Here is a 68,580-nt window from a genome sequence, read left to right on the forward strand (position 1 = left end):
CACATGGACCTTATAGAGGATGACAGTATACACATGTTGAGTTGGGATGATGGATTACCTGAGCCGATTGTTCTGCATGACAGCTATGAGATTGATGGGGTTTCATTGGTCCCTCAGGCTCCTGCACCATTCAGTTTGATCCCGGACGAGGCACTATTCCAGTTGACTCATCCTACACCCTTAGTTATCGGATGTCAGGATACTTTTGTCCCATTCACTTTATGGCCAAAGGATGATGATTCAGCAGGGAGAGAGATACAGATTGTGACTCGCAGTGGGAGGATAGCTCAGCCACCACCACCAGCAGTTAGACCATTTGAGGGTACAGCCTCTCATGAGGAGGTTAGGAGAGAGGATGATGAGGTTTTGAGGCAGCTACAGAGCACTCAGGCTCGCATTTCCATCTGGAGTTTATTAGCATCATCCAGTACTCATAGAGATGCTTTGATTCGAGCCTTGAGTCAGATCAGAGTAGAGACTACCACCACTCCAGAGGGATTGATTCATATGATGACGGCTGGCAGGGCCACTTGCATTGTATTTTCAGATGATGACTTGCCACCTGATGGTTTAGACCACGTGCGCCCTCTATATATCACAGTTGGATGTTCAGGCCGTAGAGTCCCATCTGTCCTACTGGACAACGGCTCAGCCCTGAATGTTTGCCCTTTAGCCACTGCTATAGCCCTTGGTTTCGCACCTTCAGATTTTGGTCCTTCTACTCAGACAGTCAGAGCGTATGATAGCACCAAGAGGGAGGTTATGGGTACCTTGATGATCGATTTGCAGATTGGTCCAGCCACATTTTCCACTTTGTTCCAGGTTTTGAGGATTCCTGCATCCTTTAACCTGCTACTAGGCCGACCATGGATTCATATAGCTGGAGTTATTCCTTCTTCCCTTCATCAGAAGGTGAAGTTTATTCATGATGGGCAGGTCATCACAATGCGTTCTACCAGGGATATATTTGCGTCTTCTGAGCCAGTACTTCAGATCAGTCACAGTGAGGACGACCTACTTCTGACTGGGTTTACTTTTGATGAGATACAGACTCTCGAGATTGAGGATTTTTGTAGAGACTTTGTGGCTATGTCATTTGATCAGCACAGTAGCACAGTGGTCCTTGATATGATGAGGGGTATGACCTTTCTACCTGGCATGGGGTTAGGACGACGTCAGCAGGGACCGAGCGAGTTCATAGCTGCCATTGACCATGATACGACATTTGGACTTGGATTCATCCCTACTGAGGCCGATTACCGTCACATGGCGCGGCTGCGCAAGGAGAGGGTGAGAGCCCGTTTATCCCACACACCATTTGATTATCCTATTCGACCCTATAGGATGAGTTTGGCTGACTACTTTGTCAGAGGATCAGAGACTCGACCTCGTCTAGAGGAGATTGATAGTGTGGTTCATACAGATAGAGAGACCGAGCTTCAGCATCTATTTCACCAGCTACAGTTGAGTGATGGGGCTCCCGACACTTCTTTCCCTGTGGCGATTACTCCTACGTCTCCAGATCGAGCTAGCATGTTGTCTCTATGCTTTCCAGAGGAGATCATGAGTGATGGGGTGATTCTTGATCCTACTGAGGTGATTGATGGAGTTGTTCCCCATGATGAGTACCGTGATGAGATGGACATGATGACCGTGAGCCAGATTGCCGGCATTGTTCAGCTTCAGCCTGTTTCAGCATTTGATATGTTTGGGGTATCTACCATTGAGGTTTTTGAGGGGACTCAGACTCTTCCTGTTCCAGAGCTTCTAGAGGATGATAGTAGTTTGTTTGAGGGCATTGTTAGCCCAGTTGAGGGAGCGTCCGACCTTGTGGACCCACCTCTTTCTTTTGATGTTTTATCGGGATTTGTCTCCCGCTCTGACGATGTTTCTGTTGCTTCATTTATGGATTTGAGCATTTTTGAGTATTCGCTTGTCTCTTGTGATAGTATCTCTACGTCTGCACCCCACTCACCCATTACACAGATATTTGATATAGATGATGAGATTGCACAACCCAATTCGGATAGGGACTCTTTTGATCATGACTCTGGTCCCATAGATGAGAGAGTTTCACCTGCTGCAGGGGACGTTGAGACTGTTGATTTTGGCACAGAGGATCAGCCTAGAGAACTGAAGATTGGTTCACCCCTATCTACAGATGAGAGAGATAGACTCATCCATTTACTCAGGTCATACTTGGATGTCTTTGCATGGTCTTATGAGGACATGCCAGGTCTTGATCCCTCTATAGTCCAGCACCATTTACCTACCCTACCACATGCTAGACCAGTTAAGCAAAAATTGAGACGGTTGCATCCACGTTGGAGTCTACAGGTAAAAGAGGAGATTCAGAAATAACTCAGTGTTGGGTTCATATCAGTAGTTGAGTATCCAGAGTGGTTGGCTAATGTCGTCCCTGTTCCTAAAAAGGATGGCAAAGTTAGGGTTTGTGTTGACTTCAGAGATCTCAATAAAGCCAGCCCTAAAGATGACTTTCCCCTTCCACACATTGATTTGTTGGTTGATGGCACCGCAGGCCATTCGATGTTGTCTTTCATGGATGGGTTTTCAGGGTATAATCAGATTTTGATGGCTCCAGAGGATATGGAGAAGACAGCCTTTATTACTGAGTGGGGTACCTACTGTTACAGAGTTATGCCATTTGGGTTGAAGAACGCAGGAGCCACTTATCAGAGAGCCGCTACCACTTTGTTTCATGACATGATGCATAGGGATGTCGAGGTTTACGTGGATGATATGATTGTGAAATCCCGAGGTAGAGCAGATCACCTAGATGCTTTAGAGAGATTCTTTGAGAGGATCTGGAAGTTTAGATTGAGGTTGAATCCCAAGAAGTGTACCTTTGGAGTGACTTCTGGGAAGTTATTGGGACATATAGTCAGTGAGCGGGGCATAGAGGTCGACCCAGATAAAATCAAAGCCATACTTGACATGCCTGCACCAAAGACTGAGAAAGAGATTAGAGGTTTTCTGGGCAGATTACAGTACATTAGTCGGTTCATAGCCAGATTGACAAACATATGTGAGCCTATCTTTCGTCTTTTGAGGAAGAACCAGCCAACAGTTTGGAATGATGACTGTCAGTTTGCATTTGAGAAGATCAAGGAGTATTTGCTTTCTCCTCCTGTTTTAGTGCTTCCTACGCCAGAACGTCCACTTCTTCTATATTTGTCAGTTTCAGACATGGCCTTGGGATGTATGTTAGCTCAGATTGATGACTTAGGAAAGGAGCGAGCTATTTACTACCTAAGTAAGAGGATGTTGGAGTATGAGATGAAATATGTTATGATTGAGCGCCTATGCTTAGCACTAGTTTGGGCTACCAGGAGATTGAGGCATTACATGATAGAGTACTCAGTACATTTGATATCCCGCCTGGACCCGTTGAGATACTTGTTTGATAGACCTGCATTGACTGGTAGATTGATGAGATGGCTTGTACTTTTGACAGAGTTCGATATTCAGTATGTTTCTCAGAAGTCTATTAAGGGAAGTATTGTTGCCGATCACTTAGCCTCACTACCGACATCTGAGGACAGACCAGTTGATGATGATTTTCCAGATGAGGAGTTTGTTGCTATGACCAGCTTATCGGGATGGTGCATGTACTTCGATGGTGCAGCCAATCAGTCAGGGTATGGGATTGGTGTTCTATTGGTATCCCTTCAGGACGATCACATTCCGAGGTCCATTCGTTTGGCATTCTCTGATCGACATCCTGCCACGAATAACATAGTTGAGTATGAGGCTTGTATCCTTGGTTTAGAGACTGCATTGGAGCTTGACATTAGACAGATGGAGGTGTTTGGTGACTCCAATCTGGTACTCAGGCAGATTCAGGGGGATTGGAAGACTAGGGACGTGAAGCTTAGGCCATATCATGCTTATTTAGAGTTGTTGGTTGCGAGATTTGACGACTTGAGATATGTTCATCTGCCTAGAGCGCAGAACCGATTTGCTGACGCCTTAGCTACTTTAGCTTCCTCCGTGGACATTCCGATTGATGTAGTCATACGTCCATTACTGATTGAGTCCAGGTCTGCACCCGCCTATTGTTGTCTGATTGGAGAGACAGAGGTCCAGGATGACCTACCTTGGTATCATGACATTTATCAGTTCCTTAGATCTGGCACATACCCTGAGGTGGCCACTACCAAGGATCGGAGAGCACTGAGGCATTTGACTACTAGATTTGTGATTTGCGGAGATACCTTGTACAGACGATCAGCTGATGGTATGCTTCTGTTGTGTTTAGATCGAGCCTCTGCAGATCGAGTGATGAGAGAGGTTCATTCAGGAGTTTGTGGTCCGCATATGGGAGAACACATGCTAGCTCGTAAGATTATGAGGACGGGTTACTTCTGGTTGACTATGGAGACAGATTGTTGTCAGTTTGTCCAGAAATGCCCAGAGTGTCAGATTCATGGTGATCTCATACATGCACCACCATCAGAGTTACACGCCTTGACTTCGCCATGGCCATTTTCAGTATGGGGTATTGATATTATTGGGAAGGTTTCACCAAAATCTTCCAGTGGTCATGAGTTCATCCTAGTTGCCATAGACTATTTCACCAAGTGGGTGGAAGCCGCATCATATGCGAGGTTGACATCTGCTAGGGTTGCCAATTTTATCAGATCACACATCATTTGCCGCTATGGGGTTCCTCATGAGTTGATTTCCGACAGAGGGGCGCACTTCCGAGCTGAGGTAGACACTTTGTTGCAGGAGTATGGCATCCGACATCATAGATCTTCAGCATATAGGCCACAGACCAATGGGGCAGTAGAGGCTGCAAACAAGAATATTAAGAGGATTTTGAGGAAGATGGTTGAGACCTCTCGAGATTGGTCAGAAAAGCTTCATTTTGCATTGTGGGCATACCGCACCTCTTTTCGCACTTCTACAGGAGCTACGCCTTACTCCCTAGTGTATGGTATGGAGGCTGTTTTGCCAGTCGAGACAGAGATGGGCTCATTGAGAGTAGCCCTTGAGCAGCAGATTTCTGAGACAGAGTGGGCTCAGGCTCGATTTGATCAGCTTAACCTTTTAGATGAGAGGAGATTGAGAGCAGCAGATCATGTTCAGGCCTATCAGAGAAAGATGGCTCGTGCCTTCAAGAAACGAGTCAAGCCTAGACCATTGCAAAAAGGGGACTTAGTTTTGAGGATTCTCAGAGGTTTGATTGGAGACCCTAGAGGAAAGTTTAGACCTAGTTAGAGTGGGCCTTATGTTATCCGGGAGTTGACTCCAGAAGGGGCTGCATGGTTGACAGACTTAGATGGAAACCAATTTTCAGAGCCTACCAATGTGGATCAGCTGAAGAAGTATTATGTTTGAGACCGTGGTCGTAGGATGGGTGGCCACCATTTCGGTTAGCCTCATACTTTATCACCTCTATATATTAGACCGTTGCTAGCCCATTGAGCTTCGCATGGTATGTTATAGCCTTATTTCTTTCTTATAGCTTTGATTACCATTTCTATACCCGGGTTGGGGCCCTTTGATGTATATGTATGCTTTGCTAGGAAAGTCTCATGAGCTTTAGACTTATAGGTCTATCTTCTCATTTTGTTACCATCCTCTTATCACCCTATTTGTTCTATTTTATTATCACCACATATTCATTCTCTTTCTTGTCCCTATCATTATTTGCTTCATCTTATCTATTCTCTTCCTTGGGTTGATGATTCTTCACGTCTTAGTGCAAGGAGGGCTGTCATATCACTCTATTCATTCCATCATTTGACATTGATTCGGAGATTTTAGTTTGAGAGGTTATCTCAGGGGTTGGGGTTCATGTATCCATCAATGGTCAGAGAGAGTTTGTTCATTCCTTATATTTTTCCATTGGAGTTTGATTTATTGATGATCAGAGCATGCGCAAAAAAAAAAAATAAAAAAAAAAAAATCATAATAAAAAAAAATAAAAAAAATAAAAAAAAAAGAAAAAAAAGAAAAAAAAAAAGAAAAGAAAAGCGCAAGGATATGCTCATGTATGGTATCTCATTCCATTGGGTATTTATGCCACCTTTTGAGGTTCATTTATTGGGTATATTTGTCATTATGGGTTTTTGTGAGTTTTTATGAGTTTTTTCAGTCCTTGAGCCACTCCTGTTATGCATTTGGAGTGTCGAGGGTTCATATGAGAGTTCTATGAGATCCTATGCTTTTTAGATCATGATTGATATATTTTAGGTATGAGAGATGAGTGACCTTTTTACTAGGGTCTCCGGATCATTGTCTTATACCCATCATTCCATCATTGGTGATATGACTTTCCTTTATTGTACTAACATGGGTTGATCATCACTCATTCCACTTTCCCATTGTTTTCTTTTGTATCCCATTACCTCTTTCCAGATCTTTGTTCCACCTTTTATTCATTCCTTACATATTGATACCCATTACTGATTTGATACCTTCTTGACATCATTCACATATTTCATTGATGGCTTGACCATTCATCCTTTCTCTCATTTCGTTATCGACATTCCCTTTGGTTACTTCTAAGTCCATGACTCATGAGATTTTTCTATGCATTACATCTTGTGCACGAGGGTACGGGTTTGATCATTGGGTATTTGAGCCTAGTTTCCCTTCATTTCTTTCACCCTATCACCTTGGCCTACGTTACGTCCCGTGTCTTAAGACCACCCTGAGGCCATGAGATCAGACATTATCTTTGACAGTCTTCACTTGGACAGACTTTTGTAGATTGGTTGAAGTATGGTCGTTACTATGTTCTCTTTTATGGAAGATACTTTTGGAAGCATTTGGTCTCTCTCTTGCTTGGCATATTGATGTTTGATGGATTTTTGGGTTTGGAGACAGTTCATTGAGGATATTAGATTCATCCTTTGGTTGTACATCAGATATCCATACTAGGGCATATTCCCCTTTCATTTGGTTGAGATGAGCCCCTAGTGGAGCACTTTCTTTGAGTCTGGGTATTTTCACCGATCAGAGATCCCTAGTGAGGTATGTTGAGACTATATCAGTTCTAGTGGAGTATCGTTGAGCCCCTAGTGATTCCATTCCCGGAATACTTCTGAGATAGACTAGTGGATTATTACTGAGTTGGAGGCAGTTTTCAGTGCAGTGTATAGACCAGGCATACTGGGGCATATTTCCCCATTTTGAGGTTACCAGATTCCTATCAGATTCAGTCAGGGATTCATCAGAGACATGTTTCTACTTTTGAGATTACCACATTCCTCATCATTTTGGCTATTCATTTGAGATTAGATTTAGAGTGTCTCCCTTGAGGCATTGGTCGATACATCATTCTGACTTCTTAGCGGATTATTGTTGAGCTGAGGATAGTTGATTGATGATGTCGGATTCATCCTTTGGTTATGCATCATATATTCACACTGAGGCATATTCCCCCCTTCCTCCGAGATTCTTATCTGTTATTGTATACGGTACGAGGATGGATGATCATTGTTAGTTTGTTTACCTCACGACTTCGACATTAGATTATCCACACTGAGGCATATTCCACTCTCCTTGATGAGATTGTGTTTGGACAGCGATACGAGGATGGATGATCATTGTTAGTTTGTTTGCCTCACGACTTCGACATCCGATATCCATACTGGGGCATATTCCCCTCTCCATTACGAGATTTATTTGGGCAGTGATATGAGGATGGATGACTGGTGTCGGTTGTTTAGCTTATGACTTTGACGTTAGATCTTATACTGGGGCATATTTCCCCCATTTTCTTTGAGTATCCTTGAGATTGAGACAGTGGCCAGCTTGGTTTTAGATTGGGCACTAGCCTAGAGCTTCCGACGATCGACTGTATCAGGGCCTCCCTACATGGATTTGTTGAGATAGAGACGGATCGCATCAGGTTTCACCTGAGGAGTGTGGGTGGATCCTTTAGCCAGATGTTCATGAGACAGATTTGTTTTCGTCATTGTTACCTTGTAGATTGGATTATCCAGATGAGCAGTATTTTACACACTTTGAGGTTTACTTTTAGATGAGCCATGATATACACTCTTTGAGATTTACCTTTTGAGATTCATCGACAGAGCAGCTTTTCAGACATAGAGGGTTCCTTCAGTTTAGACTTTTCAGAGGTTTGTCGCGATGCATCAGTTTCTGACCTATTGATTTCAGTGGATGATTGATTTACTGGTTGTTTCGGCAGTGTGAGCACCCTGGATACTAGGGCATATTTCCCTTCTTAGTTTCAGTAGTCCGACCCTTGACATTTTGAGTATGTGGCTTTGAGCCAATTTATTTCATGTCCACTTTCGAGTTGGTCTTCTCTATTATTCCCTTCTAGGCCCTGAGCCTCATAGCTTTGAGTTATTCATTCCTTCTAGACCCCGAGTCTTATAGCCTTAAGCATCCTTTTTCCCTTAGGCCCTGAGCCCGCTAGCCTTGAGCTATCCTTTTTTAGGCCCTGAGCCTCGTAGCTATGAGTTATTCATTCCTTCTAGGCCCTGAGCCCGCTAGCCCTGAGCTATCATTTCCTATAGACCCAGAGTCTTTCCAGCTCTTAGCTGAGCTTTCATCACTTGGTCGCCCATGAGTGGTTTGACCTGGAGTTTGTGTATCGCATTCTCCTTCTAGCCGATCAGTCATAGAGCCCGGAGCTCATAGCCCTGAGCTATTCATCGACCCAGAGTCATTTTCCATCTTGACCCAGAGTCATTCATAGCACCCCGAGCCCTGAGCTCACGACCCGGAGTCATTTGCATTATTCACATCCCTGAGATGTTTCGTTTTCATCATTCTAGCCACTTGTGAGTGGCCTCGACCCGACATCTTGAGTCGGAAAGTATCCTGATCGGCTATCTATTTAGAGCCCGGAGCTCTCGACCCAGAGTCACTTTCCATTTCGACCCAGAGTCATTCTTTCCTATTTTAGAGCTTGGAGCTCTCGACCCAGAGTCACTTTCCATTTCGACCCAGAGTCATTGTTTCCTATTTTAGAGCCCAGAGCTCTCGACCCAGAGTCACTTTCCATTTCGACCCAGAGTCATTATTTCCTATTTTAGAGCCCGGAGCTCTCGACCCAGAGTCACTTTCCATTTCGACCCAGAGTCATTCTTTCCTATTTTAGAGCTCGGAGCTCTCGACCCAGAGTCACTTTCCATTTTGACCCAGAGTCATTCTTTCCTATTTTAGAGCCTGGAGCTCTCGACCTAGAGTCATTTTCCATTACGGCCCAGAGTCATTCCTTTCCATTTAGAGCCCGGAGCTCTCGACCCAGAGTCACTTTCCATTTCGACCCAGAGTCATTATTTTCTATTTTAGAGCTTGGAGCTCTCGACCCAGAGTCACTTTCCATTTCGACCCAGAGTCATTCTTTCCTATTTTAGAGCCCGGAGCTCTCGACCCAGAGTCACTTTCATTCTTTCCTATTTTAGAGCTTGGATCTCTCGACCCAGAGTCACTTTCCATTTTGACCCAGAGTCATTCTTTCCTATTTTAGAGCTTGGAGCTCTCGACCCAGAGTCACTCTCCATTTTGACCCAAAGTCATTCTTTTCCATTTAGAGCCTAAGGCTCTCGACCTAGAGTCGTTCATCCTATTTTAGACCCAGAGTCGTTCATCTTGTCCATGACCTATATTCACTCATCTCATTCATGACTTTGAGTCATCCTTTTCACCTCTTTCCATCTCATTGCGACCTCACCTTTTGACCTTACCTTTTCATGTGCTAGGACAAAATCTCTGGTCTTTCCTTAATTCTTCGATATAGTTCACTCCATTTCGCTCATTACTCGTGTTTCTACTCACATTCTCTACACTCGTGATCTATACCGAAGAGGGGCATATTTGTAGACCCTCAATTTTGTCCCTTTAGCACATGTCTTTAAAATTCATTTTCAATTCTCCACAATAGTTCCTTGGTGGCCCATGGCTACTCATACCACTTACCTTTTTCTGAGTCACCTCGGAGATTTTGGTTGAGGGATTATTTGATCCCTTATTGTGACCCTTGGCAGCCCTAACTTAGACTTAGGCTTTTCTTGTTTTTTTAGGATAGCTTTTAGATACACTTGGCCCATTAGGCACTACCCTAGGCCCACTTAGTCTCACCTTAGGCCCGTTTAGGCACACTAGGCCTACGAAGACTTTTATTTTATTTTATTTTATTTTATTTATTTATTTATTTATTTTGTTTTTAATTTTAATTTTATGATTATCATTCACTTTTTATTGGTTATCTTCCTCTTTATATTATTTTCCTTAACTTATTTATTTATTTATTATTTTTACCATTTTTTAATTTATTTACTTATTTATCTATACATGCAATTATTTAACTTCAAAAATTTCATGTTTTTGCAAGGAAACTTACCATTGGAGTTTAAGGAAGATGGGACTCTCCTTGGAAGGTTTTGGAGGGGAATTTGAAATTGGGAAGATTGCTTTTGATTGGAGGATTTAAAAAAAGAAGAGAAGAAGAAAGGAAGGAGGAGAATTTTCCTTTTTGGAAACAAATTTAGGTCTTGAGGGGTGATATATATAGGTGAGGAAAGGAAAAGGATAGAGAGATTTTTCTTGGGGGGCAGAGCACACGGAATTTTGGAAAAAAGCAAGGGACTTCGAACGGAGATCGGGCTGTCATTTAATCATCAAGAGAGGATTTTCTCTTTCACTTCAAAGGTTAGTTTTCTATATAGTACTTTTATTTAGCCTAGATTTTTTTTTTTTTTTTTTTTTTTTGGAAATTTTAGTTTTTGATTAATTCTTTGTGTTAAAGTTTATATTATTTTCTTTTTAAATCCCCAATTAGTTTAATTCTAATCTATCTTTTAGTTTAAGTTTGTTAATGATTTTAATTCTTAAGTTTAAATAATCATATTGAATAAAGTTTGTATTTTTAATCCCAATTAGTTTGATTTCAATTCGTTTTTAATTTAAATGCATTAGTTGATCTTAATTCTTTGTTTTAAATAATCACGTTAAATAAAGTTTGTATTTTTAATCCCAATTAATTTGATTTCAATTCGTTTTTTAGTTTAAATGTATTTTGTTGATCTTAATTCTTTAGTTTAAATAATCATATCGAATAAAGTTTGTATTTTTAATCCCAATTAGTTTGATTTTAATTTGTTTTTTAGTTTAAATGTATTTTGTTGATCTTAATTCTTGACTTTAAATAATCACGTTAAATAGAGTTTATGTTTTTAATCTCAATTAGTTTGATTCCAATTCGTTTTTAGTTTAAATACATTTTATTGATCTTAATTCTTAAGTTTAAATAATCATATCGAATAAAGTTTGTATTTTTAATCCCAATTAGTTTGATTTTAACTTGTTTTTTAGTTTAAATGTATTTTGTTGATTTTAATTCTTAAGTTTAAATAATTGTATTGAATAAAGTTTATATTTTTAATCCCAATTAGTTTGATTTCAATTCATTTTTAATCTAAATGCATTAGTTGATTTTAATTCTTAAGTTTAAATAATTGTATTGAATAAAGTTTGTATTTTTAATCCCAATTAGTTTGATTTCAATTCATTTTTAATTTAAATGCATTAGTTGATCTTGATTCTTTGTTTTAAATAATCACGTTAAATAAAGTTTGTATTTTTAATTCCAATTAATTTGATTTCAATTCGTTTTTTAGTTTAAATGTATTTTGTTGATCTTAATTCTTTAGTTTAAATAATCATATCGAATAAAGTTTGTATTTTTAATCCCAATTAGTTTGATTTTAATTTGTTTTTTAGTTTAAATGTATTTTGTTGATCTTAATTCTTGACTTTAAATAATCACGTTAAATAAAGTTTATGTTTTTAATCTCAATTAGTTTGATTCCAATTCGTTTTTAGTTTAAATACATTTTATTGATCTTAATTCTTAAGTTTAAATAATCATATCGAATAAAGTTTGTATTTTTAATCCCAATTAGTTTGATTTTAACTTGTTTTTTAGTTTAAATGTATTTTGTTGATTTTAATTCTTAAGTTTAAATAATTGTATTGAATAAAGTTTGTATTTTTAATCCCAATTAGTTTGATTTCAATTCATTTTTAATTTAAATGCATTAGTTGATCTTAATTCTTTGTTTTAAATAATCACGTTAAATAAAGCTTGTATTTTTAATCCCAATTAATTTGATTTCAATTCGTTTTTTAGTTTAAATATATTTTGTTGATCTTAATTCTTGACTTTTAATAATCACGTTAAATAAAGTTTGTGTTTTTAATCTCAATTAGTTTGATTTCAATTCGTTTTTAGTTTAAATACATTTTGTTGATCTTAATTCTTAAGTTTAAATAATCATATCGAATAAATTTTGTATTTTTAATCCCAATTAATTTGATTTTAATTTGTTTTTAGTTTAAATGTATTTTGTTGATTTTAATTCTTTACTTTAAATAATCACGTTAAATAAAGTTTGTGTTTTTAATCTCAATTAGTTTGATTTCAATTCGTTTTTAGTTTAAATGTATTAGTTGATCTTAATTCTTAAGTTTAAATAATTATGTTAGATAAAGTTCATGTTTTTAATCCCAAAATAGTTTATTTTTAATTTATTTGTTAGTTTAAATATGTATGTGATTTTAATTTATTAGTTTAAATAATCATGTTAGATAAAGTTTATATTTTTTTAATTCTAAATTAGTTCAGTTTTAACCTATCTTTTAGTTTAAGTATATTTGTGATTTTAATTCATTAGTTTAAATAATCTTGTTAGATAAAGTTCATATTTGAAATTCCGATTTAGTTTAGCTTTTATTTATTTTTAATTTGGATGTGTTTGTAATTGTAATTTAGTAGTTTAATTAATCTTATTAAATAAAGTTCATGTTTTTAATTACAATTTAATTTAGTTTTAATTTGTTCTTCACTTGTATGTGTTTGTGATTTGAATACATTAGTTAATTAATCCCGTTAGATAAAGTTTAATCTTGATTTAATTTATTTTTTTAGTCTAGAGACATTTATGTGTTTAGTTAATCTTATGTTAATTATGGATTGTTATTCTCAATTTATGCGCTTCTTGAATCCTTGTTGCTAATTCTTGATGGATATTTCATTAGCTTATTTGATCTAAATATTAATAATTTATTGCTTTGATAGTTTCCTTTTCGTTCAAAGGCCATTGGAAAATCATGAAGATTGGCCTCTACCATCACCATTATCATTTTTGTTAATTACTAAAAAAATTTTACTTTGAGGTTTCATTTTTGTTTTGTTGGGTATTTTATTTCTTATATTTTATTTTTTCCAAATTAATTCCTTTTATTTTAAAATAAAATACTTTTCTCAAAAAAATCATTTTAAAAATCTATTTCAAAAACTCATTTAGAGTCCTCAGGATCAAAATCTCTTTTTTTTTTATTATTTAAAAATAATATGCAACCATATCTTGTTCGGTTTGCATCCTTCTCGGTTTTCAACAAAAATTTTGGTTTTGAACAAAAACACGAATCAAAGCTTGTGGTCCCAAATAATGGGATGATTCTGGGCTAAATTCGTGTATATCAATTGGGGAATTGGTGAAACCCCTACATAAGAAAATCTTTTCAAAAATTATTTTTGTTGCCATTTTTGTCACTTGTTGAAATTATGTCTATCTTTTTTAGGAATTGTATATAAGATGTGTGTGATAATTAATGTTTTCATATACTTTGATAATTTTTGTTATGCTAATTAGATAACAAGCATGCTAGGGTTTCTTTATTTTATTATTATCTAATCCCTCATGTCTTATGGGAGCGCATTGTAAGTTATTTATGCTATCCAGGTACGCCCCCCCTATCGCCTACTTTCTAAATTTTGTAAACAATCGTGTCACTATGAAGTATGCATATGTTTGATAATCCTTAGGTGTTTAGATGTATGTTTGATTCACTATGATTAAATACATGTTGTGTGTTATACTTCTATACTAACTCTGATGTTTTATGATAGCGCTTGAGAAGCGGTCCGGGTACGCATCCTAACCTTTCTTTTATGGCAATTTGATCTTGTTTAGCATGCAAATTTTTTGAAATCACCTAGCCTACTTAGGTATCCATAATTAACCGATTAATTGCCATATTCCCCTTAACTTAATTAGTAGAGACCTCTTTAGGGCTTAGAGGGGTGCTACCTCCTAGAGGTACCTTCCTAATAAGTAACCTGATCCCCGGACCAAGACTTGGGTTTTCAAAGACACGCTTTTCCAAAAAAATTATGGAGTCATTTTTTTTAGGGTTTTATTTCTTGTTTTATTTTCCCTTCAAAAATAAAAATAAAATAAGTGGCGACTCCAACTTTTTTTCAAAAAATCAAATTTTCACAAATAAATAAAAAGCGAGTCTCGCCGATCGAGTGGGGACGCACGTGAAAAATGCGGGTCCACAACATCTTCTTATTGGCACCAACTTTTCTGACGTTTGTTTGTTATCCCTTATTAGCATTCAATGCATATTTTCAAATCTGAAAAGTTAAGGAAATCAAGAATTCCTTCTTACACAAGTCTTTGAATCCTTTGTTTAGAAATATGTCCTAAATACTTGTATCACAACATGGAAGAATTCTTATCAGTTAATTTACGTTTTGTACCACAATTACTTGCATGCAATAATTCATTAATATGTGAGACAAGAATATCCAATTTATATATATTATCAACCAAATAACATGTATCAATCATATTTGAATATTGAAAAAGGCTAATTTTTCCATTTCCAAATGAACTCTGTAACCAAATTTGTCCAAAAAGAGAAACAAATACCAAATGTTATCTAAATGACGATACATAAAAAATCTCATCCAAATCCAAATAACAACCAAATTCTAATTGCAGTCTAAGTAAACCAATCACCTCAATAGGAGTTTTGTTAACAATGCCCATATAGATGAATCTTTTAACATCAGTAGGCACTCAGCTCCTTAGACAACCCTGCATTGTCACACTTATGTGAGTAGTTGTACCTGTATCTATCCACCAAGTGTGAATTAGTATTAAAGTCAAGTTAAATTCAGAATAAACAAAGTTGAGAAGTTTACCATTTTTTATGAGCCATTTTGCATTAGGACAATCATTCTTCACATGTTCACATTTCTTGCAAAAAAAAAACAAGTGATAATCATGTTTCTCTTGCACATGGCTGTAAAGTTGGTTTACAGCTCTTTTTCCTTTACTGTTACTATTCTTTTTCCTTTTCTTATTTTCAACATTGTCATGAGAGGAAGTAGCTAAGCGAACACTTTCTATATTTTCTTATTTTAATCTTCATTCCTCTTACACACACTGGGCAATGAGCTCATTAAGAGTTTTTTTTTTTCCTTTTAAGTATTATAATTTATCTTAAAAAATACTAAATTGTGCACGAAGAAAGATCAAGACCAAGTGCACAAGAATGTCATTAGACAATTCCAACTTTAGTGCCCTCAGTCAAGTAACAAGATTAGACATTTCCATAATGTACTCTCTTATGTTCTCTTTGCCTTTGTACTGCATTGAAAATGAGCTTAGACAAAATGGTGCTCGTTTCTAGATCTAACAAATCGGTCTACTATTTGGATTAGGAAACTCTTAGCATCTTCCTCCTCGGGCATTGTGCCCTTGATGGTATCTAGAATAGAGTGCTTCATGATCATAAGATTCATGCAGTTAGAATGCTCCCACTATTCAAAGTTAGCCTTTTGTTCCGCGGTAGTGTCATCAGTAAGGGTGGGAGGTCGTTCACTCCGGATTGCATAGTCTAGATTCATACACCCAAGTAAATTGGTAATATGTTCTTTCCATTTTCTAAAGTTAGTGTCATTAAGCACTGAAATGTTGTTTATGTTGGCAGATATAACGAAAGAATTGACTATATGCAGAATAAAATAATAAGCTCACAATAAACATCAATGTCATTTACTTTAAGCATGTAAAATGTAAATAAAATTAACTACATGTGTACACATGACATAAAAGAAATAAGATGGACTCTTATAATATACTTAATACAACATTGACATTTAGTCTTTGGATAGAAATAACAATTCATAAATGATACTATTATAAAAATGCAGTTGATAAATATTGATAACAAATCTTGCCAACAATATATCTATTTTTGGATCACAGCATGGACATCACCAAAATATCACATATTTACTACCACAAATGTCTAAAATCTGGCAAAAAATAACCTTCCTTTAGGCCCATTATTTTACACATAGATTTAGATACTATTCATATTATTCTTTAATAAAATCCATATATTTCAAGATAAACAAATTTACATAATAGAGGTCACCTTAGTGACATGTAATTTCAATTTAATTTATATTGAAATATTAGATTTTAAACATGCAAAAAATGTTTTTTTTTTTTTAAAAAAAAAAAACCCAAATTCCCCAAATTTTTTATTGTAAATAATTTTTCATAAATTATTTTTTTCGGTAAATATCAATATTTTCTATCAGAAAACATTTTCTTTTGATTTTTTTTGCATAATTTTCAAGAAAATTTAAGTGTTTTGAGAATTTTTGGGGATATAAAAGAAGTGGTTTGGTGATGGTGACCTATTTTTTTGCCATTATCTTATTGCATAATAATAAATTTAATCTACTGGATCATTTGGACATTGGGCCTAACTCATTTAATATATTAGGTCATTTGGATTGTTGGACCTAAGTCCATTTAAGTTGAGTCAAGTGATGGGTAGGATTAGACTCTCGATCGACCCAGTTTGACCGACCTGTTTGACCTTTGATCGACCTACTTATTTTAACCTAATTAAATGTGATCAATTAAGATATTTCTTGGGCTTTTAAACATATTTTATATACACTTTATAAGTATACACTGTAGAAACCAATTTTATTTTATTTATTGATGATGGGTCAATAAATAAAATAAAAGAATAAAGGGTATAAAATGGGTTATGGTCCCCGGTCTAAGCGAAGAGAAAAACTTTGCATTTTATTCACATCCCATTAGTGAGTGGTTTGAGGATTCATTTCAATACTTGTTTCAGACGTGGAAGACAAGATCTAAGTACAACCTTTTCAATGGATTCAAGTATGCTTTCTAATTTTGTTATCCTATTGATTTAGTATGAGATTCTGACATATTTATCATCTAGATTATTTTATTTTGGATGAGATCGGGTTTTATTATCTATCCATAAAATAAAGTTTTGTTATTTATCTAGATGATGATTAGTTTTTATCATCATTCTATATGATTCATGGTTCTCTAACAAGTGGTATTAGAAAGGAAACTTGACTCGAGGACAGTAAATTGTTCTACTTTGTTAGGTACTCTAGAAAGTAAAGGGGTTTTAAGTTTTATGATCCCTCAAACAAGTTCTTTTTTTAAACGAACAATGCAAAATTCATTGAGGATAGTGAATATGGTGGAAATAGTGGACTTAGGAGTTTTGTCTTTGAAGAGTAATATGTTATTATTCCTACGGTTGCAATTGAAAATGATCAAGTTGAGAATGATTCATGGTTCTCTAATACAAGTAACTTTCCTAAAGTTTCATTTCTTTATCAATCCCAATTCATTTATCTTGTTGATCTTTACAAAGAAGAATAAATCAAAGAAAAACAAGATAGAGAAGATTCTGAAAATCTCCTCCTTTAAGAAATGATGAATTGGCATGACTTGTACACTTGTGTCCTTGTAGTTTTATCTAATTGAAAAAAAACCATGTGAAAAAATGTAAATAAAAAAAAAATTGAAAAGTAAGTGAATGAAAAGTTTCAAAGAGTAAGAGAAGTCTCCCGATGTGATGTCTCCCTAAAGAATTACTTCAAAAATGAAACATGTGGAATATATAAAGTTGATAGGAAACAAGATTCCTGATATTGGAAAAAATTTATCAATAATCTGAAAGAATTACAAAGAGTTATCGACTCAAATAATTTTATGGATTTCAACAAGTTTCAATCATGTGGGATTTCAATAAGTTTCAAGTCTATCAGCTTCTCTATGAATATAGTCATTAAGATCATCATAAGGCAGAGACAACCAAAAGTGGATAAAAGCTAGAGAGTGCTCCCAAAAATCTTCCTAGCGTTTTTTTAATTCCTCTCCTTTTAAAAATCTTTTCCTTTGTAATCAAAACCTCTCTCTGTGCAATCATCAAGCTTGTATTAAGATTCAAACTCTCTGTATCAAGGTATTATTTCAATACAAAGTTGATTTCAGATTCAATGTGAAATAATAACTTGATGGGGAAAGTTTGAATCTTGATACAAGCTTAATGATTACACAGAGAGAGGTTTTAATTATAAAATAAGGATTTTTGAGAAGAGAGGAATTACAAAAAAACTAAGAAATTTTTTTAGGAATAATCTTGTAGCTTTATTTGCTCTTAGTTGCATTTGTCTTGTGATGACCTTGATGGCTCTATTTACAGAAAAAAAAATTTTGACGAACTTGAAACTTGTTGAAATCCATGGGATTGAAATTTGTTAAAATTCACAAAATTATTTGAGTCAACAACTCTTTGTTTCTTCTCGCAGACTATTGATAATATTTTTTTTTATGTTAGGAATTTTATTTCCTATCAACTTTATATATTTTACGCGTTTCATTTTTGAAGTAATTCTTTAAATGAGAAACAACACTTTGGGAGACTCTTTCTCTTTGAAACTTTTCATCTATTTACTTTTTTATCCACTTACTTTTCAACTTTTTTTAAAAAAAATTATTTACATCTTTTTCACAACCTTCTTTGTTTTGTTTTGTTTATTTTATTTAACTAGATACAAGGACACAATTGTATAAAAAGTCTTGTCCATTCATCATTTCTTGAAGGAGGAGATTTTCAAAATCTTCTATAACTTGTTTTTCTTGGACATATTCTATTTCATAACAATCAATAAGATTAGTGAATTAGGATTAATACAAAAAATGAACTTCACAAAAGTAACTTGAAGAAATAATTTTTTGAATATTGTCTTCAACAATGGGTTTATTTTTAAAATTTAATTAATAGCAATTGTATAAGACATGTTTATTTTAATTTGTTTTCCATTAATTTAATATTTGATTATTATGATTTTTTTTTTCCCTAGAATTATTGCATTTTTTGTTTTTGAAATTTAATTAAATAACAATTCTATATGACATGTTTATATTAATTTATTTGTTTATTAATTTAAGCATTTAATTATTTCTTTTTCATGAAATTTTACAATTTTTTATTTTTGAAATTTAATTAAACAAAAACACATGCATAAATATCAAATATGATTTTTTATTTATTTATTTTTCATATGTTTACACACATACAAAAAAAATTGTACTCAATAATGTATAAGATATTTTCATGTTTTTATTAACAACCATAACAATGTACGAATATATTCACAATAGGTAGGCTTGTAAAAGATTGATACAATTAGTTCAAATACCCTATACATTTATTACAAATGTCTTGTACAGGTGTGAAAATATAAACAAATAATATTTGACATTTATGTAAATAATGTTTCTAAGGGTATAAAAAAACAAATGAAGAAAAACACATAAATATATTCACAATAAGTAGACTTGTACAAGTCTTATACACTTGGTATAAATGTCTTATACACTTGGTATAAATATCTTATACATTTAATACATATGCAAAAAATATAAATAAATCGTATCAATGACGTGTTATAAAAAATGAAAAGAAAAAATCAAATAATTGAGAGGAAAATTGAATAAATTTTCATTAAAGATCCCCCTCTTTTACAAAGAATCATTAAGGAATGATGATCCACAAGATTTATAATGCTACAAATTCTTATTTTTTTAGTTTTAATAATTTTCAAATTCCGTTCTTATATCCAATATATTTTTTAAATAAAAAGCTTTTATATTTAATATTTAATTAAAATATGACTCAAATTTATGAAAATGGTATTTAAAGCACTTCTTATAAATAAGGTAAAGGATATCTTAGTCCATTTGATATTTGATGTATGATTTCAAGTTCGTAGACGTTTTTCTATTTCTTTTTAAAAAAAATATTTTTACTTTCGACGGAAATATTTCTATTTATTATAAATTGAAGATCTAGAGGACCGAGATTGTATGATTTTTCTAGGCAGCCAAACGGGTCCAAAAGGAAAGAAGGCCGAAAATGGAATCGTCGAACATCTTTCCGACGTTTTTACAAGTCAATGCATCATTGTTGAATAGAAGAGGAACTCCCGCTATTGCCATTTCTTCAATCCCAGAGACCAAAAACAGTGGCGAACAAGCAGAAAGTGCGAGAAAATTTGAAGAAACCGTAGATGAAAGGCAAAGGTGGTTGGAGCCCCAAGTTAGAATTGCCGCTTCTCTTCCTCTCATGGTCCCTTTTCTTCCTCGCTGGCCTCTTTGGGTCCATGCTGTTCTCTCAGGTTTCTTTTCCCTTTTTTGTATTTTTTTTAATATGTGTGTCAGTCACCTTTGGTTTGAGTTCAAAGTCGATCTTTTTTGCAGGATGTAAATGGAGTTCGATCACCGCCGAGATTGCTTGAATCGGTGGAGGAGGAGTACAGTTCGATGCCGCATGGAGAGACTGGAGAGAGTTCTGTTGATTTGATCCCATTTCAGGTAACTGATGTTCTTGACTGTGCTTCTCATTTTGAATTTTCGAATTTGAAGAGATTGCGATTCATACTCCTGGTGGATTATTCTGTATTTAGAGATACTCTCTGCTAGTCTGGCTTCTTAAGTTAAAGTTTCGATTATATGAATTGTTTAAATTAGTTCCCTATTTCCAAATTATTTCTGCTTGTTTATACTATATGTCTCAGTGATTGTTTCCAGGGTGTGGGTGAAAAGTTGGCTGTGCAGGTGAAATTTCATACGCCGCTGGGCCCTATTCTAATGCTTCTACATTGTAGCATTTGATGCTTGGCTCTTTAACAGTTACATCTCAGAAAAATATCTCTGGGAAACAAAAGAAATATCTTTAGCATTTGGCGGAAGGCCTTAGAATCTAAATGTTGACTTGGACTCAGTTAATACTTGATTCAAAATTAAGTTAACTCAGAGCTTAATTCTGAGTTGAGTTGAACCCAAGTTTGCACTGTTGGCAATTAAATTTAGAAAGATGGATTGGAATTTCTGATATCGAAGTGAAAGAGTTGGCCAAAACCAAGAAAAAGGGAAAACAGTAGACCATTAGAAGTGGCAATTCGAAGGATATTGGGCTGCATGCTGTTTGCACATAAAAAAAAATGAGCAGTGCTATAAGCTGATGTCTGGCTTTGGTTGTGCAATGAACACCTCCTATTTGGCTGAGTAAAGCCTGCAAAACAAAGGATGCCCAAGGAGGGTCTTGGGGATCCCTCTCCGATGGTTCAGTCAGTATCTGTTTTATGGAAGAGAAAGATAAAGAGAGAGAGAGAAAGAAGAGCCCACACCTGTCTAGGTTTTATTTATTTATTTATTTATTTTATTTTATTGTTATAGCCGGGATGCCCCCCAATCCATGGGTCTTTTCCCTAGCCTAGTGTGAGCCTGTAGGATGAAATGGGCTTGCTCCAAATGCTAGATTGGGGGTCCACTTTATTACTGATGCTAAGACCATGGGTTACAATGGGTCCCCAACACATGCGTCTTTTTTTATTCACCTATACAAAAAAGTCGCAGTTCAACAGGTAAAAACATTAGAAATAAACACATGAAATTATTATTATTATTATTTAAAAAAGATCCAGAAGTTCTTTTAAGAGCATCAATCCCATGCATTTAGTCAGCACTTAAGGCAAGCATTCTTTCTGGAATTCAACATAGTCAGAGTTTTTGTATAAGTCTTTTCTTTTACTTTGGTTTCATTTCATTATAGGCCCTTTTGATCTTGAATGCAGGTCTTGAGTTGGAAACCACGAGCTCGCTATTTTCCTCACTTTGCAACTGCAGAACAATGCCAAAGCATAATTGAAATGGCAAAGTCAGGCCTTAGTCCATCAACCCTGGTTTTGCGAAAGGGAGAAACTGAAGAGAGCACTAAGGGAATTAGAACTAGGTAACTTTTTGTACAGAATAGAGTTCCTATTTTATTCACTGAATATTATAATTTGTGCAGAAAATTGTTTTTTGCTGTAGTATTATAAGGAGAAATTAAACCAATAACTAGAGACAATGTTTGACAAAGAAACAAGTCATTTGTAGGTCATTTTGCATGCATGACTTCAGTTTGATGTACTCCTACTTGGTTACTTCTTTGTTATAATATAATTAAAATCTCTTGAAAGAAAAATGTCTAACATCTCGCCATTGCATATGTTCAGCTGCACAAGTCACATGAGTGTGCACTTGAAGTTGCTTAGAATGAAATACATGGTTGTTTCCCTCTCTTTGAAGGGGAAAGAAAAAAAGGGACATGTTTTACCAATATTTTGGAGGTTGTTCATCCCAAACAATTTAATTGTGCAACATCAATTCATGGATTCCATGATGTGTTTCACCTATAGGTTGATATCATAATGATTAGATGGCAAAATATCAACCGGCCCTTTTTAATAAGAAACCAACTCTTTTCTATCACTCATAAATTTGAAGGTAAAACAGTTTACCTATATACCATCCATATTCTTTGTCGATGAGGGTTCTTTGTCCTTAATAGACTTTATTGATTGGTTGGGTTCTAGTTAGAGGGAGGGAGGTTTATTTGTTTTACCTTCTTTTTCTTCATTGTTTAGCAACTTGTCTTGTATTACCTGTATATTTGGTCATGCCCCTTTTTGTTAGGCTCTTTTAATTGAATGTTTCTATATCAAAAAATATTTAAGCATACCATGTGTTAGGAATATTTTAAACTGACAAATTTTATGACAAACTGATGGATTAAAGAATTTCTGCATCATATTGTCTATATCTGTTTATGAAATTTGTCATTTTGAGGTATTAACATGCAGTATGCCACTGAACTAAATTTCATTAATTAAAGATAATGCAGGTAATGCACTACTATGGCTTAAATTTTGTAAATCGTAGTTATGACCTTATCAGAGGATTTAGGAAGTTGGGGATATTGCCAAAAGTGCATGAGAGTTTTATGATATTTGCATTTAATAAAATTTGGTACTAGTGTGAAAAAGTTGTAAACTTCCTCATCGCTGTTATGATATTTGCATATATGGATGTGCTTTGTGCCATTCAAATTTTCACCCTCCAAAATGGACTGCAGAATTGGTATTGAATATTAGGACTTTTATAAATAAAACAATTGGCACTTTTGAATTTACAAAGTTATGAATTATATTTCACTATTTACTAGAACATCATCAGGGACTATTACTCTATGAAGGCATGAAAAGATACTGTAGCAGATACCAATTTGTGGAGATGCTCTTTCCGTTGGTTTTTTTATGTAACCATTCTGTCATTGATCAAAACATAAAAAAATACAACTTTAAACCAGTATCAAACACCCTGTTTTTAGACCCATAGCCACTCCAAATATCCCAAATACTCTTTTCTTTGCACCCTCTCTACTCTCACTCATTCTCTCACATGGACATCTCTCTCTCTCTCTCTCTCTCTCTCTCACACACGCACACACAAACACTTGCTTACCCACAAAAACACACACAGTCACAGAGTATAACACACTCTCTTATATCTTGTTCTTTTGCTTTCTCACCCTAGAGCTCTCTACTCTCTCTCCCTTGTCTTTTTTTTTTTTTTTTTGTGGATAAATACTCTACAAAACATTCTCTCTCAACCTTGTTTCTCATTGCACATTCCTTTCTTGTTGGATGCTTTCTTTGTGCCCCTAGGTATATGCCAAATTTCTTGTTAACTATTTTTGAAGTTGGGATTCAGAGTCCACAAAACTATTTTCTCATAGCTTAGGTATTGTTTGAATACACTTACTGTTATTTTTTTTTTTTTTTGAAAAAAAAAATAGTAATAACTTCTATATAAAAAGTAGAAACTCTTATATAAAAAGTATGAACTTACCTTCTTAAAATTCACTTTAAAAAAATTTTAAAGTTTAAAGTAGTACAAATTTTCTAATACCTCAAAATTTTAAATAGTTTTTAGAAATCATTATCATTAAGTCTTTCAAGAATAGGAGTTACTATTATTTTTTTTAAATAAAAAAAAAAAACAGGAAGTGTGTCTAAACACCACCTTAGTGTTTTTATTGGCAAATTAGAGACATGTTATAGGTGTCTATCAATTAATTAGGGTGTTGATTCAAATTATGTGAATTAGATACATACATACATAAATAAATATATATATATATATATATATATATATATATATATATATATATTTATTAAGATTCTCGGACCTTTAAAAAAAACCTTTTTCTTATAAGTTTATTGTATTTGATATATATCACTTGATAATGTTGTGCGTGGTTGATATGAAAATGTGTAAAGGAAAGGAAATGAATATCTTGGCTTATCAACCAAATGGAGGGTCCAATTGAATATTTATTTCACAAGCACAAATGATGCATTCGGGAATCTAAAGCCAAGATGCTAGTTTCTTGTCTTTTACTGCATTTTCTCTTTTCCCCCTTTTTTTATTATTATTTTTTTTTATAGAGCTTTGACTACATTTTTCTTATCAACCAAATGGAACATTAGCAAAAATATATCCGAAATATAAATACAACAAATTTGTGAGAATAGATTTAAGGAAAAAAACCTCAAAACATAATCCAGTGGTGAATGCAAGTTTGGAAACCTTAGTCAAAACAATGAGATTTAGGTCTTAGACCACCTAGCCTTGATCATGTACCATATGAAAGGAAAATTAAATCTATATTTTGTTTCTCTCTCTCTCAACACGTATACAAAAAAAATGCAAGTTGACTATTTTATTTTTTTCAAATAAAATATTAGAAATTACGTAAAATTTAATTTATTTGTTTGTCAATCATAATTAATTTAATATAATGATCTACCTCTGTACAGTAGGGTAGGTTAGGGTGGGTATACGAATCCAATTTTCCCACATTGCCCCACTTCAGGTTTGAGCCATAGATGGGAAATTAATTAGGTCATGGATGTGGGGTTCCAATAAGGGTCTATCTCATTGGCATTCTGGAGTGAAAGAATGATACAGAGAAAGAGATGACATCCAAAAGCAAAGAGGGTTCATAAGGGTGTGTCTAGGATATTAGGAGCAGTCATGGGTTTAGGATTTGGGTGTTTGGCATGGTATAGAGTTGAGTTCTGGTTTATCTTTTAGAGTTGAGGACAAAACTGGTAAATTAAAGGCCACTGTAAATGGAAATTGTAGAACTTAGTATTTGCTACAATGGCAAGGTTCCCTAACACAGCCTAGTGAGTGGAGAAATTTTTTATTACTTGACTTTTTGGTGCATGGAATCAAACTTGGACTCTCCAGACCTCAACTGTAACTCCTTTCCATCTGAGCCAAGGCTAGAGAATATAGTTTATTCCTTCATAAACTTAGGATATTCATATTTGGTATTACAAACCTCCAGAACTTCAGTAGCACCATTTCTTTTTTTCAAAGAAAAATTGCACATGTATTCCTTCATGTACCAGGTCCGCTAGATAATGGATATGTTCCTCTCTAGATTTTACATTGGAGTTGATTAATGGACAGTGCTTTTATTGTCAGTTTCCTTGTTTGTTTGTAAATTGCATGTACACCATGTTATTATTATTCCTTTTCTCAGCTCATATTTCATTGGCAATAGTTCAGGTACATTTATTAGTGCATCAGAAGACAAAACTGGAATTCTGGACTTCATTGAGCGAAAAATTGCTAAGGCTACAATGATTCCAAGAAACCATGGAGAGGTGTGTTTCTTGTAGAATTAATTTTTCTATTGGGTGGCTTGTTCTTGGAATGCTTTATATCTTTCCTCGGTCAATGATGGTTAAGGAATTGTGAGTGTTTTAGCTAGGTTGACAATTTTGAACAAAATTTTCTAAGTGTCTTCCAACTCAAGTCTGCCGAATCCTTCCTCGGACTACTTGCCTAATGAAGATCAAGATGTTGAAAGTGCTTAGAAGCCAAGATATGTAGTTGAGGTCGTAGATGGATGAAATTGAATCAATTGAGTTTTTAAATTATTGTTCTTCTTGAAATGTTTTTTTAAAGAGTTAGGGAGGCTTAGGCAGCAGCTTTTTTGACTAAGTATTTTTTTGTGCCCTGTTCAAAGATCGATCCATCTACTGTTTACTCATTTTTCAGCTATTGGATCAAGGATTTTGCAACCTATTTAAACCAAATGTTTCTATTTTAGGGGAGAGAAAACCAGCAACCATTTTCTCACTCCCTTCAAGCTCTCTCTCTTCAATCCAAATTGGGAGTGTTTGGTTTCCAAGAAAATCCTTCTTACCCTGATTTCCAAATTGTTTTTCAATTTGATTTTCGTAAAAAAATAGGTTGATTCATAGCATGCATTCATCTCTCATATTCTCATTTGTTTGGGTTTGAGCGAAAACTTATTTTCTTCTTGATTGAGCTTCAAGAAGAGGGCAATATCAAGCTTGGTATGGATTTCAAGTATGCTCTGGAAGAAGGCATCTAGCTGAAGTAAAAGGTGTTGGTTAGGTAGTCTATAAAGGATCGGTGGACTTGAGTTAGGTAAATCATTGTACATTTTAGTTGTTCTTCATAGTGGAAGCTTTTGATTGTTGGTAGGCCTGTGGTTTTTGATGTTTTAGAAGATTTTTCATGTTAAAAAATCTAGTGTTATTATATCTCACATTCTTCTCATTTGTGCATTTCCATTTATTGATCTCAATTTTATTCTTGGTCATACATGTTGGATGGCCAAAAAATGAGTTGAAATGTGTTAAATTATTATTTGGAAATCTTGGATAATTTTCTTTTCAATTTGATCATGATATCAAAGAATAATTGGAAATGTATTTTAAGTAGTTAATTGTTCTTATGAATTTTGGTTGGGAAGTGTTGATTCATTTGCATGTGAATTGCATTTATTAAACTGTTGGGATAGTGTTGGTGCATTCATATTGGCATGCAATTTTCTTTCTTTGTTGAAAAGTATCGAAAGAGAAGAATAGAAACTGTGAGATTTTCTAAGGATAACATGCGTTGGGGGACCTCTTGAATTTGTATAAAAACACCTACTCTGTTATTATTCTTCCCCTGTTTCTATCTTCTAATTTTAATATTAAATACTCTAATATAAATTTTATAAAGAAAGTTCCTAATTCATCAGACTACTATTATCAAACTGTTTTGTCTTCTTGAACGAATTTTTTACTTCACCTTCTTATTTATTTGCCAAATCAATGTTTTACCAATAGTGCAATTAATACTTGTTTTCCTTGCATTGAAAGAGATGACCTTTCATTACAGGTCAATTATAGTCTTGAGTAATGCAGGGATGTCACCATATTGCAGGTATTCAATATTCTGAGGTATGAGATTGGGCAGAGGTATAATTCACATTATGATGCAATCAGCCCTGCTGAATATGGACTACAAACAAGCCAAAGGGTACTTACTAATCAAGCCTTTTTTTGAAGCATAGTAGCATGCTAAGTGACTAATTTATTCTCTTCTGTCTATACTTTTGTGAATACTCTGGGAAGTACTGTATACCTTCTATTGCTTTGTATTCCACATGGAGATCCTCAATAGTCCACACATTAGAAATGTTTTTTGATCTCTATAATGGGGGTATGATATGTTGTCTGATACTATTGCAGATTGCTTCCTTCTTGTTGTATCTATCTGATGTAGAAGAAGGTGGAGAAACTATGTTTCCTTTTGAGGTGAGATGGGAAAATTTGTCAGACTACTCTTATTTTTCCCTTTTTATAACATCCATATGTGTTGGCCATATAGAGTAGTCACCTTAATGTTTTGATCTGCAGCATGACTTGAATATCAATACGTTCAATTCCAGAAAATGCATTGGCTTGAAAGTGAAGCCACGAAGAGGGGATGGACTTTTATTTTATTCAGTGTTTCCAAATGGCACAATTGATTGGGTAACGGTTTTTTTATTCGATTCAAAGTGAATGTCAATGGCATATAAATTGATCTGATTCTTCCTTTCGTAGGCAATGATGCATCAATGACGCATCCAATAAATTGAGCAGGCCAATGAATTTTAAAAGGGTTCATAGTTTGTGTGGTTTCTCTTCCTTTTTACGATTTATTTGGTTTCTGATAAGTTGGGGGGGAGGGGGGGTTAAAATCAGACTGCCATTTGGGGCTGAATTCCAGTGGCAGCTTTTGATGTTCTGTTTTTGTAGGATTCTTTCTTATCTTTCAATGTGCTGAGCTTTATTGCAGACATCTATGCATGGAAGCTGTCCAGTGATTGAAGGGGAGAAGTGGGTGGCTACAAAGTGGATCAGAGATGAACAACAAGAAGACTAATAATGCATCAAAATTCATTTCTTTTGGGAACCGTTACTTATAGTTCATACAAAAGAGAAGACTGTTTCATGTAAAAGGCAACTATTTGGATACATTATTTTTTCACATACCAAATATGAGGGGAGCAAAGTGCCACCCCACTCCTCCCTCTCTGTCTCTCTTTTCTCCCTTCTTTTTCTCATGCCCTCTAATGTCCCACGGTAATTGCAATGGTGAACCCAACCCAGAATCTCTTTTAAATCATTGATTTCTATGGTTTGTAACATTATCATTTTGTAAGCAAAGGAGCAAGGCCTTTGGTGCAGAAGCAGAATTGGTATTTTTTTCAGTGGAAAATTGTGCAAAGTCTAACGCCAGTTTTAGAGAAAATGTAAGAGAAATAAAATAAATAAATAAATCAAAGGTAAATTTAAAGTCAATAAATTCTTTTTATATCATAGTTGAAATTTATTTAGTTCTTTTATGTAAAAATTAAATCTTTTTTAAATATAAAATTTTCTTATTAATTATAATTGTATTTGACATTCTTTCATATTTTTCTTAATAACACTAAACATAAAAAAATAAATAAAAAATAAATCATTTTTCTCAAACTTTTTTTCTTGATAAAAGTGTGTTTTAACTCATTAATATGAAAAAAAAAAAAAAAAAACCAAAATTTTTTAAATTAGTTTATTTTCATATATTTAAAAATAATTTGAATAATATACACTTTTTAATGAAACATATAATTATTCTCTAAAATATCTTTCTTACTTTTCATGCTATCAACACCGATTGATAACTCGACTCTTTATATAAATATTTTTCTTTCTTTTAGATATGTTTTATTTATTATTATTATTTTGGATTTTTTTTTTTACTAGAAACGACCACCTTGTTGGAAAAGTTGAGACTTTGTTTTCTTTCTACAAACTTCAATAGAGGAGATAGAGATATAGATAAAAGATAATACATTGTGTTTTTAAATTTTTTTCATCTAAAATTCTTGATGTGAATATATATGTTATTGTCAGTTCAACATTTTGTACAAATTGTTTCGGTTTATATCTTAGGTTTACACTTTTTATATGCTGACATTTTCTTAGGGTTAGTGAAAAATTAAAAACTAAGATATTGGGAGTCATCCTAAAATTCCATATCGATGAAAAATGGAGATAAGATCATGATTAAGGTCATCACTAATTAGGGTTAGTAAAAAATTAAAAATTAAGATCATGACTAAGGTTATCTCTAATTACAATAATAATAATAATTATATATAGGGAAATATTTACGTGATAGAATCTAATTGTCAATTGATATTAATGATATGACAAATAAAAATGACATTTTAAGACGTTAAAAAGTACATATATTTCAAATTATTTTTAAATAATAAAGATAATACTAATTTATATATATATACACGTTATTAGTATTATTATTATTACAACGTAAGCCCTTGAACCAAAATTCAGGAGCTGATCAGAACTAAAATAGGAATTTTATAGAAATCGTCTGCAGTCAACTCCATCACAATCCTACGAGCAGCAGTGGAGACTCTGCGCGAGTCATCGTATCCAAAAGAGTTCTGAGCCACGTGTCATTCTGCTATTATAACTCCACTATGACTATTGTGCGTATGAATGTACCAGATAAATCCTCACAGGAAGAACAAAAGAACCGTTAGAGCTCAAAATGATGCCTCGTAACGGCTACTTTTTCATCACTTCAAAACCCTAACGCTCATAATTCAAGAGCCCATTAACAAATCTCTATTCGCTCTCACTTCATTTTATTTCAATTGGAAAATTCCTAAGGTCTGGATTCACGAACGACATCACAAAGCATTTTGTAGTTGTTCAATTCTTATTTCGATCAATCGTCATGGATCTGGGTCGCGTTTCTGTGGAAGACAAGCCCTGCAATGAATCTTCTCTTGGCTCGGAGAACAAGGAAAACAATGTGAGCGACGCAGTGACGGCGACTTTAAAGTTTGGAAAGGTACGTTTTTGTGTTGAATCTTTGATTATTTGCCTGTTTCAATGTTGAGAAAGGGAAGGACTTAATTATGGTTGCAGGAGAAGGAAGAGATAGGAGAGCTTAGTGTTTGTAAAGCGGTTTAGATAAAAGAAATGTGGTAATTGAAGGCACCGGTTGGATCTTGAAAAACAAACAAATGGGAAGGAAAATGATAAAAAGTAGTTTGACAGAGAATCTATTTTAATGTATTTTTGACGTTTTTCTTTCCATTCTCAATTTCGAATACAGCCTAATTGCTTTTCTTTTTGGATTCTTGATTTGCTTGTCAGTATAGTGATGATTTAGGGTATCTATTGATTTATTGTTTTATTTTCTTGGATTACAGTCTATTGCTTTTTTTTTTTTTTTTTTTTTTGTGTGTGATTTTATCTGTTGATTTAAATTTTCAGCATTGGAACCACAGTATATTTCTTGTTTAGAATGATGGGTCTTTGTTTTGTTTTGTTTGGATCTGATGGAATTAGAACCCTAAACCCAAACAATTGGATTCCGATCTGTTGAATATTAGGTTCATTTGTTTGGATTTTTGAGATTTCAAAGTCCCAAACTCTAACCACAGTTTTTTACCATTTGGCTTGGATTTGGAATCCTAATAATTGAAGTTTTTCTTCGGTTTACTTATAAATCACTATTTGATATGGAACCCTAAATACTTATAATTGGATTCCACTGTGTTTAGTATCAAGTTCATTGAAAACCCCAGCGTCTAAACATTGATATTACCATTTGGTTTGAATTAGAAGCCTCAAAACTGAATTCTTGATGTACGGTTTTCATCTGCTTTGTTTTGGAGCCTTGACATTATTATTAGGCTATGTTTGGTTACCAGAAAATTTGAGAGAAAATGAAGAGGATGAATAAAAGAAAATAAAATAAAAAATAGATTTGAAGTTATAAAAAAATTATTTTTATATGCTACTTCCAACTCATTTCACCTATTTTAACTTTTTTATATAAAGATTAAATAATTTGATAATGGATAAGTTTTTAACTAATTTTAATTATATTAAATTTTCCTTACTATTTTTATGGTCGAGTCAAATATAAGAAAATCATGTTTCTTAGTATATTTCCCTTGGTGCTTTCCTGAAACCAAACATGGCATTAGTGTTTTGTTGGTGGTGGTGCATTACTCAATTCCACATTGTTTTCATGTTAGGTTAATAAATTGCCTTTACTTGGATTCATGTGAACTCTCTGGAATTGTGATTTCTTTCATACTCTTGGTATTTTTCCCTTTGGATCCAATAATGATTTTCCCACTGTTTTCACTGTTAGGTTAAAAGGTGGTTTTTGGGTAGATTTACTGGAACTTGAAAAAATTATCAAATTACTGAATTCCTTAGTAGAGATTTGATGGAATGGTACTTTTAGTTAGTTTTCTACTCTAGCCCCTACTGCAATTTTCAGCGAAAAAAAAAATTGTGGTTCCATTCGTGATAAGGTGGACATCCTGGATAAATCTGATATGGAACTTAACTAGGTTTACAAACCCTATGAAATTTGCATAAAAGGAACAATAACTGGAACATCTAAATAGCTAACTTTCATGACTTTTTTTCCCCACTTTTACATTTCATATTTTTATATGTGGTGCAGAGTAATAAAGTGTTGAAAGAGACTGGTCAATCAACAGCAAATGCTCTTAACAAATTTACATCACAAATTAAGAAGCCCCCTCATCGGAAAACTTCTCCTATCAATTGGTTCCCACGGAAAAAGGTGGACTCCTATTTAAACAGGAAAATAAAACTGCTGCAGGTAAACCTGTATTCCTTTAATCTCACTCAGTGGATTCGCTCTTGCTCTCATGATTTAAGCAAAGAAGAACTACACTACTTAAGCAAATGATTGTTTTTGTGTATGCTCATAATAGCAGGAAGTAGGTGGCATGAATTCAACTCTAGATGAGACTCTAGGCGATTCAAATCCTCATTACTCAAGAGTTTTGAGAGAAAAAATTGCAGCTAAAGAGGCAGCACAAAAGGCAATGGAGGCTTGGAAGGCCGCAATGGTGGAAGCATCTTGGTGTCGGATACTTAATGCAGCTAGGTAAACTCTTTCATACAGTGAGAATTGGAATAACATAATTTCTGGGCATATTTTTCATACTTGTTAATTATTCTTTGCAGGATCCAAAGCAAAGAAGCAGAAGCCCTGCTGTCTAAAGCTGAAAAGAGTGTTGCTGAAGCCTTTGAAGCAGCAACAGCTAAGGGTGTTGTCATGTATGATATGCCAAATTGCTCCCAAAAATCTTGTGAAATAGAAACATCCTCTTGTAATGGAGGAGGATCTACTACTCACACTGTTGCAGCATCCTTTGAAACTGCATTTGAGGTAGATAAGGAAGTAGCTGCCGCAGTTAAAACTGCATTTGTAAGGCTCGCACATTGCCCTTCATTTAGCAAAGATGAATTCAAAGATGTTCTATGGAAAATCAGCCAGAATCCAGATACAGGTGAAAAGAATGAGTTGTCTGGTTTTTCTTCAGAGAATGAATCAGATACTGGGTCAGAGCTTGAAGTGGAATTGCAGAAAGATGGTCTCAGTTCTCAGGAATCAAAAGGTCAGAAGTCATTGAATGGAGAGATGACACAAAGGAGGTACAAGAGGCAGGTTTCTGAAAAGTTTAATGCATCAAAGCTTGTTGACATTATGCTTGAAAGGATTAGATGTTTGAAGGAAGATGAGCTTGCTTCTCTTGCCACAATAGTTGCAACATGTGGATTAAATGCTGCCTTGGCTGAAGCAGAGAATAATAAGCTGCATGATCCAGATCCTGCCACTGATTATGCTGCTGGCCTGACTCTCAATTTTGCCAGAAGAATGTCTTCCTTCGGAACAGCAACAACAAAAACCTCAAGCATGCATTATTTCATGGATGGGCAGATGAAAAAGAAGAGAGCTGAGTCACAACTCCCAAGTCTAGGTGAGTGTTTGGTCAAGCACATGTCAAAGCTAGAAAGGGAGGTCCTAGAGGCAAAAAACACTAGAAAGAATGAGTCTAAAGTGAGATCTGGGGAAATCCCAGATAAATTTGATGATGGAAAGGGTGACTCAGATAACAATGTAACTCTGTTTGAGACTATTCCAGACTTGGGAAGTATTCTTGTAAAGCATTCTTCAAAGTTCGAGAAGGAGATTGAAGAGGGAAAAAAGAATTCTGGAGAACTGTTTGAAATGAATTGCAAGAATTTAGACAGTGATACAGCTTCATCTGAGGCTGTCCCTGACTTGGGAAGTGTGCTAATCAAGCATTCTTCAAAGCTTGAGAAGGAGATGGAAGAAGCAAAAAGGAAATGTGACATAACATTTGAAAATAATGATAAGAAATTTGGTAGAATGCCAAGTAGGGTGGTCAGTCACAGGAAACAAAAAGTTCAAGAAGTTCCTAGCCTAGATAAGTTTCTGGTGAAACATGTCTCTAGACTTGAAAGAGAGGTCCAAGAAGCAAAGAGCAGAAGTAAAAACTGCCCAATTGAAGGAGGGAATGAGGTTACACTGAAGAAGAAAGTCAATTCATTTAGTTCAATCACACATTCTGGAGAAAATGTTTGTGGGAAAGAAAATATTGACTTAAACAAGGAAGTAGATGGAAAGTTCAATACAGAGAAAGAGGAAAGCACAATAAATTTCCTGCCACAGGATACAAAGGACTGTTCAGGTGAGCTTTGCAAGCAGATTGAGCAAGAAAATATCAAGAGCAAGAAAATGAAAGCAATGTCCAGCGTTGCAGATTTCGAGAGTTTGGACAAAGTTCTAGTAAAGCATATATCAAGACTCGAGAAAGAGAAAATGAGGCTTAGTTCAAAGGAAGAAGTGCTGAAGGTGAAGGGAAATGACATGAACCAGAAGTCAGAGAATGCTGGTGGTTTGGACCAAATTCTGGTCAAACATGTATCAAAACTTGAAAGGGAAAAGATGGCTGCTGCTCAGCAACCCAAAGACCAGGTTAAATATTCTGTAGCTCGTAGAGAAGCAAGGGAGAAAGAGTTGCAAGAAGCATGGGGAGGCTTGAGCTTAGGGAATTCCATACGACCACATCTCTCAAAACTTGAACAAGATAAGGTGTGTAGTGCTGTTATTCTTGCTCCCTTTATTGTTTACAATATTCACCCCTTATCTAGTTTGAGATTGTTCTGTTTCATTTTTCTTATAATGCTTAAAAACCATACTGACATAGGAACTGCCTTTTTTTTTCTTTATGGGCATGTTCAGGCTGCTTGGATTAAAGCTGAAGAGGAGGAAAGGAGGCAAGCTGTGAAAGAGTTATAAGTTCTTTTGGAAAAATCTCTTTTATCTCAATTTTCCAGTCAGTAAATAACTTGTAAAGATAATATTGTTGATCAATTCATTAGAGACATACTTAGCTCTGTACTGGAGCTGTTATTGTTCAATTCATTAGAGACCAACTTTTGCAATACATAAAATTCCCATTCTGGCTTCTCATAGAAAATTCAATCCCCTTTTTGCATATCATTTCTCTGATTTATTCATTGTCCCACTGCCTTCTCATCGCAAACACATCCGGTATGTCAACTTTTATTCTGTTCAGTTTTCTAATATTTGAACCATACTGACTTAACAACTAACATTTTTGTTTATCCTCTTCATGGATGTTGGTTCTTCTTTCCATTTAGGCTGCTTGGAGCGAGGGGGAAGGGGAAGCCCAAGCTGTGAAGTAGTTCTAGTTCCTTCTCTTTAAGCTGATTGATTAAGCTATAAAAGAGCTTTATTTTTAATGTTTAGTACTGAAATAGCTGACCAATTCATTGAAGACAAACTTCCTGATGCATAAGCTTTTCTTTCAAAAATTGTCTTGCATGTGTTCCTTGTTATGTTGATTCTTCTTTCTATTTAGGCTGCTTGGGATTTTAAAGCTGAAGGGGAGAGGGGGGGGAGGCAAGCTTAAGCTTGTTAGGGACAAACACCTTCTGTTTAGACGAATCAGATCAAGCTGTAAAGAAGTTTTTCCTTCAGTCAAATATTTGGCAAACATATTAAGTAAATTCCTTCAGTCTAATTTAAAATTCTGTACTGAAGTAGTAGATCAGCAATATAACTTGCTATTCCATGTTCCTACTCACTCTGCCTCCACAGACCTCATATTGCATTTCATTTCTTTGATTTTCTTTTCATGGTCTAAAATTTAATTTTTCATGAAGCTTGAAGCTTTTTTGCATATATTGTCTTTATTCTAATTAGTATGCTTCTTAGTTTTTACGATGTTTGAAAACTACTGAGCAACTGGCCTTTTCTTTTTTTCTCTTTATGAGTACAAGGTAATTCCTTTTGTTTTAGATTGCTTAAGGAGGAAAGGCAGCAAACCTGTGAAGGAATTTTAGTTCCCTATGTTTATGCTGCTTTTGAATTAAAGCTAAAGGAGGATGCAAGAATCATGACAACCAAACAGAGGTTGGGTTTATTTATCCCCTCTCTCTAAATATCTCCTCAAACTTTGTTATATTCATATAATATCTTGACTTTAATTTGCATCAGAATTTTTGCTTTTTTATTTTTTATTTTTTTCCTTTTCCTGTAGGAAGCTTAGCTGAGTCTTTGAATTCATTTCTTTTTTCCTTTTTGGGCAGGAAGCCATCTTGTACCCCAACAAAGCAAAGCAATGATCATCCAGGTAGTAACATCACAAGCTTTTATATTTTTACCACTATTTCCGTCAAATATTTTCATCACTAAGTCTTTATATTTGGGTATGCTACAAATTTAATTACAGCCAATATTTGTTTCAATTTTCACAAATTTCTTATGGTGTAGATGGTATTTTCTTGTTCTATATGCAACTAGATTGGAAATGAGTTATGGTTAGTGCTTCTTGAAAAGGCTGCAAATCGGAATTTGTTGCTTGGACCCCCTTGAGCAGAAGAGATTGGTTATGCAGTTTTTATGCATTTTAAATATTATATATGAAGTCCCATATCAACCCCTGCCCATTCGGTTGGTATCTTATCTACTGTCATGCAAACCAACTCAAAGATCTTTTTCTTCCCTCTCAAAAACTCCATATAAAATGCATAAAAACCCCTGCCCATTGGTTGGTAGCACTGTTTCTATATTACTTCTGGTATATTATAAATGGAAAATGGATATTTGGATTTGTTAATGGAGGCATTGCCTGGTCTCTTTTATAAATTTGTTATTTTCTCTGCATTGCATTGAAATGGTGTCAGTCCACTTATATTTCCCCAAATTGGCTGAATACATCAAGCATTATAAATGGTTTGTTCTAATTTTCTGAGGCCCTTGTTGGGTATGTATAGTGTACCAGAAAACTTTTTCATTTGTAGAATCCTAGTTGATCAGTGGCACTAAATGAAAACAGGTTTCTTAAATATTTCCCCAAATTGGCTGAATACATCAAGCATTATAAATGGTTTGTTCTAATTTTCTGAGGCCCTTGTTGGGTATGTATAGTGTACCAGAAAACTTTTTCATTTGTAGAATCCTAGTTGATCAGTGGCACTAAATGAAAACAGGTTTCTTAACTTTTTCCCTTGTTCACTGATGTTTTTGTGAAAGAGCATAGTTAATCATTCTTGTCTGGGTTCAGCTTTTGTTAATCCAGTTGGACAAAAAAGCTTCTACAGTTTGCATATTTGTGTGTCATATAAATTTCTTGGTGTTACATGTTTGACTTCGATCAAGTTCGGACTTACCCTAATATGCCTGTGAATGGTGAGAGTAGGGCCAAACATGGGATGTATGTCTGATACCAATAATTGCTACAGTTTGTAATATGCATATTGGAGTTGGAAATAATGCAAAGACATTGCTGTGTCCAACACAGCCAAAAAGCGAATAAAATAAAAGTGTCCTCACAAAATACAATTGAGGTTCAAACAAAGCCAGTAGAAAGTCCTTTTTCAGCTCTTCTCCCTTTCCCTGACTGGGGGCTTTGGAAACAGTATGAGATTCGGTCTTCATTGTCTTTGAATACAGCAACAAAAAACAACCATATTTTTTTAATACTAGACTAGATGACTATTCATAGTTGTAAGAATCTTCATAATTCATGCATTCGATTTTCCACTGGGGCTGTATTTCTCCTTTAATCATGTCAAACAGTCGAAGTTCATAAGAGAGTCCCGGATGTTGAAGTCATTGTGAAAGTTGTGCATGCGGACATTCATCTTAGGGGCAGTGTCAGGAACAACATGTCAAGGCAAAGCATCCAAAGTCTGACAATTGTACGAGTTTGCCCACATTTCAAAAATGAAAGAGGAGAGAAAAGAAGTTGCAGATGTGGATTGCAAACTTCTCCTAATCTTTTCTGACACCACTGAGCCTGAATCTCTTCTCATCATTCCCCAACTATCACCCAGACTGCCAGGTACTGTTGTGGAATATGTTGCGATGATAATAGATTACAGTAACAGATCACGTGTGTCCATAACTCAAGAGCCTCATATGAAACTTCCTTTCTCATTGGTGCTCTTCACAGGAAAGGGAACAACTACTACCCATCGACATATCTTTCCTCATATAGTACAAACTATATGATGAAGCTTTGTATGTTCAAATAAGTAATTCTCTCTTAATCACACAAGATTGAATAATGTATAAATATTATAGCCCATTAATAAATTAATGTCTCAACTAGACAATATTATTATTGTTATATTTATACACTTTTAAAAATTAATATACTTTTAAAAAAAATAAAAATAAATATCTATATTAAATATATTAGTTAATATATAATTTTATATTTAAAAATTTAAAACCTAATGTAAATCGTGATTAACCCATTCCTATCTTATTCCTATCAAATTGACAATGAAGGTATATAGAGTTGTATTGACGTTCTTCTCTTCTTTTTCCTTTTAGTCTTATTTCTTCTGTACTCAAATTTCTTAAATTTTGATAAATAAATAACAAAAAGTAGTCAATCTTGTTTTTATCTTAGCATTGATTTATTCTATAATTATTTTAATTCAAAATATAATGTTTTTTCCTATAACCATGTGTATTTAATTCAAATTTCATTTATCATTATCATTAATAATTGACTTCATTTAATTATTTTCACTTTTATATTCTTGAGATAACATAACATGGCCCATTAAATGGACATTTATTTATGCCATCTTGCACTTTCTTCCTTCCTTCTCTGCTGACTTTCTCATCTTCCACCATCTCATTTAATCTTCTTGCTCATTTCTTCAAACTTCATCATTATTTTACCACCTACCAATCCTTGATCTAAATTCCTCCTATACCATATTAATAAATGGCCCAAGGTTAAATTTAAAATAGAAATGAGTAAAAAATAATTCCATGCCATTAAAATTGAACATGAATCTATAATCTCATTATGAATAAAAATTAGAATAAAAATTTTAATAATTAATTTAATACATAACGATCGACCGTGTCGTACCATGTTTGTATATATATATATAGGTTTCATTACTTTAGATAAATATGATATTATTGGCTTGCATCTTATTCTCATTTTTTATTTTTTATGTTTTGGTCAAGTTAATTGTAATTATCATGTAATTTTAATTATCAAGATGAAAAATTGGATTATTACTTAATCTTTTTTTAATAATTAAATTAATAAGGAATGAAAGATGTGGGTTAACGGAATGAAAACGGAGAAACGAAACGACATGAGAAATGTCGTTTTGGGGTAGTTCCGTGTTAGACCGAGCAGGAGTGAAGACTGAGGATCCAATTTCCGAAGTCAGTCCCACTATCCTTTAATTTCCAAATTGGTGGGCCCACCCACAACGCGGCAATTATAGCGTGCCTCTGCTCGATTCCCTGATCCTCTGTAACCACCTCTACAGTATTCGCTCATCTGGACCGTCCACTCCTCTGGCCCAGGCTCACATACGGTCCACAACCCTCCACTCCCCCTGCGGGTTCATTGCAGAATATGTCCTCCATTACAAGTATGTTGACTTGACTCACTCCTCATTTTGCTGACTTAGACTCTCTCTCTTCTTTCTGCTTCGTCTTCATCTTTATTATAAAATTTCTCTGCTCCTTTAATTTTTCACCATTGAAGTTTGCTAGTGTTTCTCTCTCTACAGATGGATTCTTCAACCTCCGTTCTCTGCTTTCTTCTCCCTATCCTCCTCTCTCTCACGTCCACCCTCTCTACGAATTCTGAAGGTATAATCTTACTTTTCATTCTTTCCCTAGGGTTTTTAATCTTTTTGCCCTCACTTTCCCTGAAAACTCAGGAAAAGAAAGGTTTTTTTTTTTCTTCTTCTTCTTATTCTTCTTCTATTTGAATCTTTAATGTTTTCGGTTGCTTTGGGCTTTCAAGCTACAAGAAAAAGAAGCTCAGCTCAGCTCAGCTACCGCAGATGGTTGCATGAGGCCTGCTGAGTTGGGTTGGGGGTTTGGGGTGGAAATTTCTGAGAGATTTTGAGGGTCTTAGTGTTTTTTTTTTTTTTTTTTTTTTCTCCTTTATTTTCTTAGCAACCAAACGGAGGATAATTTAGCGGTTGATTGGGTTTTCAGGAAATGCGCTACATGCATTGAGAAGCAGGCTGTCGGACCCCACAAACGTGTTGCAGAGCTGGGACCCGACCCTGGTCAATCCCTGCACCTGGTTTCATGTCACCTGCGACTCCAACAATCGTGTCATTCGTCTGTACGATTTTCTTCTTCTGATTTTCCCTTTTTAGTGCCTGCCTTTCTCCTTCTTTTTCTTATACTTCCAATTTCAGGGACTTGGGTAATTCCAATATTTCTGGGTCTTTGGGGCCTGAGCTCGGCCAGCTTCAGCATCTGCAGTACCTGTAAGAACACCAAAATAGAAAAGTCTTTCCCCTTTTTCAAAACTTCTTTATTACAAAAAACTCCAACTTTAAAATTTTCTATGCCCTTTTTCTGCTCTTTTCTCAGAAACCAAACAAATCCAAATTTGTTCATTTCCACTTTGGATGAACGTGATGGCCTGTCTTTTTAATTCTTTTTAATGGATTGCAGGGAGCTTTATAGGAACAACTTTGAAGGGAAAATACCAAAGGAGTTGGGTAATTTGAAAAACCTTATTAGCATGGATTTGTATGACAACAAATTTGAAGGGAAAATCCCCAAATCTATTGCCAAATTGAAGTCACTCCGATTTCTGTAAGCATATTTGTTTTGATTAGTAAATTTAACCATGGAGGATTTGTTGAATTTCCATGACTTAATGCGGTTGACCTTTGGACTTTACTGTACAGGCGTCTCAACAATAACAAGCTGACAGGATCCATCCCCAGGGAGCTAGCCACCCTCTCTAACCTCAAAGTTTTGTAAGTATGACAAAATTTAAACCCCAAAAATTTTTAGTTTACTTTTATGGTGTCTCTTTCTTCTTGGTGGATTGTATAAGTTATATACTTCGGATTTTGACTGTCAACAGTGATGTTTCAAATAATAACCTGTGCGGAACAATTCCAGTTGATGGCCCCTTTGCTAATTTCCCCATGGAGAGGTACTATATCTATCACTTTTCTCTCCCTTTTAAGAAATTATAAGTTTAGAATTTGCTGCATTAAAACTGTAAGAGCTTAGAATGACTTAATGCTTCCATGTTCTTTGCATGTCTTACCTGAAATAAATGATACCATCCTTTTCTTGTGTTCTGCATCTGTGTTTTTTATGAGCTGTAAAATGGAGTTGAGTTCTACTTTAATTCCTCTGGAACAATGATCTTGATGCATGAAAGTGTTTTCCATGGCTATGAATGCTATAGAACCTATTTGCCTTTAGGTTGTAGTATTATATGTTCAACAAAATCCCGATTGTCGATTATCGCAACTGCCTGGGACAAAGGGTTGAGAAGTATTGTTATTTATGCAAAGGCAATTTTTTGGCTTTATACAGCTTTGAGCCGGCATTTAGTCTGGAGTCAAGTAAGTTTGCTTACCCAGCTTTGACCTTTTTGTGAGGGTTTAATATGGTTACTGTACTGCAAAATTTTGTTACCTATGATCATGTCTGGTTGTGTCGTGGTGGTTTCAATTCCAATAGGGATGTTATAATGCAGCTCTTGATAAATCTAATAATAATTTATGCTTGCTGATGTTTTGATGAACCACTTGTATCTTATGTCAATTTGTCATAGCTTCCTAGGCATACAAAAAGGTTAAAAAAAAAAAAAGTTGGAACTAAAAATAATCGAGAACTTCTATATGATCTTGAAACTGGAAAAAAAAATGCTAGTGAGGTACTCGTCAAGTTATCTTCTCCTTTGATATGCCATTAGACAACCTGTGTAGGTTCAAAAAAAGAAAAAGAAAATTTGGAATGACTCCCTCTCCTATCCTTAGTAGTCATCTTCCATCTATGGTAGCCTGAAATCCTATCTATGCAACCATTTAAGAACACACGTGGTCCATCTGACCTAATGTAATCATCTGTTATGGTGAGCATATGGTGCTTAAGTGGTTTTTGGTGAATGGAAATGAGACTCTGATTTATGATCTTAGAATTCATTTAGTACTAATGTTTGAAGTACAAGACTGATACTGTGTTGAGAACAAAAAACTCCTAATTGTCCACAATAGGGAGAAAACATCTTTATTTATTTATTTATCTTTGTAGGAAGCTGTTGCTTTCTGTAGTATAGTATGGGGTATTGCTTCCATTAGTCTGGAACAAATGTAGCAGATTGCTATTTAACAAATTCCTCAATTCCTTAATTGCAATAACTTTTGCCTAATTTTATATATTTTATTCTTTACTAGTAAAACATGGAATTTTATTTGTATATATATTTTGTAGTTTTTAGTTGGGATTTTCCACACTTCCACACTATTTTGCTTCATGATCAACATGACAAAAGAGAAAAGTTGCTCCCCATGTTCCGTCATTTGCGTTAAAGAAGACAAATTCAGCTTTTGACCATAATGAAATAAATGACAGGGAAAAAACGTTTTCCACAGCCACTTTCTTCCACTTGTACAATTATTTTGGATGACAACAAATTTATAGTCCGCAATTTAAGCATGTGATGATTCGGAATACTTTTTAGCATACTTCCATCTGTCTAAGATTACCTGAATAGATACTGATTTGTCATCTTTCAGAATCCAAACTAAGTTGTCTATCTTCTGGTTTTGTTTCAGTTTCCAAAACAACAGATTCAGTGGGCCAGAGCTACAAGGACTGGTGCCCTACGACTTTGGATGCTGAAAAAAATAGGCTAAGAAATCAGCGATCCTCTTTTGTACTACTTGTTGCAGCAGGCTCAGGCTTATGTTTAGTTTCAATATATATCATAACTCTGTGGATAATTATAGTAACTTAAAACACTTGGCAAAATAAGAAAATAGCTAGCTTGAAAAATCTGGGTTTGTAATCTTATAACAGATATTGTTTCACTTGTGTTGTAAAATTTTCTGTTCAGGGCTTTCACTGACAGGTTATAGCAAGGTGCAATCTCTAAAATCTGTGCATTGCGGGGGAAAAAAAGAAAAAAAAAAGGAATTGACAGAAAGCAAAACTGGAATATTAGCAATCTATCATGCAATGGGCATCCAATTCAACTGGTATTTGGGTGTTTCTGCTCGAGACTAACCAATCTAAAATAAAGCACCTAAGACAAGTAAGCCAAGTAAGCCTTACTTGCATCCCATCCTTCTCGGATGGTGCCTGAAGGAAGAGATAATGGGCGTCAGTTCATGGTGAAAGTGGAATACCTCAGTTGGCTGTTCCATCAGAATGAATTCTCTCACGCAAGCGCTGGGTTAAAGCTGATTTTGCCATTTGCGGTTCTCTTTCCAGTGTTGCTAACAGGTCCTTGATAGAGACTGATCGCACCACCTTCGACTGTGGTCTCGCAGATTGGTTCTCTCCCACTCTGCTTTTGGTCCCTATCACAAGTAAACAAAGAAATAAACACTTTGCCATTATATCATTCGCCACATCGTTCAATCAAGGATGCCCATAAACCATTTGGATGCTTTTGTTCATTTGATAGAAATGAGCAGCAATATCCACTTTTCTAAATATGAACATGCACTTTTATGTTTTCTCTGTAAGCCTACAGATTGTTCTTTCAACATTCCATGAAAACATCTGCAGTACGTATTTTTGACGTGTGTTTTCAGTTGTTTTTTTATAGAATTTTCTTAGCAATGACTGAAAAGATGAGAAATATTTTCAAAACTGTTTTGAGTTTTCAAACAAAATTTCATTCCCAAAAAACTGTTTTCAAACTGGTTTTAAAAATTGTTTTTTGAAAACTGCTTTTAAAAGCATTGCTAACATGGGCGGCGTTGTGATTATTTTATATTTCCATCCAAATATAAGGAATTTAAAAATATCACCCACATCAGCAGAGATACCTTTTGCATGCAATTCTTGACTATCTCCTACTCTCCTTCCCGATGTTGGTGAACGCATGTGCTTCATGTCCTTGCTTTGCTGAACAACAAATGATTTGCCAAATGCCCCATCACTCTTCTGCTGGGCCTTCTTAGCCATAACTTGCCATCTTAATGTCAAGTCATCTCCCCCAACAGCTACCCTGGCAGCAACATTGGCTGCTTTTCTTTGCACTCTACTATCTGTTAGTCTTTTCATTTCATTTGCCTGCACAGTGCACATACAGCACATTCAAACGAGGATCGAGTTCTCTAGGTTCCAAAGATCTAGGATACCTATATACATGGAACAACTCAATGGACATCCTCTTAACCGTCACTTAAATTTTTTATTTTAACTTTGAACATAAGACTACTAACTAGTTTTGAACATGAAAAATAACACTTAGTGGTGTTTGTTTTTTGGCTAAATAGAAAAAGTCAAAATTTTTTGTTTTTCCTATTCAGGTAAAAGTAACTTGTTGACATCGTTCAATATAATTGTAGTGAACATAACAATGTCAACAAGTTACTTTTAACTGAATAGAAAAAGTCAAATATTTTGACTTTTTCTATTCAGCCCAAAAACAAATATCACCTTATCCTTGACCAAATTCTTGCTAATTACTGTGGGCCCCACATCCTATGTTAGGTTTCTACAAGATATCCTTTTTCTAGCCAATCAGAACCATGCCATCCATGATTTTTCCAATTTTTGTTTGTTGGCTTTTGTGTGTTTGTGTTTTGTTTCATTGTTATTATTATTATTATTATTATTTTGGTTATCAGACTAGCATTAGGAACGGACTAAATTCTGTCTTCCTTGAAAACAGACCAGAACTCAGGTCTGCCATGTAGGGTTTAACATAAGAACTTCGCATCAATTGAGTACCTTGGATGTTTTCAGAAAACCTACATCCTTGTCTATATCAGCATCACCCTCCGTTCCTCCTTCAGCCTGCACTCATTTACGCACACATGAAAACCAGAGTTGATCCAGGCATCAGTAGAAATACCTGTTGTTTATGAAAATAAATTACCTTGTGTAGTTTTAGATCATCCTTAACTTTCAGATTCATCATTAAAATTTTATTTTGAACATCCGAAGTTATGATAGCATGGTGTCTTGTCTTCTCAAAATCAACTCTCTGCCAAAGATACTATTGAAATCAAAAAAGAAAAAAAAAAAAAAAAAGAGCAACTGACAGAAAACTGAGGTTGGCAGGAAGATGAGCATTTACTGACCTGTTTGGACAATCTGATCATATTTCTTATCAATCCTTGCATTATTTCTTCCACAGACTGACATTCAATCACATAAGAGCTTAATATATATATAAAAGAACATTGGAAAGAACAAATTAGAAGTTAGGATCGCACCGATGACAGGCAACTCTCCACGTCATTGCTCATACTTCCAATTCCGCATTTGGATACTGTCAGAAACACATGAAACCATCTGTTAACTCAAACAGTTAATTCTAGCTCCACCTTGAAGATGCAAATATCTTATACCCATGTTTGGTTGGCCAGATATAGCATAGAATAGGATAAGTGGTGGGATATATTATCCACTCTCTTTTTTTCATCCTTTTCACATGGGATATGTTAATCCCATGGTAAAATATGGAATATACATATCCCATGTATCAAAATTTCATTTTTTATCAATTTTTTGTTTTTTAATATACTCATTTTACAAAATAATTTTTTTATTATAAATTAATTTTATGATTAAAAAAGAAAAACTAAAAAAATATCTGTAAAATAATATTAATATATAATATATATAAATTATTTTTATATATTAAATAACATAATATAAAAAAATTTATTTAAATGTTTAAATATTTTAATCATGAATATTGTTAAACATAACAAAATTTTCATTTTTTTAAATAGAAAATATTTGAATGTGATATAATTTTTATTTTAAATATTGAAAATAATATATATTTCATATTATTTTTTATTCATTTCACAAATTAAATATAAATATGATATAGCATATCTCATTGGATATGCTACCTTAAAATATTATGTCCATAAAATATGTATAGCAAAGGATATCATATCCCATTGGAAATCATATCCTAGGATATGCATATCCTATCCAATGGGATATGATATCCTAAGATATACATATCTTATCCTATCCTATCATATCTTGTCAACCAAATGTAGCCTATGGGGTTAGACAAAGAATTTATGAAGGAGAAGACTGAGTTTTTAACTGATTTGTGCAAGTTTTTTCTGAAGAGCTGATTTCTGCAAAGTCAACCTTTTTTCTTGTTCTATAACCCTTGGTACTGGTTTTGAAGCTTGGCATTCCTCCTTATCCCCAGAAAACAGGTGCTCTTCTTCCTCCTAATGGGAAAATTGTAAATATCTTCAATTAAAATTTCAAGTGTGTTATTTTCTAACTCTAGGGGACAGGAACTTGTTGAGAAACAACCAAACAAAATATCATACCCTTAAATTAATTTCACTTATGGCAGTAACATCATTGAGTTCTTCGATGATCGGAGTAGGAGAGGTTGCAGTTACCTTTATTCTTTTACTGTATGGAACCAAACGAAAATAGTACACATGCTTTCACTATTTTTAAAGACACAGAACTTGAGATTTAAGACTATAGCTATATATGTCCATCACATACATATGTGACTCAAAAAGAGAGTTAAATCACCTTGAGGATGGAAATGGAGTTAAAAATGCTTGAATTGGTTTCTCCTGGCCAAGAGGTCTCTTCAGGGTTCTATTGGCATTAGCTGTTGCCCCAAATGAAGTTGCTGCAGATGAGGTCTTCATGGGTTCCAGGCAAAAGAAAGCAGTAACCAACAAGTCATATTATCATATCAATCGTAGCAGTCAATAGTTGCATGGATAGTAACATCTCTAAAACATATAGCCATTAGCAGAAAATTTGGCATCACATAGCAAACCAGAATAAAAGCCAGTCCACCATGATCGTATATGGTATATCAGAAGCTTGATGCTAACAGGAGGAATAAAGAAATGAAAGGGATTGAAACAATTTCATTTTCTCAAAAGGTTTTCCTTTTATGACCATTGCTATAAACTACCAGGGGTCCAATCTACCTTGAGATAACTAAGAACTGGGCATATAAGAAAAATGATTCAAACTAATTTTTTATTTCTACTCGCAATCAATGCCTATTTTCTCAAATAGCATGGTCTGTTTTAACATGCATAAAACAATAAAAACTAAAAGTTGTCCTCAATATACCACATCCAATTAGTGTGAAGTACAATCATTGCCTTTTAATTTAGTTCAAGTTCAAGCATAGAATTGTATTTAGTTCAACCATGTCAATCGGGTTTCTAGCAACACTCATAGGCAAACCAGTATGACCTACAAACACAAAGAAAGGCAAAGAATATGAAAGTAAACTCCTTTCTAGTTATGAAGAACATGCAAATATGCAAGCATGATTTTTGGACCTTGAGAAGGATTCAGATTTCAGGAAATTTCTTTGTTTTTTTTTTTTTTAAGTTGAGAAAAGTCACATCAAAATTAGCAGGCTTTTTTTTTAGCATTTCTTTAAAATAATATCTCATCCATGAGTGAGCAAGTACTTAATTAAACCACACATCATAAAACCACGTACATATAAATAAAGCAAAATCTTGAGAACAAAGTTAGCAATACCAGAAAAGTAGAGTCAAGTTTTAAAGTCATGGAATGTGTAGCTGAACTTGTAGGCACAATACTTGCATCTGCTGCTAAAACTGCTCTAGGATGCTCCAATGAAGATTTACACTGTGATGTTTCTGGTGTTCTTTCATCTTGCTGGCCAGCCTGTACAGCACCCAAAGAAGATGAACCCAGTGAAGCTGAGAGCTGCAATGGTGCAGCAGTCTTATCAACTGGTTCAGGTGCATCACTTCTGTGCTCTTGACTACCTGACAATTGCAATTCATCAGGATTCTTTCACAATTCTGAATTGTTTATTAAAATAGAAAGAGGTTCACTTGTGCAGTCTGTTGAGTTCATTAACAGGCATTGGCATGTCTTGAACTGGAATAATCATGTTATTGGGTAAGCTTCCCCTTCAACATGAAATACAGTTTACTTTGTAGGTAAATCTTGAGCATTCATTTGAAGAGAAGTGAGTGCACCACTAACAGGTGAATCAGAGTAAGTATGAGCATGAGCATTTACTTACCAACTTCTCTGCTGGTTGTGAGGGAGGAAGTTTGTGCAATGTTCACTTGTTGCTGCTTGTTAAGTCCTCTGAATGGATCTGCAGGGAGCTTCCTTTCTTTATTGACAGTAATCAGGCTGGCAGGACATGTTTGGTGTATCTGCATCCTCTGCAAACCTGATGGGTGTTCCACTTCTGTGAAATCCTTTGCATAGCTTTCTCTGGTTGAAGCACTTGAGTCAGTCTGGAATTGAATTGCTGAAATGGGAGCCTGATATGAGTATGAAGGAGGCCGCTGTCCAATCTGATCATGCCATACAAATGAATGAGAATTGTAAAATTATGAGAAAAAAGCACTTCTAAGCTGATGGGCTTCTGCCTTTTAAGATGTTATTCTTCTGTGTCCAAGATTTTGCCCGAACTGAAGTTGATGCCCAAACAAGGCCAAACTCATTTCAAGATCTTGGGCACCAGTAGGCTTTTACTGTAACTGTAATTGGTTGAATCCCATGAGTGCAGGCAGCATGGCTTTAGCTTTCTCTATATTTGAATGATATAGAGATTACATGAGATTTATATGCCCTTAATTTTCATCATATGCCATGTTTTCATGGAATAGATAGGGGAGGGCACACAGACTCCAATAAACCTTATCCGTTAGTCCAAAAATTTCTAAGGCTCTTGTGGTGTATTGTAGCCCTACCTGCACATTTGGAATCACACAGACCATCTCAAATTCCTATCAAAATGGCACAATTGAGTGGGCCTGATATCTGACCAGGCCTGTCATGTTACTGTCTGGGTCTTCATTAGTTAATGAATACACATCAAACTACAGAATAAGAACAGGTTATCATGTAGAGTTACAGACATAATTAAGCTATAAAACTTGGAAAACTTTTCAAATATGCAAGACCATGCTTACTGAAAAGCAAACTGGATTGTGAAAGGAAGACGAGACATAAATACAGAAAGGGAGACTTAGAAAAATAATTGCAAATGGATTATTTCATTCATTTTTTAGTTATATTTTTTGGATCATGTAAGGTTGTCATGTCCTTCTCCTTTATAATACGGATACCCATGTAATACAATATTTCTATTAGATAGTGAAGAAGGCTAAATAGTAATCCTGTTGTGGCCAGTGTTACATGGACACAAGCACAAGTGTCAGGTGTTGATGTGTTTCTAAGTATCAGATTCGTTTACTTCACAGGTCTTAGAACATGCAGTCACTGCTAAATAACCTAATGTTCATTTTTCCTCATTCATCAGGCCAAATTAAAGTATATAGTTAAGCTAGAATGTCTAATGTGGATACTTCATTCATATCTATGAATAGAAGAAATGATAATGAAACTAAGGTGACCTGAATGAACCAGGATTCAGGACCTTCATTCTTTTCTTAATTTATTGGAGACAGCTACAGGATACCTGACCAATAGACATGTTGGGCATAATTCCAAGCCAAATCTTTTTCATACCACGCCGACACAGATCCTTCACATATTTCTGAGAGTCCTGATAATAGAAGTTGTGGCTATAGTTATGAGAGTTCACTGCTTTATCTCAATTACTGAACTCCAATTGTTTGTGTTATTGAAACTTTCAACCAAGGATACTAATTAGGAAAATATGCAATTAATTTTATCAGGTAATGTCCATATGAGAATAAAGATCGATAGCAGTCACCCAGAACAACATTCAACACAATGGAAATAATTCCTCAAACTAAATATAAAAGGAATGAGTTGAATATGACCAACTCAAAACTCCAAGCAAGAGCTTCTTTTGCAGTAAAGGAACAACTAAAGGGAAATGTTTCCATCATTTGGAGTTGGAAGTGGAATCATTTTAGACTTGTATTCAAAATGTGATTGTGCATGTAGAAGGACAATAAGATAATTGGGAAGTATGGTAAAGATAGAAAACACTCTATGAAATCCTATTATAAGGCTCTAACTTGACAACATATATCTTGTTCACACATAGGAGGGTTTGGGAATCAGTTGTCCCTTCCAAAGTTGGTTTCTTTGTTTATGAAAAGATTCTTACTTTCCACTAAACCTGGATTAAAAAAATAAGGAATTTTTTTCGAAATTTCGGTGGGCACCAAAATAAACAAGAGGAAATAAGATTGGGTTGAAATTCAGCAATTGTTTTGGAATTTTTGGTCAATATGATGGCGATTTGATTTTTCAGGCCACCACATTAAAAGATTAAAAAGGAAAGAGAAGACCTAGGATCGAACCTAAGTTCTCCTCCATGCAAAACCAAGGCCATTGCCAATAGGGTAACCTTGCACTTGTTAACAATAGTACATTATTTTATATATACTTATTTATATTTCCTACACCTTTAATTACATTTATATAAAAAATAAAATTAAAATATTAAAATAGTATTTTTAGTAAATAAATTAATTTTAATTATCTTATTTTCAAATTTTATTTAATCGATTGTTACATGTATATATATATATACATCCTTGAATACATTTAAACAAAACAGATCATGATCTTAGTAGTAAATGTGTTTTCAAGATTTACAGATTATTACCAAATATTATAAATTTTTTTTACACATATATAATTTTCTGTAGTAAAACAACTTCAATATGTAGATGATTACTTGTTTTATCATTTCTTACAGTTGTCTAAACATTGTTATGAATTTTGATTAATTTTCTTACCACCAATAATTTTTGTCCAAATTTCCAATTCAATATTTCTAGTATTTTTTTTATATTTCCATAAAATCTGACTATTGATGCTTCCACAATTTCTGATATTTTAATCCTTGCCACAAACTTATGTGAAACGGAAGGATATCATCTAACTAGTGTTGTTTATGTAAGCAATCGTCCATTATAGTAGTTGAATGCCTTGGATACCTAGCGTTGGTTCTAGCGAGCAAGGTCAACACCTCAAGGTTTGGGTCTCCATGGGGAGTCTAAAGGGCTTGACCATGGAAAGTTCCTCAGTTATAAAAAAAATGTCCATTTATAGTGCTACGGCACAAAGTTTACAATCTTTATTTGTTATCAACTTTTGGAATTTTGTGAAGGCTTCTTAATTCAATTAAGGATACATTGTGTAGTTGAAAAGGAAGTATTAGTAGTAAGGAGAAGGCAATGCAGTGTACAATACAACTTTAATAAGCTTATTTTGGTGCATTTAAGAGAAAAGGAATAGAAGAATTTTTCATAGATTGAACTAATTAGCATTGCAGCTGAAACATGGTTTTACGAAATTTTGTTTAAGTCATATACTAGATCAATAGCAGGTGGAAGACTATCTATTGTAGTTTTATGTGACGTGTTATACACTCTTAAGAAAAAAGAAACAAACACTTACACAACTATTAAACTAAAGTTTGATTAATCTCATGTTTTGATAATAACAAAACAAGAATGGGGTTTAACATTTATATTTTTTAAGTGTAATAAGCAAGAAGATTTCCTCGAAGCAATCAAGAAAAAACTACACAGAGCTAAAGAGGAAATTGAGAAAAAGGATATCAAAGAGAAGGTTTATCTAGTTCTTCTTTAGGATTTATCTAGTAAGATTGTGGGTGCACTAAGTTAAGATTGCATTTCATTTTCTTATTGAAACACCTTAATTCATCCAAGTGACTAAATCGGTTTTTTTTTTTTTTTTTCTTTTCAGATGGAAATTATTTTGAAGAAAAACCAAAGCTCAAAACTTCTCAAAATCACTTCTAAAAGGGTTTATCAATAGTGTAGGAAGCATCTTCGTTCTTCCCCATTTAAAATGAGTCTTAAATTTGCTAAATGTCATAATTAGTCAAAGTGCAAGGGAACCAATTAAACCCAAGTCAAGGTTGGCCAAAATGGTACAAATTGACAAATGCATGTTTTAACCATTGAAGCCAAAAACCTTAAACAATAGAGAATTGGGCTTTAATCAATCAAGCTTTATGACCTCACAATCACCTACCAAAGCATTAAATATCCAACAACTAGTAACCAATTCAACCAAAAAGGTCCCAAATGTGTCTAATGGCTAATTTGGATCCCCATCTCCTATATAAAAGCTCCAAACTTCATGTACTAAGCAAAGAAGATCTTCAAATCTTTGTTAAAACATTTTTTGAGCTTTAGGAAAATATTTTGAGTGCATTGAGCCTAAGTTTCTCAATCCTAGTTTCATCTTGTATCCATTTGAGCTTAAACTTGTACCGGGATATTGTGAGATCAAATTCGTGCAATTGTAATTTCATGAGGTTTCTCAGGTATGAGGTATCACTTGAGGGGTTTTTCACTCGGGGATCAAATGTGAGGCATCTCTTGAAGAGAATTGTAAGGGCCCATTAGAGTTGATCAATCCAAGTGTAAAGCTTGAAAGTTTGGTTTGGAAGCCTTAATATATTGGAACCTTGAGCTTGAAAGTTTGGTTTGAACTAGCATATACTTAACAACAACTTCCATCCTTTAAAGCCCTTGCATAATAAATAAAGATGTTCGGCTAAGATTAATTTCAACTTCACTGAATGCCTCATCCTTAAAATCCTACTATTTCTTTCCTTCCAAATGGGCATATACAAGCATAAGGTTGTCGTTTTCCAACAAACAACACTTGTTCTCCTATATACACTACTCTAATACCAATCCAAATGAACCCTTTCAGCATCATGGAATCCAACAATCCTAGAGATGGTGAAACAAAACCCAAATTCCTGAATCTTTGGCTCCAACTTACAAGGTATAACAAATTGACCCACAGCCACCGTTTTTTTGCATGTGATGCATATATTTGGGACCATCCTATTCGATGAGTAGGATCTTCCCACATTGGTACATTAATCAAAACCACCTTCAATGCCAAAGTTCTACAAATTTAACACCAATTCAAAATATGTGATAGTTGATCCACATCTTCCATGCTTCTTGCACATGATGCATATATTTGAGATCGCCTAGTCTACAGTTTAGATGATTAAAAGTATACTGCATAAGAGACTTTTTTTTTTTTTTTTTTTTGATAGGTAAATTTTTTGGTCCCCATTGGCACTTGAACCTGGAACCTCCCACACACCCTCCCATCCCTTTACCACTTGAGCCAGGCCTCAAGGGCATTGCATAAGAGAATACAGACCTATTTAAAAAAATAAGAAATAAAAACAAAACAAGAGGTACCATTATCCTTTTGTATGATCATACTAGTTAAGAACACCAAAGATATAACATGTGGTGCTTCAGCCCAAGTATCGAACTTAGAATTTTTTTAATCAATAAAACAATGTGTCAGTCAACAAGAGCTCTGCTACAATAAATTCATTTAGTTACATGAAACAGTGATCTACTTGCCTGAAATTGTATGTTGGCCAATGCCTCCCTCATCATCTGATTCCCCACAATATTCTTTGCATACCGGAGAAAGCTCGCATTACTGATATCATTTTTCTAGGAATAACAGTACTGAAAGTCAAAATTTAGAATGAGAAATGACATAGTAATTAATTCCAGAGAAGAAGGAAAGGTAACAAAGAAATCTATGTTTAAAAACCCACCTTCAACTTATTGAAAAACATTTGAATCTGTGCGGCTTTTTTATCGTCGAGTCGGGGTCGAATGTAATCAAGCAAAGGAGCAAATGGCACTTTAATTTCACTCATACAACCCTGGTTTCTGTTTGTCTGTTGATGACCACTTGTCCATAATTTTTGATATAGGCACTGGCTATCTGAAGACTGCATTTTGTGAAGCTCTCTGGATTGACCAGGATTTTTTTCAGAATTTTGAATCCAAGTGCTTTGAGAGAACTGGAGAGGATTTTTTTCTCCCTGACCCTGTTTCTGATTATTAAGTGGCTGCTTGTGTTGGAATTGGAGCTGATTAAGCTCCTCTGAGTTATGAATTTGTTGCTGTTGACTATCAGCATCAGCTTTATGTTTCATCTGCTCCATTTTGAACGAATGTTGCTCTTGTAGATGATACCCTGGTTCTTGGAGAATCACTTTTAAAAAGCTACCTCTTGCCTGCTGCCAAGGTAGGTGAGATTCTACTTTACCAAACACATTAGTTATAAAAGAAATCATAAGAAAAGTCATTCTAAGGAGTCTAGAATTAATCTCAATTGGAACATTAAACAAATTTCTTCATATACAACAATCCACTTTGGGGACACCCAAATTGACATTCTTCTTCATAAGGGCATGGACATGAAACAGGCACAACTGAAGACCCAATTGGCTTTTAAAGCCCTTTGAATTATTCATTAAAGTAGCACATGGTGACTAATTGGGCCAGCCACATGGTGGTTGGTTTGTAGACTATCTTTTCTTAAAACTAAGAAATGTCGGGAACCGCTATGGGAAGGCATATGGCAGCATGCCAAAGATAGTGGCTATTAGGAGAGTGTTTCCTAATGAAGAGCAGGAAAGCCATTTTTATAGAACTTCTTTTGTATTCCCAGTCACAGGTTTAGGTTTTTCTCTAAAGGAGGGTTTATATTCTTCCTATAAAATAGGGTTCCCTAGCTTTGGCTGAAAAGAAAAATGCAAGAAAGAGGCAGTCTAGAGTTGGAGATGAGATAGAAGTTGAGGATAAAGGTTAACAGCTTTAGGTGAGAGAAAGAAGCCTGTTAGTGTAGTCATTTCTTTATTCATAGTGAACTAATGTCAAGATGGTGCTGTAAATGAAAAACAAGAACCTAAAAGAAGCAAAAGAAATGGTTCATTTTTTTCATCAGGATTTTTTTTTTTTTTAATTCAATTTTTGTTTTCTTCCATTTAAAAATAAATGATTAATTTTTTTCACCAGGAATTTTTTGCTGGATGCTTGTTTTTAAGAGACCAATGAACAACTTGAGAATATTTTACTCGCGATACAAATAGACACGATAGCAAAAAAAACCACAATTTCCAAGCAAAGACATCCAAGAGACCAATCTGATGAGTCAGAGCTCATGGATTAGGATTTCTTACAGAGTCTCTGCATGTTTTAGTTAGGTCTTCATACAAAATGAAAGCAACCAAGCATCGAATTGGTGTCATTAATGTTCGCTGTGTGAGGTTGAACGACACTGTTCTTTCTCTATCTCTTGGGAATCGTCATAAGAAAATCCCCAAATATAGAAAGAAAGATAAGTAATAAGAGCGGATTTAACTATGTGCCTAGAGTCTTCCAAGAAACATTGAACGATGAATTGCAAACAAGATGAATCCAATCAATCCTATATAAAACATTCAAGAAGCACTAGTAGTTTTACGTGTACTATTAACAACTTACCCTGTAAGTTTCTGATTTAGAGAAGCCTTCTTCCAAGAATCTGAAAAATACTTGTGGAAGATGTGTTTGATCCTACAAATGTAGAAAGAGAGCAGAAGAGTCATAGAATCATCAAATTCTCTTAAGAGCCATGAAAGAACCAAACGACACTGTTCGGTTACCGAGAAAACTGTAGGAAAAGGAAAAGATATCAGAGCGTCATTTACGACGAGCACGGTAGGGAACTGCAGTCGGAACTTATTAACATTCAAAAAAAATTGCTTTTCCTCTGTTTTCTCGGGAACCAAACGGGTGATATGGGTAAAAAAAAACCGACATCAAGGTTGTCGTTTAGGCCTTTTGGGCCATTTGATGCTTGATGGAGCTAGTTTTCTCCTGTGCTGTAAAGTGAATCAGCAAATTGTCACTGCTCCTTATTTATATGAAAACATAAATTGTAAATTTAATTTACGTCTTTTTAAAAATAAAAATAATTTTTCATTACAAATAAATTTAAAATAAATAGCTTTTAATAAAATATGAATATTAATAATATAATAAAATCAATAAATTATATTTTTATAAATATAATAAAAATATAGATATTAACATTAATTGATTTTTTTGTTAAAAATAAATAAAAAAATCAAAATTAATAATTTATAATATTATTTATATGATTTTTAAATATTATAAAAGTATAACATTAACATCTTATAAAATCATAATTTATTTATTTAAAAAATAAAGAATAATTATTCAAAATTAATAATTGCTACTAGTGTTCTATTTAAATGAATATAAAAACAAATTTAATTTAATTTTTTAAAGATACAAATAAGTAAAAAAATCTATTATATGTATATATTTATTAGTCGATTACAAAGATGACATTTTGAATTATTTTATTTAATCTATTATTATTTTTTGAATTTCAAAATATTGTTAAAAATTACAAGATTTATTAAGAATTTAAAACATTAATTAATATATATTATTTTTTATAGTCATTATATATATTTTTAGAGTTTTAAATTATTTTTTTAAATTATTAAACTTATTAATAAATTCAATACAAAGTTTCATTTAATTTCAATTTTTTTAATAAAAAAAATTAGAAAAACAGTTTTCAATTTTACTTTATTTTTAAAAATTGTTTCTAAAGAACAAAAACCAAATATAGTATGAATTTTTTAAAAATAAATAAATCACGCCCCAAATAAGTTTTTATTATTATTTAGCAAAAAACCTCTCAAGGATTTTGTTAAATAAAAATTTTAAAAATTATTTGAAACTATGTACGATATGGATTTTTTTAAAAAAAAATTAAACCATATATACAAATATTATTAACAATTTATTTATTTATTTATTTTCATTCTCATTTTTATTTAACATTGAAATGGAAACAAATTATCATTTCAACCTTATATTCATATACATATCCAAGAATTGAAATTACCAAATTTATTCTTATTCAAAAGATAATAAAAATAAAAATAAAATATTCATTCTCATTCATGTTCAACGTACCAAACATGCCCTTAACTTCAAAATTTTATAAGTTAATCTTGTCTATATCACAATATCATAATAAATTCTTTTGTTATTTAAATATTATGATAAATCCTGTTATTATCTTCTTATTATTTCTAAATTGAAATTAAAAATATATTGTTAAGTATTGTTAGCTTACTAGGATTAAATAAAACAAAAGATTTCCGTAGTTTGTTAATATTAAACTAATTTCCCGAATTCTAAATCTGTTATAACAAATTAACAATTAAACTAATTATTTACGACTTAACCATTGGCATTAACAGACCTCACAATCTGATTATATATATATATTTTTCTTTGATCACATGTGTTATGATTATTATTATTCTATTTACTTGTTTATCTTAAAATTCCATTTTTAAACATTTTTTCTCAAAATTTCAATTTTCGAACTTAATTTCCAATTTCCAAAATTCTAATTTATTTCAAATTTAATTCCCAAAATTTCAATTTTCAAATTTAATTCCCAAAGCTTCAATTTTCAAATAAATTTCAAAAATCCAGTTTTCACTCGTACAGTCTTAATTCCGCTTTGGTTTTCAAATAATCTTCTTTTTTCTCTTAATTTTATATAAGCGTGAATGTCATTTTCATAATTTCAGAATAATGGAATTTGTGAGATTAATTCATGCAAGATCGATCGGGCTTTGGTGGGGGCCCCACATACATGATTTTATGATTGATTGATTTATTTATTGATTTGTTTGTCACCTATGGACCCTGCATTTCGGCTCTTGCGTTTCCCACTCGATGGCGAGCTCGATTTTTATTTTGAAAAATTGATTTTATTTGATTAAGAAAACTGACTTGGAGTCGCCACTTATTTTTGTTTTATTTTTAAAGGGTAAACAAAATAAGAAAGAAAAACTCTAAGTGTGACTCCTTACTTTGGAAAAAGTGGTCTGTGAAAAACTGGATCGAGTTCGAGGGTCAAGTTATTTATCAGGAAAGTACGGTAAAGACCGTAGCACCCCTCTAAGTCCCTAAAATGGGTCTCTACTAATAAAATGAAACAATCATGGGAATTGATTAATCGAGCATGGATACCAGATAAATATTACTCAAAACAAAATAATTGAATGAATAGAAGAGGCAAAAAATGTACCTGAATGATGAACCGATTTACTTCAATGAAAGCGAATGTTAGCAATTAAACACAAAATAATCACATGCATGTCATAGAGTGGAATAAATCAATCGCGCGTGACAAACAAATCAATAAATAAATCAATCAATCATAAAATCATGTATGTGGGGCCCCCACCAAAGCCCGATCGATCTTGCATGAATTAATCTCACAAATTCCATTATTCTGAAATTATGAAAATGACATTCACGCTTATATAAAATTAAGAGAAAAAAGAAGATTATTTGAAAACCAAAGCGGAATTAAAACTGTTCGAATGAAAACTGGATTTTTAAAATTTATTTGAAAATTGAAGTCCCGAAGATTATATGATAATTGGAGCCTTGGGAATTGAATTTAAGAATGGGAATTTTGGATATTAAATTTGAAGGAAATTAGAATTTTGGGAATCGGAAATTAAGTTCAGGAATTGGAATTTTGAAAAAATATTGAAAAATGAAATTTTAAAATAAATAAATAAATGGAACAACAATAATAAGGACGAAATAATGATTAAATAAATGAATGAAAATATCGGAATTATTGAAATTGGAAATTAAATTCGAAAGTCGGAAAATTGGAATTGTTTGAAGAAGGAATTTTTGAAATAGAATAATAATACTGACGAAAATGATGATTAAATAAATTGATGTGAGAATTAAAATTTCAGAAATTGGAATTTAATTTAGAAAATGGAATTTTGAAAGATTATTTAAAGATTGAATTTTTTTTAAAATGAACGAATAAATAAATTAATTAATTAATAATGATTAACTAAATTGGTGTGAGAATTAAAATTTCAAAAATTGGAATTAAAATTTATTGAGGAATTAATGTTTTTAAGAAGATAAATCATGCAAATTGAAAACAAAAGGGCTAACTTGAGGTGGGTATGGGCTTGGAATGGGCATGGGCCAACTTAAGGTGGGTGAACAAATCAACTTGAAGTGAGCATGAGCTTGGAATGGGCATGGGCCAACTTAAAATGAGAGAACAAAACAAGGGGCCTTTAGGAATGGGCCATGCCCATTCCAAGCCCATGCTCACTTCCAGTTGATTTGTTCACCCACCTTAAGTTGGCCATGCCCATTCCAAGCCCATGCTCACTTCAAGTTGATTTGTTCACCCACCTTAAGTTAGCCTATGCCCATTCCAAGCCCATACCCACCTCAAGTTAGCCCTTTTGTTTTCAATTTGCATGATTTATCTTCTTAAAAACATTAATTCCTCAATAAATTTTAATTCCAATTTTTGAAATTTTAATTCTCACACCAATTTAGTTAATCATTATTAATTTATTTATTTATTTTTTCGTTCATTTTTAAAAAAATTCAATCTTTAAATAATCTTTCAAAATTCCATTTTCTAAATTAAATTCCAATTTCCGAAATTTTAATTCTCACATCAATTTATTTAATCATCATTTTCGTCAGTATTATTATTCTATTTCAAAAATTCCTTATTCAAACAATTCCAATTTTCCAACTTTCGAATTTAATTTCCAATTTCAATAATTCTGATATTTTCATTCATTTATTTAATCATTATTTCCGTCCTTATTATTGTTGTTCCATTTATTTATTTATTTTAAAATTTCATTTTTCAATATTTTTTCAAAATTCCAATTCCTGAACTTAATTTCTGATTCCCAAAATTCTAATTTCCTTCAAATTTAATATCCAAAATTCTCATTCTTAAATTCAATTCCCAAGGCTCCAATTATCAGATAATCTTCGAGACTTCAATTTTCAAATAAATTTCAAAAATCCAGTTTTCACTCGAACAGTCTTAATTCCGCTTTGGTTTTCAAATAATCTTCTTTTTTCTCTTAATTTTATATAAGCGTGAATGTCATTTTCATAATTTCAGAATAATGGAATTTGTGAGATTAATTCATGCAAGATCGATCGGGCTTTGGTGGGGGCCCCACATACATGATTTTATGATTGATTGATTTATTTATTGATTTGTTTGTCACGCGCGATTGATTTATTCCACTCTATGACATGCATGTGATTATTCTGTGTTTAATTGCTAACATTCGCTTTCATTGAAGTAAATCGGTTCATCACTCAGGTACATTCTTTGTCTCTTCTATTCATTCAATTATTTTGTTTTGAGTAATATTTATCTGGTATCCATGCTCGATTAATCAATTGTCATGATTGTTTCATTTTATTAGTAGAGACCCATTTTAGGGACTTAGAGGGGTGCTACGGTCTTTACCGTACCTTCCTATAAGTAACCTGACCCCCGAACCCGATCCGGTTTTTCACAAACCACCTTTTCCAAAGTAAGGAGTCACACTTAGGGTTTTTCTTTCTTATTTTGTTTACCCTTTAAAACTAAAACAAAAATAAGTGGCGACTCCAAGTCAGTTTTCTTAATCAAATAAAATCAATTTTTCAAAATAAAAATCGAGCTCGCCATCGAGTGGGAAACGCATGAGCCGAAAAGCGGGGTCCACAAAATGGCGACTCCACTGGGAACACTTTTAGAGGGTCAAGCTTGAACTTAGGATGAAGCAAATGTGGCGTTTGATGAGTCGGTCAATGGATACCTGTCTCTTGATTGCACATTGAGAGTTCCCGATACTATTGGATGCATGCTTGGGTGTTTGTTTTTACTTGGGACATTGACGTGTTGATTATGATGATTGTTTATCTTGATTGAGGATTCCGATTGTGGCAATTTTTCCTGTGCTTCATTGCTATATTTGTTGGAGACATTGATATGCTGATTATGTTGATTGTTCATCTTACCTTGCTTAGCATAGTGACTCTGATTTTGCCATGTTTTGTTCTGATCACTTCACATGTATAGACTCACCATTGTATATTATTTGATTTGACATGATTGTTTCTCTCGGTTATATATTATCTTGATTATCATGGAGCATGCTATCATTTGCCAGATATTCTTCTTGATTAGCTTGTGTGTAGATTTGGATGATATATACATGTTTTACATGACTGTCTGTTGCATGACTCTTCTTATTCCGTGTGATTGCATGAGTTGCTTGTTTATGTGGGACACACGCTTATCCCCTTATTTTCGAGTCCCTAGTCTCGGTCGACATTGTTTTCCTTGGTCTCGTATTTGATATAAGACTTGATGCTTTGTTTGCTCTTCGACCGAGCTAGTGATTAGGAATAGGGTCTAACGATGGGCTATATCTATGTTTGGGAGCATTCTGAAGGTGGTCGACATATTGATGCTGATTGGAGTCCGAACTTCGAAGACTTATATAGCCCAGAGCTAGATTTCAGGATATTTGTGTGGCCAGTGTGTCTTCTTTTAGTTTCATAGGATTTTCGGATGCACCCACACCACTCACTGTGCACTTTAGATCGTCAATGAGTGATTAGAGTTGTGAGATACGCTAGCCATTAGGAGAGCTTTCACCATAGGAGCCCCTTGGGATGCGAGGTAGTACATGTGTGGAGGTGATGACCACCTTTCATGGAAGCGCCCCGTCTCTTTGGAGGCGTGCAGAGGGTTGTGTACCGCCGGAGGGTACGATCGCTTCTGCTAGGGATCTTTTAAAGTCTACTCTTTTCCTCTTAGAGCCACCTTGACCTTGTAGGTTGAGCTATAGATCCTTTGATTAGGATTCCTTCCTTACACGTGGGTGCATCTGAGAGCTTTCAAAGTCGTTGTAGTCATAGTTTGGATTTGTTACTCCTTCTTTTTTTTAGTCTCCACTTGAGAGTGCTCAGAGATCGGTTTGAGTTTGAGTATCAGTCGGATCACCTTTATTGTGTCACCTTGGATTACGTTTTTCACTCGATGGGTTTGTCATGTTTTTCCTTAGGGCTTTTGTTTTTTCTTTCTTGGCTCGACACATCCTTTCACTTTGTTGACACTTACTTGATACTTCGGGATATGTTCATCGATCATGATCATCTTGTTTTAGCATTGTACACCTATCACGAGCCCGACACCTCATTCTTTGTTTGATCCTTGATTCAATTTTCGACTCGATGCTCATATTTTCATTACGGAAAGGTGAAAGGCACGTTTTCATGTTCACACTTTTTTCGAGAGAGTCGCCTTGATCACCTTATTATTTTTCTCTTATGGAGCTCGAGTTGAAGGTTGATTCAAGGATATGTGGTTACAGATGGAGTATTGATCTCGTGATAGTGTGTTTTTCACACCTCTCTTTATCTCGGATTATTGATGCAGATTCTCTGGTCACATTTATAGCCATCTCGCAGTGGATACCTTTATGACCTTAGAGTTTCTGTCATATTTCCAATTTTAGATTGCCATCACAGGACCATATATCAAATGATGTGTTGTACTTTTGACTTGGGACATCTATTTATTTGCGCGTCATGATCACTCTGGCCTAACCTATCATGGAGGATATTGAGCCTATTGACCTAGGATTAGGAGATCGACCTAGGGAGTTCGAGACTGTGACCCATTTCACCTTCCGTTCAGAGCAGTACCATATCCATATCCATACCCTAACTCTATGGACTTGGCGACCTACCCATTTTGAGCCTGACATGACACCACCCTTTGGTACCATTACACGACTTTACTACCCTTGTTCTCCTTATCATGCTACAGTACCATTGCCTTTCCTTTCCATCATTTCCTTGATCTGACTAGGTAGAGTCCGAGATGGTTAGACCCGAGGTGAGCTTTACACGATGATATATGGATCATGATGAGAGAGTGGTTTGACTACTTGACGATGTTTTTGAGCCATGGCATATGACTTCAGAGAGTCGGGATGATTAGAGATGGTGATTTTATGAGATGATGGTGAGTGGCTTGTGATGATAGAGTGAGTTGATTTTCAGAGTACATTGATGGTTATCACAGAGCATCAGTGGGAGCTTTCACACGTTTTCAGAGGAGTCGCCATGACTACGTTGGATAGATGCCAGTCTTTAGTATTGGCCATGTGAGATCTCGAAAGCACGATGTTCGAGGTTTGGTCAAAGGATGGGTGGCCATCATTTCATGAGCCTATTTACTTTATCACCCTCACATATAGAGTTACCCGTTGCTAGCCCTTTGAGCCTCACACGAGCACGTAGCCTTTTCTTTCATCACCTCATTTACCTATTACACCGGGTTGGGGATCCTGTAGTGCTTGCATGCTATGATTGGATACGTCATGGGTTCCAGACCTGACATACATATTCAGGCATCATTTCATCACTATTTTTCTTATATCACATATCACCACTTGTGATATTCGTTCTCTGTCTTTTCTTTCATTATTGCTTACTCGACATTATCCGTGTTTCACCTTGAGTGGTGGTTTTTCACACGTCACTGTATGGAGGATTGTCACGTTCCTCCCCCGTTCGCCTTATGGGCAGTGGTTCAGAGATGTTATTTTGAGAGGTTGTCTTGTTAGTGAGGATTCATGTTACATTCGTATGTGGAGAGGGTTTGATCATTTGGGTATGTATTTTCATGGGAATTCATTCATTATTGGTCAGAATATGCGCAAAAAAAAAAAAAAAAAAAAAAAAAGCATTGTTCATTTTCTTATTTTCCATTGAGCACATGTATGAATGTGCTAGTTTGCTTCATTGAGTTCATGTGTTAGAGAGAGTTCGTATGAGAGCTTATTTATGAGATTCTACCTTGGTGTATATTTTGGGTGAGAGTATGAGTCATCCATTCGATTTTTGTGAGAGAGACGAGCAACCTTTCTTTAGTATCTCTGGATCCTTGTTCTATCCATCATTCCATCTATTTCGGATGTGACTATTTTCCATGCTTTGATGCGAGTTGACCATCACTCACTTTTCTATCTCTTCGTCTTCTTCTATCTTTATTTTATTCCTCCGTTTCACCCTACTTCATCTGTTCTCATTTTTTTCTCATTCGGCTTGATGTTTGGCTCGGGTTTGGTACACACACATAATACTTGTTTATTCGATGTGTCCATTCATTTATTGTCACTTTTCGTGTTGAGACCCCTAGGTTCGGGACTCATGACGTTTTCTACGCATTGCATCTCATGCATGAGGGGTATGTGGATTATATCATTGGGATCTTTGAGCCTAGTTTCCTTTCATTTCTTTCACCCTATTACCTTAGCCTACGTTACGTCCCGTGTCTGAAGACCACCTTGATGCCATTACTTCACATTGTGTTTGACAGCTCACACGTGGGCAATACTTGAGCTTGGTCGGAGATTATTCCTCGAAGCATGATGGATGGGAAGTTGAGATGATGATTTACACTGGGGCATACCCTTCTTATCAGTGATGGATTTTCAGAGGCGATGTTATCTACACTGGGGTGTACCCCGCTCATCGATGACTTTTTCTTTCGGGATGATGTTTTGCACTGAGGCATAGTCAGTTCGCTTCTTCACTTGGATTATGATGGATTAGGAGTTGCAGGATGACCTTACACTGGAGCATAGCCACTTCAGAGATTGCACGTATTGAGACATAGCCCTTTCATTGGTGATGGACTTTGATTGTTCATTGGAGCATAGTCACTTCAGTTGGTTTATACTGGGGCATAGCCACCACATTCACATTCATGGAGCCCGGGGATTCTGATTCATATGGATTACGTTGAGATGTTTCCGTTTTGGCACCAGGAGTAGAGGTTGATTCATTTGTTGACTCAGATACACTACTTTACACTAGGGCATAGCCGGGATGGAGAACATTTTTCATTGGAGCATAGCCACCCTATTTGGATCCTTTACACTGGGACATGTCCATCTTTTGGAGGGAGATCAGATTGGTTCTTGACATTGGAGTATCTGACGAGTGATATGGAGATTATTGGATTGTTTCATGTTGTTCTCATTGCACACTGTGGCATAGCCACCTAGTTGGATGTTTCGACATCGAGATTTGACTTCCTGTTTGTGATTACTACTTTTCGATGGATTATGGAGCTCTTGATACCTCGGGTTTAGTCTTCTCGGCATACTTGGACGATCTCGGATACATACCTTTCATCTCGTACTCAGTTATTTCACCTTGGATACTTTCATGCCTCCTATCATACCAGAGCCTGATCATCGCCTTTTTTTATCCTACCCATCCCATCGTGACACATGACCTCACCTCTCTCTCGATTAGGAGGAGATGTAGATTAGTTCTCGATCACCTTGGTTGTGATTTCATACATCTTTTGGACTTTAGGTTCAACATCTTCCATGATGGCAGACAGATTGCCGATTTATTAGTGATGATGTTTTCATTTTGATAGTTGACATGTTGACTGTTGATTTGTTTTCTCTTTGCATTTTGAGCACTGATCATTATTGTTGTTATTCACCAGTTAGTCTTGTTTTGTCAGCATGGTGTCACGATACATGGTCCTGTTTGGCATTACCTATTTGAGGTTGGACATTTTCATTACATGATGGATGAGCATATTTCAGAGTATAGTAATTTTGAGACATTGTGTATCTCAGTCTGTTCACTATCATATACTGGGGCATACCCTACATCCGAGAGCATCGGGCTTTCCACAGTCTTCATTCACCTTTTGATCTAGTTATTGACCCTTGTGAGTTGTCATACTGGGGCATACCCTTCTTCCCTAGGATCATCGGACCTTTCACAAGCTTCATTATCTTTCGACCTAGTTGTCGATCCTCATGAGTTGTCATACTGGGGCATATCCTCTTCGACCGAGTTTGCTTGCATCGTTATCTGGGTTATCTTTTGGCTTTGGGCCATTCGATCAATCATTCATCCTGTCAATTTCAGTTTAGTTCGAGTCGGGGCCGCACCTATATCGATCGGCCATCTTCCTATCAATTTGAGTTTAAGTTTTCTAGTTGGGACCGCACCTATATCGATCGGTCATCTCCTCGTCATGTTAGTTGAGTTTGAGTCGGGACCGCACCTATATCGATCGGCCATTTTCTTGTCATGTTAGTTGAGTTTGAGTCGGGACCGCACCTATATCGATCGGTCATCATCTTATCAGTTTGAGTTTGAGTCGGGGTCGCACTTATATCGATCGGTCATCATCTTGTCAGTTTGAGTTAGAGTCTGGGACCGCACCTATATCGATCGGTCATTTTTCGTGTTAGTTCGAGTTTTCACTTTTCGTGTTTAGCTTGAGTCGGGACTGCACCTATATCGATCGGTCATCATCTTATCAGTTTTAGTTTGAGTCGGGGTCGCACCTATATCGATCGACCATCTCCTTGTCATGTTAGTTCAATTTGAGTCGGGGCCGCACCTATATCGATCGGTCATCATCTTATTAGTTTGAGTCGGGGCCGCACCTATATCGATTGGCCATCTCCTTGTCATGTCAGTTCAGTTTCTGGGACCGCACCTATATCGATCGGTCATCATCTTATCAGTTTGAGTTTGAGTCGGGGCCGCACCTATATCGATCGACCATCTCCTTGTCATGTCAGTTCAGTTTTTAGGACCGCACCTATATCGATCGGTCATCATCTTATCAGTTTGAGTTTGAGTTGGGGCCGCACCTATATCGATCGGCCATCTCCTTGTCATGTTAGTTCAGCTTCTGGGATCGCACCTATATCGATTGGTCATCTTCTTATCATTTTGTCTGTTTGAGTTTGAGTCGGGACCGCACCTATATCGATCGGTCATTCGTCGTTTCAGTTTGAGTCAGGGTCTCACCTATATCAATCGGTTATCATCTTATCAGTTCGAGTTCAGTTTGAGTCGGGACCGCACCTATATCAATCGGTCATTTTCCATGTCAGTTTGCGTTTTGGGGCCGCACCTATATCGATCGACCATGTTCCTAGCACTTTTCGTGTCAGTTCGAGTCGAGACCGCTTCAATATCAATCGGTCATCATCTTGTTAGTGTCAGTTTGAGTCGGGGCCGCACCTATATCGATCAGCCATGTTCCTATCACTTTTCGTGTTCAGCTTGAGTCGGGGCCGCATGATTACTACTCAAAAAGTGCTATTTTGTAGCTTGTAATTAATCCTTTTAAACACTTTTGAGTAGTAGTTATTGCCTTTTAACTCAATTAACATGTTAAGGGCCCTTGCAATCATTTCTAATCAAATTGTGTAAGTTTTGGTGTTTTTGTTAGTAATTTGATCACCAAAACAATCCAAGATTGAGGAGAGTTATTTGGAATCCATGGCAAAGCAATGAAGAGCTCAAATTCATGAAGAACCAAGCTTTGGAGCTCCATAGCCCTTTGCCAAAGTCGTTCAAAGTATGCAAGGAGAGAAGCAAGGAGAGAGGAAAAACAGAGTGAAGAAAACAGAGGACAACATCTGCAATCTTCTTTCGCACTTTTGGAGCACTTCCCGAAGTCCATTTTCTACATGCTATATACCATTTCAAAGCTCAGGAAGTCAAGAATCCAACGCTTCAAACCGTGTACGATTTGGAGCTGAAATGAGGAAGTTACAGCCTTTGGAAGATGACTGCTCCAAGCTGAAGGAAGGATTCAGCAAAGTGTTGCGAAATCACCCTTTTGTTGCGGAAAGATTTCGCAACCTTTTTGCACAGTGCTTTGGATTTCCCTTGAAGTTTCACGCCGCGATGGAAGCCAAACACCACAAGATGAAAGCCAACTTCGCAGCGGTGCGGAACCAGCTTGTTGATGCGAAATTATTTTGCAGCCCTCTTGAGTGTCTGCGAAATCTCGCAGACACCATTTTTCACCTGCGAAATGGTCCTTAGTGCTTCCCGATATTTGTGACCGACACTTTGGGATATTTTTCTTCAGATTTTTGTGTCTAAATTTCCATTTTCTCCTTGTATTCAACCACTCATGTAATTCCTTAGCTAGGAAGTATCCAAGGAAGGGTAAATTACCTTCCTATATAAACTCCCTTGCATCCACTGTAATCAATATATGTAATCGATCAATATATAGAATATACAGAGCCTTGCTCTGTTTTTCCTTCTCTTTCATTTTTCATTTCTTTTTATTTCTAGCCAACCAAACTTTGAGGATTTTTTCTCAGAGGATGAGAGGCTAAGCTTTTTGTCTCTTGGAGTGAGGAAAGCCGGGTAAGTTTCCACATGCATAATTTGGAAGTTTTGTTGTTTTAGTTTTTAATGAAGAGAAAGTGTGACCCGTTAATGGTTTTTATCTTTTTAGTTAACTTAAAACGCCTTTAAATCACCTAGGCCAACACTTGGTAAGGCAAGTGATCTCCGTCCATGGAGATTCACTAGTTTACCCCTTGCGAGCCTTTGGTAGGTGGTTTGAAGGTAGGATTTTCTAGAATAGCCAACACTTGGTAAGTTTTTGGACTCCAAGGAGACATCCATTAGTTATCTCTTGCGAGCTTTTGACGGGTAATCCAAGGTTAAAGATCACCTTGAATGGCAAGTGTTAAGTGAGAGGCATGAGCCATTGCAAGGTGCATCAGTGAGAAGGATTTAGTGTTTGAACCCATTAATGGGAAGCATCTGTACAACACCGGTTGGAGAAGGAACTATATGTTAATTCTCTAATGCGAGGAAAAGAAACAAGTGACCGGAACTCTCCTTTTTGTATGAGGAATCTGAGCCTAGTGATCTGAAACTCCAAGAAACACTTTTCTTTGTAAGTAAAATCAGTTACTATTTTTGGTTAGTTTAAAACCGAACCTTTTTCATTCAAACAAGTTTATTCTTTTAAAGCTAACCTTGAAATGAAAAGGCACCAATTCAACTTTGAATTAATGTCATTTGTGAAGTGAAAACCCATCCCAGTGAACGATCCTAGAGCCACTATGCTATAGTAGTTTTGTCTTTGCAACCCTAGTATATGGTGTAATAGGTTATAAATTTTTTTGATCACTCCCTCAATCAAGGAGCACCAGCTGGACATGAATCAGCTGAGACGCCAATTGGGCACGAATCAAATGGCGCCGTTGCCGGGGATCGAA

The 68,580-nt window shown here is 34.8% G+C and overlaps 5 protein-coding genes across 7 annotated transcripts; 3 read left to right on the plus strand and 2 right to left on the minus strand.

Annotated features, from left to right (window-relative positions):
- The first annotated feature begins 19,953 nt into the window (after positions 1-19,953).
- On the plus strand, positions 19,954-28,453 carry LOC100266991 (probable prolyl 4-hydroxylase 9). Of its 2 annotated transcripts, none has more exons than XM_059735943.1 (8): positions 19,954-20,341; positions 20,424-20,537; positions 21,800-21,957; positions 25,624-25,726; positions 27,306-27,401; positions 27,614-27,679; positions 27,782-27,898; positions 27,971-28,453. In XM_059735943.1, the coding sequence occupies exons 1-8, from the start codon at positions 20,234-20,236 to the stop codon at positions 27,986-27,988; spliced, it is 780 nt and encodes a 259-aa protein (XP_059591926.1). In that variant the 5' UTR covers positions 19,954-20,233; the 3' UTR covers positions 27,989-28,453. The 2 variants fall into 2 exon arrangements, with proteins under 2 accessions (XP_059591926.1, XP_002263094.1); XM_002263058.4 differs by having other exon boundaries at positions 19,955-20,341; positions 28,206-28,453.
- Positions 28,454-29,942: 1,489 nt separating this feature from the next.
- Positions 29,943-36,509, plus strand: LOC100251578 (uncharacterized). Of its 2 annotated transcripts, none has more exons than XM_010649632.3 (5): positions 29,943-30,278; positions 31,917-32,078; positions 32,194-32,369; positions 32,450-34,385; positions 34,536-36,509. In XM_010649632.3, exons 1-5 carry the CDS (start codon positions 30,162-30,164, stop codon positions 34,590-34,592), a joined length of 2,448 nt encoding a protein of 815 aa, XP_010647934.1. In that variant the 5' UTR covers positions 29,943-30,161; the 3' UTR covers positions 34,593-36,509. The 2 variants fall into 2 exon arrangements, with proteins under 2 accessions (XP_010647934.1, XP_002263699.1); XM_002263663.4 differs by having other exon boundaries at positions 32,197-32,369.
- A 2,730-nt stretch (positions 36,510-39,239) lies between these two features.
- Positions 39,240-42,718, plus strand: LOC100261805 (leucine-rich repeat protein 2). The gene is made up of 7 exons (XM_002263199.4): positions 39,240-39,458; positions 39,813-39,945; positions 40,022-40,093; positions 40,284-40,427; positions 40,523-40,594; positions 40,705-40,776; positions 42,413-42,718. The coding sequence occupies exons 1-7, from the start codon at positions 39,377-39,379 to the stop codon at positions 42,477-42,479; spliced, it is 642 nt and encodes a 213-aa protein (XP_002263235.1). The 5' UTR covers positions 39,240-39,376; the 3' UTR covers positions 42,480-42,718.
- On the minus strand, positions 42,057-48,373 carry LOC104878830 (transcription initiation factor TFIID subunit 4b). Its single transcript, XM_019219143.2, has 11 exons — positions 47,842-48,373; positions 47,325-47,578; positions 46,341-46,456; positions 46,124-46,211; positions 45,886-46,018; positions 45,032-45,087; positions 44,897-44,953; positions 44,692-44,799; positions 44,544-44,609; positions 43,634-43,880; positions 42,057-43,159 (listed from the first exon to the last, which is right to left on the minus strand). Exons 1-11 carry the CDS (start codon positions 47,984-47,986, stop codon positions 42,987-42,989), a joined length of 1,443 nt encoding a protein of 480 aa, XP_019074688.2. The 5' UTR covers positions 47,987-48,373; the 3' UTR covers positions 42,057-42,986.
- On the minus strand, positions 48,271-55,408 carry LOC132253414 (transcription initiation factor TFIID subunit 4b-like). Its single transcript, XM_059735349.1, has 8 exons — positions 55,389-55,408; positions 55,073-55,144; positions 53,353-53,820; positions 53,150-53,245; positions 49,255-49,341; positions 48,599-48,652; positions 48,470-48,523; positions 48,271-48,360 (listed from the first exon to the last, which is right to left on the minus strand). The coding sequence occupies exons 3-8, from the start codon at positions 53,746-53,748 to the stop codon at positions 48,271-48,273; spliced, it is 777 nt and encodes a 258-aa protein (XP_059591332.1). The 5' UTR covers positions 53,749-53,820; positions 55,073-55,144; positions 55,389-55,408.
- Between the last annotated feature and the right edge of the window lie 13,172 nt (positions 55,409-68,580).

Source organism: Vitis vinifera, chromosome 3, assembly GCF_030704535.1.
Source record: "Vitis vinifera cultivar Pinot Noir 40024 chromosome 3, ASM3070453v1".
Lineage (NCBI taxonomy): Eukaryota > Viridiplantae > Streptophyta > Magnoliopsida > Vitales > Vitaceae > Vitis > Vitis vinifera.

Bases quoted from the DNA above. Each gene is read 5' to 3' on its own strand.
- LOC100266991 (XM_002263058.4), top strand. From the start codon at position 20,234: ATGAAAGGCAAAGGTGGTTGGAGCCCCAAGTTAGAATTGCCGCTTCTC. The intron at 20,538-21,799 runs GTAACTGATGTT...TCTTGAATGCAG, and splicing joins TTGATTTGATCCCATTTCAG to GTCTTGAGTTGGAAACCACG. The intron at 27,402-27,613 runs GTACTTACTAAT...ATACTATTGCAG, and splicing joins GACTACAAACAAGCCAAAGG to ATTGCTTCCTTCTTGTTGTA.
- LOC104878830 (XM_019219143.2), bottom strand. From the start codon at position 47,986: ATGCAGATACACCAAACATGTCCTGCCAGCCTGATTACTGTCAATAAA. The intron at 46,457-47,324 runs GTATTGCTAACT...GAACCCATGAAG, and splicing joins AACTTGACTCTACTTTTCTG to ACCTCATCTGCAGCAACTTC. The intron at 46,212-46,340 runs GTGATTTAACTC...GGTTCCATACAG, and splicing joins ACTCCATTTCCATCCTCAAG to TAAAAGAATAAAGGTAACTG.
- LOC100261805 (XM_002263199.4), top strand. From the start codon at position 39,377: ATGGATTCTTCAACCTCCGTTCTCTGCTTTCTTCTCCCTATCCTCCTC. The intron at 39,946-40,021 runs GTACGATTTTCT...TTCCAATTTCAG, and splicing joins AACAATCGTGTCATTCGTCT to GGACTTGGGTAATTCCAATA. The intron at 40,777-42,412 runs GTACTATATCTA...GTTTTGTTTCAG, and splicing joins GCTAATTTCCCCATGGAGAG to TTTCCAAAACAACAGATTCA.
- LOC132253414 (XM_059735349.1), bottom strand. From the start codon at position 53,748: ATGGAGCAGATGAAACATAAAGCTGATGCTGATAGTCAACAGCAACAA. The intron at 49,342-53,149 runs GCAAGTAGATCA...TTCTATTATCAG, and splicing joins TGGCCAACATACAATTTCAG to GACTCTCAGAAATATGTGAA. The intron at 48,524-48,598 runs GTCAGATATCAG...CCAAATGTGCAG, and splicing joins ACAGTAACATGACAGGCCTG to GTAGGGCTACAATACACCAC.
- LOC100251578 (XM_010649632.3), top strand. From the start codon at position 30,162: ATGGATCTGGGTCGCGTTTCTGTGGAAGACAAGCCCTGCAATGAATCT. The intron at 32,079-32,193 runs GTAAACCTGTAT...TGCTCATAATAG, and splicing joins GGAAAATAAAACTGCTGCAG to CAGGAAGTAGGTGGCATGAA. The intron at 34,386-34,535 runs GTGTGTAGTGCT...GGGCATGTTCAG, and splicing joins CAAAACTTGAACAAGATAAG to GCTGCTTGGATTAAAGCTGA.